The following is a 72,089-nucleotide window of genomic DNA, read 5'->3' on the forward strand; positions in this document are numbered from 1 at the left end:
CCCTTCTCCCCCTTTGAGGGATACATATAAAAAATAGCCAAGCATGTTTAACATAAAAAGCAAACTCACTGCTCTGTGATCCAGTATCAATCCACTTCTGAGTTGAAGGGTATCTATTGGTCTTCCAGGAGACTGCAAGATTTTGTATATGTCAAAAAGGAAGGGGAGAGCTATGGGGAGACAGTGAGGGTTTTATGGTGGCAATACAGAGATGGAATTTTGTTTCTCTCTTGTCTTCTATTGGGTAAAGACTATCTGTTAACACAGTGGTACTTATACAATGCCTTTTATGCCAATTCCCACTATATACAGGGAAGCTGGGTATTTGTTTGGTGTGTGTTGGTTTTTAATGTGTCAAAAACCCTGCTTCTAAACAAATGAGCACAACCTGAAATTGCGGTCAAAACAACAGAAACACAATCAAGAAGGTATTGTTTATTAATAAAATAATTAATTAATAGAGAATTAGTAAAAACCAGGGGTAAGGAATATGCAATGCAGAGTTCAGGGGTAATAAGTACAATGGGCCAGATCCACAAAGAACTTACGGCGGTGTATCTATAATTGATACGCCTCGTAAGCTCTACAATGCGCCGTTGTATCGTTGTTTTGTATCCACAAAACAAGATACGACTGAATGTGGGCTAGATCCGACTGACATACGTCTTAGTACGCCGTCGGATCTTAGGTGCATATTTACACTGGCCGCTAGGTGGCACTTCCGTTGATTTCCGCGTAGAGTATGCAAATTAGCTAGATACGCCGATTCTCAAATGTACGTCCGCCCAGGGCATTTTTTTACATCATTTACGTAAGACTTTTTTCGGCGTAACGTTGCCCCTGCCTCTATGAGGCGTACACAATGTTAGGTATGGACGTCGGGAAAGCGTAAAACTTTCCGTTGTTTGCGTAAAACGTTCGCGAATAGGGCTTTGCGTAAATTACGTTCACGTCGAAAGCATTGACTATTTGCGACGTGATTTCGAGCATGCGCACTGGGATACCCCCACGGACGCCGTTCAAAAAAAAGGTCAGTTACGTGGGGTCATACCAGATTACCATACAACACGCCCACTCCAAGCCTGCTTTGAATTACGCGGGCTTACGCCGGCAGATTTACGTTACGCCGGCCCGCATATGGGAGCAAGTTCTTTGTGGATACCCTAGGAGCCACTCTTATTTACGGCGGCGTAGCGCATATGAGATACGCTATGCCCGCCTAAATATACGCCCGTTTTTGTGGATCTAGCCCATAATGTACAGGCCAAGGAACAATTAAACATTACCACTTTCTCCCAGTACACATTCCCCTACCCCCCAAACCCATACCCCCCAATATATACAATACACAGCCCCGATTCCCCCCAGCCCTAAACCCCCCTCAACAGACCTCACCTCCCAGCCCCTTCTCAGTACAGACCACCCCCACAGCACAGACCTCCCCCTTCCAGTACAGACCCTCCACCAATATAGACCCCCCTCCCTCCTCATCAGCACACACCCCCTTTCCACTACAGACCCCACTCTCCCCAACAATACAGACCTTCTTTAAGTACAGTCATCCATCCCTCTTGTACAGATCTCCACTACAGACCCCCTCCCTCCCCAGTAGTACAGATCCTTCTACAATACAGAACACCCTGGTAGAAAACCCTTTCCTACCCACAAGTACACACCCCTTCCCAAGCACTCTAACGAGGTGCAATGGAAATTCAGAACATCAACAGGAATTCTTCACCTAGACTGTGCAATGCTGTGCTGTGAAGGTCATTCATACACAAATATTAAAAACAAAATAACAGTGCAATGCTAATAGGACTATCAGCTCTATCAGATTAAATACATAGGGCCAGATTCAGGTAGAAGTGCGGCGGCGTAACGTATCGTAGATACGTTACACCGCCGCAAGTTTTCATCGCAAGTGCCTGATTCACAAAGCACTTGCGATGAAAACTATGCCGCGCCGGACCGACTGCGCATGCTCCGTTTCGAAATTCTCGCCGTGCTTTGCGCGCAGTGACGTCATTTTTTCGAACGGCGACGCGCATAGCGTAATTCCGTATTCCCGGGCGGCTTACGCAAACGACGTGAATTTTAAAATTTCGACGCGGGAACGACGGCCATACTTTATACAGCAATACGATTGCTGTGTAAAGTTAAGGCACCAAAAACGACGACTAACTTTGCGACGAGAAACTAGACTAGCGGCGACGTAGCGAACGCGAAAATCCGTCGTGGATCGCCGTAACTCCTAATTTGCATACCCGACGCTGGTTTACGAAGCAAACTCCCCCCAGCGGCGGCCGCGGTACTGCATCCTAAGATCCGACAGTGTAAAACAATTACACCTGTCGGATCTTAGGGATATCTATGCGTAACTGATTCTATGAATCAGTCGCATAGATACTCTGAGAGATACGACGGAGTATCTGAGATACTCCGTCGTATCTCCTTTGTGAATCTGGCCCATATACCTTAAATTTGCCAAAACATAAAAATACATAAAAACAACGTCATAAATTCCTAAAATAGTCACAAAACACAAAAGTCCACACTATTCGAAAAATATCTTTGATTTCTATCTTCGGTAAGATTCCCAACGCGGGGGGACAATCACCTGGGCAGACTTGGCTCCGCGCCTGCTTCGTTACACATTGGGTAAAACCTTAATTGTTATGTGTCATTTAATTTATTGCTGAACTGTATTATTTGTATTTTATTTTTCTCATTGCATTATTGTCCTTTAGATTGGTTCTCCTGAGGAAGCTGAAACATTATTGTTTTAATGCAACATTTTAATTTAAATAAAATTATCTTTTTTATTCACCATTGTTTACCTTGACTTATCAGTACCGAGATAGTCCATAATTCAATTGGGCGGGTTTGTTTTGGATTTAGCCTCAGCAACTATTCCTCCATTCCCACCCTCCCCCTCAAAGATTCCCAACACATATTCACAAGGTGCACTCAAATCTGTGAACATATATCACTCATTTTCATAAACAGACTTCTTAAAATAGAAAAGGTCTCTAAGCACATTTGTCATCGAGGAAATAAAAGGGGGTTCCACCACTCAACTGTGATTTGGAAATGATTCTCATCCACCGTTTCTTCCCAAAACAACAATAGCTGAAAGAGAAGGATAAATTATAATGCTCACTGTTGTCATATAAAAAAAATATCTAGATAAACAAAAAAAATACCATGCTTATACAAGAAACAAGTGCACTAAACCAAGGTGTTCATCAAAGTGCTCTTCACAGTATACAGTACATTAATCCAGTGTGTTCACGCCACAGCCAAGTGCATCAAATCTGCTCAACTTTAGCAAATGACCCCTTAAATTACAGGCGGTACAACAGAGCTTCTAAAATGTAAAGCTTCCAATAAGCTCAATCTTCTTGCTCCACTCCTTCCTTGCAATTGCAAGCAACCTTAATTCATAAATAAACTTTTCACAACAGAAAAGGTCTATTACTGCATTTGTCATCAAGGAAGGAAAGGAGGTTCCCAAACTTCTCATAATCAACTGCAACATTCAATCTTGAAAGGATTCTCATCCACCATTTCTTCCCTAGATGACAATAGCTAAAAGAAAAGGAAAAATCATAGTGCTCACTGTTGTCATATATATGAAATATATCTAAATAAAATTGCTCAACTCACAAAAATACAGCACGTCATGTAACAAACAAGTGCAATAATCCAAAGTGTTTGTTAAAATGTCTTCATGGTCACACAAATCTTGTCGGAAATTCCGACCGTCAACAACGCAGTGATGTACAACACGTACGACGAGCCAAGATCAATGAAGTTCAATGGGCAGTTCGGCTCTTCTGCTTGATTCTGAGAATGTGTGTTTTTTTGCGCGTCGGAATTGCATACAGACAATCGGATTCATTGGAAAAATAGAGAACATGCTCTCAATCTTTTGTTGGCCAGAAATTCGGACAGCAAAAGTCTGATGGAGCATACACACGGTTGGAATTTCCAAACAAAAGCTCACATCGGACTTTTCTTGTCGGAATTTCCAATCGTGTATACGCGGCATTAGGGTATTCTAACAGCTGCAAGCAGTGGCGGTTCGTCCATAGAGGGCGCTGGAGCGCCGCCCCCTCTGGCTCTCACCGCCACTGAGTCTAATAACATAGATTCATGCATTGCACAAATCTATGTTATTATCGCCGCTGTCGCTGTTCTATTCAGATGGTCGGCGCTCATGCCCGGCCATCTGAATAACGACAGCTGGTTGGCTGTACGGAAGTGCCTATAAGAGCCAGCGGCTCTGATAGGCTTTCCAAGTACAGCCCTCAGCCTTCCGGATGCTTATCCAGGGAACGTACCGGGGTGAGTTCCTTGGATAAGACTGACAGGCGTCTCAGCCAATCAGGTTGGCCGGTTCCGGCTACCGGTAACCTGATTGGCTGAGACGCCTGTCAGTCATCGAGGGCGGTAGAAGACATCGAGGGACGTGGATGGCTGACTCCAGTAAAGGTAAGTGCCGGGTGGGGGGGAAGGGGCACTTTACAGGGCACAGCGGCGACGAAGGGCACAGTCAGTGACATCAATGGGCACAGTGGCGACAATAGGCACAGTGGGGACAATTGGCACAGCGGCATGAATGGGCACAGTGGCGACAATTAAGGGCACAGTGACATCGACAGTGGCGACAATAGGCACAGTGGCGACAATAGGCACAGTGGCGACAATAGGGACAATGGGGACAATTGGCACAGCGGCATGAATGGGCACAGTGGCGACAATTAAAGGGCACAGTGACATCAACAGTGGCTACAATAGGCAGTGGGGACAATGGGCACAGTGGGTACAATGGGCACAGTGGGGACAATTGGCACAGCGGCGACAATTAAAGGGCACAGTGGTGACAATTGATGGCACAGTGGTGACAAATGATGGCACAGTGGCTGTGTTTGATGGCATGGCACAGTGGCTGCGTTTGATGACATGGCACAGTGGTGACAATTGATGGCACAGTGGCTGCGTTTGATGGCATGGCACAGTGGCTGCGTTTAATGGCATGGCACAGTGGTACAAATTGATGGCACAGTGGCTGCCTTTAATGGCATGGCACAGTGACTGCATTTGATGGCATGGCACAGTGGTGCGAATTGATGGCACAGTGGCTGCGTTTGATGGCATAGAACAGTGGTGACAATCGATGGCACAGTGGCTGCGTTTGATGGCATGGCACAGTGGTGACAATTGATGGCACAGTGGCTGTGTTTGATGGCATGGCACAGTGGTGACAATTGATGGCACAGTGGCTGCATTTGATGGGCACAGTGAGGCTGCAATTTTTTTTTTCGTTTGCGCCCCCCCAAAAATTTGGAGCACCAGCCGCCACTGGCTGCAAGATCTGTTTGTCAGAATACATTAGCCAGCAGGGGAGATGAGTCCATGTGCGCTGTTCAACTGGGTGAAGAAATCTGTTTGATTTCTTTCATTCAGCCTATGTGTATGGCCAGCTTTATGGGGTTAGACTATTAACAAGCCTGTGCTTACAGTGTATTAAACATCCAAACTGTTGACCTTTAATATTTTACAAGTACTCATCTGTTACTGTACATATTATAATGTTGTAGTATGGATTTCATGATGCTGTATGAATTAAGCAATGTTACAGATTTTAAATGCTCTAAGAGGTCACATCTCCATGTTTATATCATAAGCAGTCTATTTATTTCACAGTATGAAGCAGCTGAATTAGCACTCCACTGTGTGCACAGACTACTTATTGAGATCTGGCACGGTATAAATGCAAAGGCTTCATAGTTTGAGAGTCTCTTGAATAGCTTGGCTCCTATTGGGTAAAAACTAGCCAGTAAAACAGCGGTGCTTGTACAACGCCTATGTTATTACTTCCCTCTATATACAGGAAAGGTGGGTGTGTGCTTGTCATGTGTTGGCTTTTCATGTGTCATAAACCTTGCTTCTAAACACATGAGCACAACCTGAAACTGCTGTCACATTACCAACCGAATTGGGTCCTCTTGGAACATTAAGCACATGCAGATGGAAAACAGAAATGACAACGGTAGGGAGAAATCTAATATGCATCTAATGCATTAACTATTAAAGGCTAAGTTCACCTATTTTTTATATTTATATAATTTATTTAGTAAATATTTTTTTCCTTAGAAGTCTGTAAAGCATACTGTAGGTGCTCAACCTGTGGCTGGTGGGCCACATATGGCCTTCTAAGCCCTCTGATGTGGCTCTTGACCTCAAACTGAATGCAGGGGTTTTGGTGTGCTTATAGAAAGTGCACCACACCCATGGGATATAATGGAAGTATATGGCAAAGAGCAGCTAACACGCAGGACAGTCCCAGATTCACTGCGCTACACCTGAAGTACGGTAAACTGCAGACCATCAGTGTGAAGGTAGACTTATAGGGAGCTAAGGACAGTAAGGTCTCGTTTACATTTTAAGTTTGGAGGGCGGTAAAACCCCATGGGTAAGGGAGAGATTTTTCCTACTGACCACCAATGCAAGGGGGGCATACTTCTCACTGATCACCAATGTAAAGGGGGAGGGGGGGCATTCTTTTTTCTGGCTACCAATCTAAGGGGGAAAGGGGAATAGCCGCTCCAGGTGGGAACCCAGATGAATATCCTCCGTTGCAGACAACTCAGGTGCAGGCAATGCACCTAGCAAAGCAGGAACAAAGATTGTCTCTGGACAGCCGCAACGGTGTGCATGCTTGTCCAAGATCGCCACAATGCAACAGGGGGCGTTACAAAGCGGCACCCTATCGCATGGGGCCGTGGGCCCGGATCGCCGTGGCATAGCGAAGGGTGTGTCAATAGATGAAGCCATGGGGTGGGGAACATAGAGAATGACTAGTGTGGATGGGGAAGGAGGCGGGCGTAACGTGGCGTCGACGTCAGTAAGCGCCGACGTCACACCGACGCCTGCGTGTACAAGGCTAAGGACTGAAGCCAGACTGGGCTCGGCCATTAGTGTGGGCACACATAGACAGGCGCAGCGGGGAAACAAACAATGGAATGAAACATAAAAAAAAATGATTAAAGGGCCCAGAGGTCCACAGGACCCCAGATGGCAACCCCCCTTTTTAAAAAAATAAATATATATATTTTTTTCTATATATTTTTTTATTTAATTTTATTAAAGGGCCCAGAGGTCCCCAGGGCCCTGGATGGCTACCCCCCTTTTTTTATATATATTTTTCTTTATTTCTCCTTTTTTTTTGTAAAGGCCCCCCCCCCCCCGCTTCTCAATTCGCGGCAGCCCTCCCCCCCCCCCCCCACTTCTCAATTTCAGGCGGCAGCACACACCCCCCCCCCCGTTCTCTGCCTGAAGCTGTGTAAGGGGCCCCATAATTCCTGATGGCGGCCCTGACTACAGCCATTGGATGGTTTGACCATTTGATTTAAAGCGCAACCAATGTGACAATTAGAATTCCCGGCATGCCGGTGTTCTGCCAAACTGGTTCCTGCTATCGAGTTGGTTCCCTTCGGAGTGCGCAGGCGCAATTCAAGGCAAAGGAAATCTCTGAGCAGGAACAGCTGTAGACGCGCTCGCTTCCGGTGCCTGATTATAGACGCTGCCGATGCTTGTTAATACACGGCGCTCTATACAGCAAGGGGCGGATGTGATATTGACCAGTGCTTTTTTGATTGGTTATCCACTCCGCTCGTTACAGCAAGGGGCGGATGTGATATTGAGCAGTGCTTTTTTGGGGGATGGCTTTCTCAATAAAATAGACGTTTCACATCCGCTCCTTGCTGTATAGAGCAGTGTGGATAACCAATCAAAAAAGCACTGCTCAATATCACATCCGCCCCTTGCTGTGTAGAGCGGTGTGTACTATAGAGTGCAGTGTATAAGCAGGCATCGGGAGCGGGCTCGTCTAAGCTGACAATCAGCTGTTGAGGCTCGGAGATTTCCATGACCTCCTACTCCTACAGTCGAGGCAGGAACCTATCCGATGGAGGAACCAGCTCGACAAGACACTGGCATGTTTTTTTTTTTAATTGTTAGATTGATGGGTTTGGTTTCACTTTAAGGCCCCTTTCACATGTCCGTTCCGCCTGTCCGTTCATTACAAGACCGTTAACGGACTTGTAATGAATCCCTATGGGAACGCGTCCGTTAGCGGATGGAGCATCCGCTAGCGTCCGCGTCCGTCGGGATCCGGTTTTCGGACGAAAGAAAACCCTATTTTTCTTCCGTCCGGCGGAACGGAACTGATGCAGACGGACACACGGTCCGTCTGCATCCGGTTCCCCATAGGGCAGAGCGGAGCTGAGACAGGGCGGTCCCTGCACTGTGTGCGGGGACCGCCCTATCCGCCGAGAGCCGACGGAGCGGAAAAAGAAACCGACAGGAAACTGACAGGACGTGTGAAAGGACCCTTAAGCACAAATAAACCCATAGATTTAACAGTTTCAAAAACTGTTACATTTCTGGCAAATGCCGGGAATATAACTGTCACATTGGATTTGCCAAACTGTCAAATTATCCAATGGTTGGTGCCATAACTGATCACATGTGCAGCATTGTGGCAGTTGAAGATGAAACAGAGGCCAAGATGGCAACTCCCTTGACTCAAAACTATAGGAGGATATACTTCCACTTTAAGGCCCCATACACACGATAGAATCCATCCGCTGAAAAATCCCAGCGAATGGGTTTCAGCGGATAGATCCTATGGTGTGTACACTCCAGCGGATCTGTTTCCGCGGATATTTATCCCCTGGGATGGATTTCCAGCGGATAAATATTTGATGACATGCTATCAAATCTATCCGCTGGAATCCATCCCAACGGATGGATCCGCTGGTCTGTATAGACTCACCGGATCCATCCGTCCGAAGGGATCCCCCGCATGCGTCGTAATGATTCGACGAATGCGTGGAATTCCTTATATGACAGCGTCGCGCACGTCATCGCCAGAGGATTTCAGCGCGGATTTCCATGCGATGGTGAGTACACTCCATCGCATGGAAATCCGCGGAAATCCTCGAGAGAATTTATCCGTGGAAACGGTCCGCTGGACCGTATCCGCGGATAAATCCTCCTGTGTGTATGGGGCCTTAGACTTGGGGGTGGGATCAAGGAAACAAATCGTAACTCAATTTAAGTGATGTGCCCATATTTACATCAGTTTTTTCATATATACAGTATATACACAATACAAAATTACATTTACCTTCCGAGTTCTAAGCAAAGCAACAAAATGTAAACAATATAAATCCCCAAAACACCAACAGATGCTCCTTAATTTCAAGCAAGGAAAGCCTGCTTGGAACAAACAATTGTGTAACAGGGCTTAAAGCTAAACCTTATATTAAATTATATATACTGTGTATATACACTATATTACCAAAAGTATTGGGACACTGCCTTTACACGCACATAAACTTTAATGGCATATTATGCCTCGTACACATGATCGGAATTTTCGTTGGAAAAAGTCCGAGACTTTTTCCATCGGAAATTCCGACCGTGTGTATGCCCATCGGAGTTTTTCTATCAGATATTCAGAGGAATTCCGTCTGAGTTTACACAGAGTAGTAATAGTAATAGAACATGTAATAGTTTACATGTTCTCTTTTCCTCTGATGGATTTCCGTCAGAATTCTGATGTGAATTTGGTCGGACAAAGGTCCGATCGTGTGTACGGGGCATAAGTCTCAGTCTGTAGGGTTAAATTTTGAGTTGGCCCACCCTTTGTAGCTATAACAGCTTCTGTTTTTCTTGGCTGTCCACAAGGTTTAGGAGTTTAGAAGTTTAGGAGTGTGCCTATGGGAATGTTTGACCAAAAGCCAAGGACCACATGTGGAGAGATTCAGAAAGACGTGGAATTAGCAATTGTTTCAAAGAAAATGCCAACATGTACTGTGACATACTGAAGCAGAACACGATCCCCTCCCTTCGTAGACTGGGCCGCAGGGCAGTATTCCAATATGATAACAACCCCAAACACACCTCCAAGACGACCACTGCCTTGCTAAAGAAGCTGAGGGTAAAGGTAATGGACTGGCCAAGCATGTCTCCAGACCTAAACCCTATTGAGCATCCGTGGGGCATCCTCAAACAGAAGGTGGAGGGCTGCAAGGTCTCTTAGGCCGCATTCACACTGTAATGCGGCGTATTTCGGTGTATTTTGCCGCGACAAATTGCGGCGTATTTAACCCGCGATTTTCCGCGACAAAACGGGTCTTTTTTTTTTTTTGACAACACATTGTTGTCTATGGCCGAACGCCAATGCCGCCTGAAAAAAAGGGTCCGGGACTTTTTTTCAGGCGGCAGGCGTACGGCGTTTCGGCGTGAGATGTGAACCATCTCCATAGACACCAATGTGAAATCTCCCCTCCAGCGGCATGAGCGTCGGGCGTCTGGCGTGAAAACGCCTAGATGTGAATGGAGCCTAACATCCACCAGTTCCGTGATGTCGTCATGGAGGAGTGGAAGAGGACTCTAGTGGCAACCTGTGATGCTCTGGTGAACTCCATGCCCAACAGGGATAAGGCAGTGCTGGAAAATAATAGTGGCCACACAAAATACTGACACTTTGGGCCCAATTTGGACATTTTCACTTAGGTGTGTACTCACTTTTGTTGCCAGCAGTTTAGACATTAATGGCTGTGTGTTGAGTTATTTTGAGGGGACAGCAAATAGTTATAGAAGTTGTACACTCACTACTTTACATTGTAGCAAAGGGTCGTTTCTTCAGTGTTGTCATATATATATATATATATATATATATATATATATATATATATATATATATATAATTACAGGTACTTGTATAGTGCTGTCAATTTACACAGCGCTTTACATATATATATATATATAAAAAAAATATATATATATATATATATATATATATATATATATATGCAGGGCTTTTTTTCCAGGGGGAACTTGGGAGAACTCAGTTCCACCACCTCTGGCTCAGACCCTTTGGTGCCTGCTCACCACAATCACTTGTAAACACAGAAGTCTGGTTTCTGTGTTTACAAGTGCCAGCTCTGCACTCTGTGTGTAACCCCCCTGAACTCTACACTCTGTATATAATGCAATTCTGGTATTTAATGCCCCTTTAAGACCCTTCTACTGTTTGTGAAATCTGAACAGGTCGTGGTTGAGTTCCTGCACCTATTTTCTGAGAAAAAAAGCTCTGGTTACAGGTACTTGTATAGTGCTGTCAATTTACACAGCGCTTTACATATATATATATATATATGTATTGACGTTCAATTTTTTTTACTCCATTTAGCTGTCATGTGTTGTTGTGAATGTATCCCTCTCCAAGGCAACCTCTGCAATCAGATGATTAAGCTCACACATCTCCACTGACACTGCCAGGACTTGTCACCGTCATGCGTTCTCATCCACAACACTACTGATTGTTGGTGATTCCAAATAACCCAAAGCACAACATAGGTGCCAGCATGGGGGGAGGGGCGGACTTGCCGCTCCTACACACCTATTGGTTAGTGTAGACTCAGTCATCCAATAGGCGCTGAGAAGTGATTTAGTCACGGAACCCACCCCCGCCCCGCCTCCTGTATTTCTCTGGTAAATAGCCAAGTCGCGGAGGCGGCGGCTCTAACATTAAGCGGCTATTGGCTGGCTTCCTCTGAGGGGCGGTAAGAGTGGTAGCTGGTTGGTCGGCATTCTGTGGAGGATTCAGTTTGGATGTAGCAGTCGGTCGGAGGAGGATTACATTTATCTGTGCCTGGTGAGGTATTCTGGTTGGTGCCATAGAAGGTAAGAGAACCCTGAGCTTTCCTGAGGCGGAACATTCCATGTAAGGTGCACCCGCTGTGTGTTCAGTATGTGTTCCTTGTATTAGTGGGTGTTGTCCCGAGTGTGGTGGAATGTCCGGCCTGCCCAGTGATAAGAGTGAGGTGTGATAGCGCTGTGTGCGGGGTGGGTGTTGGTTTTCGGGCTGTGACGTCAAGCGGCTGGAACCTAAAACGTTTCAAGGTGATAACTGACACCCCTCCCCCCGGACATGCCTGTGTGTAGTGCTCCGAGCCATCAGTCCTCGCAGCCTGGTGACACGGTGATCTCTAGACAACAGCTTTATCTTGGTGCTGAGTATCCGTTTACAGTCATCAGCCTGGCCGCCATTGAATCTCAACTATTGCTTCCATTCATTGGAGGGAATTTAGCAAAACCTGGAGTAGCTGTGCATAGCAACCAATCAGCTTCTGTCTTTCATTTACAAAGGTTAACCAAACAAGGTAGGAGCTGATTGGTTGCTGTGTACAGCTCCTCTAGTTTGGATTGTATGTATAGAGGACATATGAGTGACCCAGTTGTGATCAGACCTGGCAGGCTTACATCTATAGATGTTCACATAACGGGTCAGGAGTCTCATTGGATTCCTGTGTTGTTAGAGTACATAGGCAGTCCCTAGTTATTGTCACAGTGGGACATATCCCACCCACTACCATTGCTGCGCTCCAATCTTCAGTGTAGATTCAAACCATGGGACCTTAAAGCGGGAGTTCAACCATTTATTTATTTTTTGCCCTTTTCCCCTTAGATTCCTGCTCGTTTTGTCTAGGGGAATCGGCTAGTTTTAAAATATGAGCAGTACTTGCCCGTTTTCGAGATGCATCCTCTCCGTCGCTTCCGGGTATGGGTCTTCGGGAGCGGGCGTTCCTTCTTGATTGACAGTCTTCCGAGAGGCTTCCGACGGTCGCATCCATTGCGTCGCTAGTAGCCGAAAGAAGCCGAACGTCGGTGCGGCTCTATACTGCGCCTGCGCACCGACGTTCGGCTTCTTTCGGAAAATCATGTCGCGATGGATGCGACCGTCGGAAGCCTCTCGGAAGACTGTCAATCAAGAAGGAACGCCCAGTCCCGCAGCCCATACCCGGAAGCGGCGGAGAAGATGCATCTCGTAAACGTTAAGTACGGATCATATTTTAAAACTAGCCGATTCCCCTAGACAAAACGAGCATCCATCTAAGGGGAAAAATAGTTATGTATGGGTGAACCTCCGCTTTAAAGCAGAGTTCCACCCAAAAATGGTCCTTCTGCTTTAAAGCGGTTGTAAACCCACATCAAAATTTTTTATTTTTTCTCCTGCAAGGCAAAAGCCATAATGAGCTAATATGCACCGCATATTAGCTCATTATGAAATACTTACCTCGGAACGAGGTGTGTAGAACTTACCTGGTCCACGCCGAGCGAGATGTCCTCTTGCCTGGCGTGTCTTCCGGGTATCGCCGCTCCAGCGCTGTGATGGAGCGGCGATGACGTCACTCCCGCGCGTGGGAGATTTAAATTCGGCAAGGTCCGGTGGCTGCCGGTCCTTTCGCCGTAGATCCCCCCTGCGCATGCGCTGCGGCGCATTGCGAGGGGAATATCTCCTAAACCGTACAGGTTTACCCTCTTTTTAGAGGCATCCAGCTCCCATTTCCTCCTGGGGGTTAGTGGTGCCGAAAGGAAGATGTGCCCCCCCCCCCCTGCAATCTTCTGGGACGTTACAGGTCCCAGGAGATTGCCCGGCCGTATATTATGCATTTACGTTGGTCACTTACGATCTAAGGTCCCTAACTCACATTCATATATATAGTAGGGCTAATTTAGACAGGATCATCTACCACATGGATCTTCAAACTATGCCCCTCCAGTTGTTCAGGAACTAAAATTCCCATCATGCCTAGTCATGTCTGTGAATGTCAGAGTTTTACAATGCCTCATGGGATGTGTAGTTCTACAACTGGAGGGCCATAGTTTGAGGATCCCTGATCTACCAGCATGTCTTTGGAGTATGGGAGGAAACTTACACAGGGAGAACATACAATCTCCAGGCATGTAGTGGGATTTGTATCAATGACTCTAGTGCTACCGGGCAAAAGTTAGCCACCGAATACCTTATTTTGAACACCACATGCAGGTAAAATAAAATATCTTTGACATTTATTACATTCTGGTGTGTGACATTTCAAAAAAATAAAAAATTAAAGGGGAAGTAAAGTTTTCCTGTTTGTGCGTATAGAGAGGTAAGGCTTAGCTGTAGGTACTGTAAATATCTCCTAAACTTGCACCATTTAGTAGATCTTTTACTATATAAGCCAACATCGGCGTGGGGGTCTATTGGCGGTAAAGTGCTGCTGCTAGTTTTAGCGGTGCATTTTGGCCGCTAGGCTGCAGCTGATGGGCACAGGCACTGGTGAGGCTGCATGAAGGGCACAGGCAGGCTGCTGCATCTGTCAGGCACTGGTGAAGCTGCATTGATCTCTTGTATCATGTCTGCAGTCTGACCATCTCCTGTATCGTGTCTGCTAGAGGTGCACCGAATGGAAATGTTTGCTAATACTATTACCAGTGTGTTTAAAGCGGGGGTTCTGCGGTCTGGATGTTTTTTTTTTTTTTTTCCCTGTTAATTTAACGCTTGTAATGTTAACAAGCTTGTACTCGCATGTCTTATGACGATACTGCCCCCCATTCTGATTTGGCACGAAATGTGTCTTTATAAAAATACCCTCAGGACTTTTCCATTTTGCTTGTGGGCAGCATGAAGCCCACAAGCAAATACTTCCGGGAAGCGGACGTGTGAGATTTCGTCTAGTCTCCTGGAAAGCATGACGCTGTGCTCCCAGGAGACATGGCAAAAGACTGCCAGCAAATCACTCGGGCAAACAAAGGGGAGCGACACGCCCACTCCCGCGGGGGACAGACCCGGAAGTGTCTGCATCTTAACAGAGAATATAGGTATGTAAAAGCATTAAAATTTGCATAGCGAAATATTGACGTAGATAACATCTTTTGGATAAGCTATACTTCATATTTAGAGTGAACCTCCGCTTTAAGTAAGAGATAACAGACATGATGCAAGAGATGGTTAGAGACTGCAGACTGCATTTCTCTTGACCTTTCTTGCACTAAAGGTGTCAGTAATGGCCAACAATAAATTCATATTAATTTTAAATTGATGATATTAATTAAAAAGTTGAATACAATATAATTGTATATATAAATATTTTTTGAAAACTCATTTTCGGCATCGGTTTTCGGCCTAGTGCAGCCTTCATTTTCGGCACCATAATTTCTGTTCGTATATATCTCTATCCTTGTATCCCCAGCAGCAATCCTCTCCCAGCTGGACACCACCATACAGGCTGGATAATAAATTAATAATCTCAGAAAATTCACAGGATTCCACAGTGCTTCACCTTTAAATTGACCTACGATTATAAAAAGAAAACACTACGTAGTGCCTCACCTTTCAACTATTTACACATGCAACCATAATAACTCGCATTATATAGGTGCATATTGCACCAACAATCACATGAATCTGTGCTGCTCTCCTGCCATTCACATGGATATATTTACTTATACAGTGTTCTTCTTGGCACTCCATGTGTGATGTCTGAATAATCCCCACCCTACGTGTTTTGTCACAAGATCGCGTAACTTTATCAGAGAAACACAAGGGGGTACAAGATATAATTTGTAGTGGTGTTTAGCGCTACACCATTTTGGTTGTTTTTTTTAACACATATAAGGGTGTTGGAAGCTGCTATATGGTACAAGTGTTGGTTTTTTATTTTATTTATTTTTTTGCCACTTTCTGGTGTGAATGGGCCCTCTTTTTTAACATTTTATAAAAACTTGCTGGCCATTGCTAAGTTCTACGATAACTCAGAGGGGTACCTAAAAGTATCTTGCACGGTTGTATTTTAAAGGTTTGTTTGCCAACCGCAATGGTATATAAAGTAAACTGTTTTTTCTTTCTCTTTTTATCTTGCAGTTTAATCCATTTGAATGCACTAAAGAGATCAGATCGCAAGTTTTCTTTAAACTACACTCTGTTTAGACAAGGAATGTCAACAGCGGTCTTGGTTACATTTGTAAGGCATGGAGGGTCACAGGTAAGAAGAGGAGCCTTGCTGAAGTCCCGCATAATATCGGCCTGCCACTGCTCCAGTGTCAGCCGCAGATCATTCTCATCGCGCTTTGACCCCGACAGTAGTGGGCGTCCTGCCACCTGGGACTCGTTTGGCATTTGGGACAATCGTATCGATGAACCTATTCAGCTTCCACCCAGCATTAAGTATGGCAAGCTCATTCCGCACATTAATTTATCCAAGGTTGGCTGTTCTACACAGCTAGGGAAGAGGAAGGAAAACGAGGACCAGTTCGACTATGCCAAATTAACTGATAATGTCTTGTATTTTGCTGTGTATGATGGACATGGAGGGGCTGGAGCAGCAGATTTTTGTAACAGATTCATGACACAGTACATCAAGTAAGTTTGCATTTATTCATTACGCTATTCAGTTAATGATAGAGTATTCATAATTTTGGTTGTCAATGTCGAATGTAGCTTAAGCTTATACTGTGCTTATTTTGCCAACAGGGAGTTCCTCAAACAGGAAGAAGATATGGAAAAGGTGCTGACAAAAGCTTTTCTAGCAATAGATAAAGCATTTGAAAGACAGGCTCATCAATCTGTTGATGGTAGGTTCTCCATTTACATTGATCAAAAATCTACATTGGGTACACTGTAGGCAACTATGATCAAGTAGTGACGGGGGAAGAATATTGCCTTATGGTACAGTACTGGTAGAATTGTTAAGGGAAGTTGTAAAAAATCATTAATTGCCAGTCATTCTCTGATGGTTAATCAGTAACTGTATATTCAACATGAGCACTAGCTAGATTTATCTGCATTGAATATTGTGGGGAATATTTCCTAATTTGTCATTGGTGATTATTTTTATCATAGTGTCTTTAATATATATTACAAGGTTAGTGGGCCATCTGTAAGCTATTAATAGTGATTAAAAGGATTTGTTAATTTGTAGATCAATGTTTTGTTCTATAGGTTAATAGAAAGTCTATAGTGTTATAGAAATCCATCAGATTCGGTTTTATTTATGATAATATATGTTGACCCAAATTAAGTAGTGCATATATACACACTGATGCCTTGTACACGCAATCGGAATTTCCCATTGAAAAAAGTCAGACGGGATTTTCCCTGGATCGTCTTTCAGGACAGCCACCTTAGAGAGATCCCGGCTCCTCCCCTCTCAGGAAACACCGCCTTCAATCAGAGATTTAAGCCTCATCCTCCCACTGGCCCTTCAGTTATGGTGTTTCCTCCGGTGGGGAGACACCGCTGTGGAACCAGGAGCCGATGGCTGGGGAAGCTGAGGCTTATTGGGCAAATTTTAGAAGATTGAGTTCTTCTGCCTAAAAAAGTTTACCTTTTTTATTATTTGAATTTGGCGCTCAGGCCGGCTAGTGTGTAGTCACCTGCAGCGCCGCATGTGCGTCCCAGCGTCTCTTTGGGGAAAAGAGTAAGCTGGGAGGTCCGTTGCCTTCTCTGCCTAGGGTGGCGCTGTGGGCTACCTCAGGCCCCCCTGCTTTGCAGCCAGCTTGGAGCGCGCTGGTCCGGAGGAACGTCAGTTCCGGTTGGGGGCGGGACAGCCACACGAGGCCGCGTCTTCCGGATCCGGACGCGGCCTAGGAAAGCGGACCACGCACGCTGGCTGGTGCAGTCTCTCCAGTCTGAAGCGTCAGCAGAGGAGACAGCAGACCACCGTTCCGCTGAGCAGCAATGTCGGAGACAGAGGTCTCGAGGACAGCTCCATCCGAAGAAAGCGCCAGCCAGCCGCAGGTAAGTGAACCCTGGGGTGGTGTTCACCTGCCTATACCCTTTAGCTCCACGGGTGTTTTCCCTTCCTGGTGGTCGGTAGGGATGGGAGTTTCTGGGACCCTGGTGGTGGTTGGTCCTGGGGGGCACTCCTGGTGATCCCTGTGTTTATTGCTGGTGGGCCCCAGTTAATGTGCTGCTGTCTCTTGTTTACTTCTCTTTTCAGAAAGCCTCAAGCAAATCAGCCCATGGCTCTAAAAGGAAGTGCCCTGTGTGCAGATCAACACTAGGGGAAACCTGGTTGAAAACGCTCTGTAAGCGTTGTATTGGGGACGTATTAAGAGAACAGACAGCAGAACAGGGGGCAGATCTAGCGGCGTCAGTTAAGGAGCTTTCTAGTACCTTTCAGTCCTTTCAGGCTCTTTTTTCCTCCTTTCAACTGCCCCAGCCCAAAAGCAGTGTCCCACCAGCACAGCAGGTTGTTTCACCTAATCCCACGGATTTTCTCCCTAGTAGTGGCGAGAAACCGGAGGGTCTAGCGGAGGAAATTGAGGAAGAAGCGGGTAGCGCCATTTCTGATTCCCAGGAGGAATCAGATATAGAGGGGCTGGACGGTGAGTCCTCCAAAGCCTCAAGGTACAAACTTTCTCTAGAGGATGTGGAGGAGCTTTTAGATGCCATCCACACCACTCTAGGTATCCAGGAGGAAAAGAAAGTTTTGTCATTACATGACCAAATGTACAAAGGTCTGGAGGAACAGAAAAAAAGTTTTTCCAGTCCATGATGTGTTGGTCAATGCCATTAAAAAAGAATGGCAGGACCCAGAGAGGAAACCTTTTTTCTCTAATGCACTAAAAAGGAGGTTTCCCTTTGCAGGTGAAGATAGTTTAGTTTGGAATAAAACTCCAAAACTAGACGCAGCATTTTCTCAAGTATCCAGAAATACAGATCTGGCCTTCGAGGATATGGGGGTACTCTCTGACCCCATGGATAAAAGGATGGATTCCCTTTTGAAAAAGTCCTGGGAATCATCACAGACAAATCTTAAACCCGCCATGGCAGCCACGGTAGTGGCCCGTAATATGGAGTTTTGGCTCACGCAAATCAAGGCGCATATCGAAGCTAATACAGAAAAGGATGTTATCCTTGCTTCTTTTCTCACACTCCTTAAGGGGGTGGCCTATCTGGCAGATGCCTCGGCCGAATCAGTACGCATGTCCGCCAGATCTTCAGCCCTGACCAATTCAGCCAGGAGAGCCTTGTGGCTTAAGACATGGCAGGGGGACAGTGCGTCTAAGATAAAACTCTGTGGCATACCGCTTACCGGAGATTTATTATTTGGGCCTGGTCTGGAAGCCGTCCTGGACAGGACGGCTGATAAAAAGAAGGCTTTTCCCCTTAAAAGAAAATTTGGGCAACAGACAAAAAGAAAATTTCAGTTTCCGAGGAAATCTGAGACCCCTAAAGCAGGTCAACAAGACGTTCTGGGGACCTAAAGGGAAAGGGCGTGGGGCGGCGATTTTTCGCCCTCCTGAACAGCCCAAAAAGGCCCAGTGACACGGTAACAGTGGGAGGAAGGTTGGGGGCCTTTCTCCCACAGTGGGAGGTGATCACCACAAATCAATTTGTTTTGGGGATCATCAGACGGGGCTACAGGTTGGAGTTCTCAAATCCCCCACCTCTCAGGTTTCTGATTACCAACCTACCAATATGCGGGGAAAAAGCCTCCGCCCTTCTATCCTCTCTACAGGAATTGGAAGAGCAGGAGGTGATTGCCCAAGTGCCAGGTCCGGAGACAAGCAGAGGCTTTTACTCCCACATCTTTGTGGTCCGCAAGCCATCAGGGAAATTCAGGCTCATCCTGAATCTGAAGCCTCTGAATGTCTCCGTCAAGTACAGGAGATTCAGAATGGATTCGATCTATTCGGTCAGAGCGTTACTCCCACCAAACTGCTTCATGGCATCAATCGATCTAAAGGATGCATATCTGCATATTCCCATAGCCGAGGATCATCAAAAATATCTGAGGCTAGCAGTAAGGACTGGGAATCGGGTAATGCATTGGCAGTTCAAAGCTCTCCCCTTTGGGCTATCATCTTCTCCCCGAATCTTCACAAAAGTGATGGTAGAAGTTCTGGCCTTTCTGCGACTCAAAGGCCTTTCGATAGTTGCATATCTAGACGATCTTCTCCTGTTTGCACCCTCAGCGGATCAGTTGGTTCAGCATCTTCAGGTAGCAAGAGACATCCTGGAGAAATTGGGATGGCTTCTGAACCTAGAAAAGTCCAGTTTAGTCCCAGCCCAGAGAGTCGCCTTCCTGGGTTATGTGGTGGACTCAACGATCCAAAGGGTCTTTCTTCCCTCCGAAAAGGTCCTAAAGGTGGACAAGACCATGTTGCGGTTGCAAAGCAACAGTCAGATTTCAGTCAGGGAGGCCATGTCAGGATTGGGATTACTAACATCCACACTTCCGGCAGTACATTGGGCGGGACTGCACTTTCGTCCTCTTCAGTTATTTATTCTGAAGGTTTGGGACCACAGTCAGACCTCCTTGGATGCCTTAATCTCCATCCCAAATCAGGTCAAAAGGTCACTCTGGTGGTGGAGAAAGGGAGCAAATCTGTCCCAAGGTCTCGAGTGGATCCTGCCAGTGACCAAAACAGTCACAACAGATGCCAGCGGTTCAGGTTGGGGAGCATACTTGGGTCCCAAGTGGGTCCAGGGGACCTGGAGGAAAGAAGACGCTCTAAGATCCTCCAACTGGAGGGAGCTGAGAGCAGTAGAACTAGCGCTCAGAGCCTTTCAGGGGGAACTTCAGGGACAACATGTGAGAATCCGTTCGGACAATTCCCCAACAGTAGCCTACATCAACAGGCAGGGGGGTACAAGAAGTTGCTCCCTATGGCTTCTGGCAGAAGCTATCCTAAAGTGGGCCGAACTCAATATATTGTCCCTGTCTGCAACCCACTTGAAGGGAGATCAGAACCAGACAGCGGATTTCCTCAGCCGAACAACTCTGAAGGAAGGCAATTGGATCTTAAAACAGGAGGTATTCAACATGATTGTTCAGAGATGGGGAACACCATGCATAGACCTCTTTGCCTCGAAACACAATACCAAGACAAGGCTTTTCTTCTCCCTAAACAGATGGGACGGAGCGCTAGGAATAGACGCACTCGCCCAGAATTGGACATTTTCAAGGTGCTATGCTTTCCCCCCTCCGGTCCTGATTCCGGCAGTTTTGAGGAAGTTGCAAGGGGAGAATACGATCCTCATCTTGATCGCTCCTTATTGGCCGAGGAGACCGTGGTTCTCCATTCTGAGGAACCTGGCAATAGAACCTCCTTGGATCCTTCCGGCCCAGACCGACCTTCTTTCTCAGGGTCCATTCTGCTGCCCTCACATAGACAGGTGGAACCTGGCAGCCTGGCTTCTGAGTCATTGTTGAGGGGCAGGGGTTTTTCTGAGCGTCTAATTAAGACTCTCCTAAATTGTAGGAAAGTAGAAACTCAAAACATCTACTGTAAGGTGTGGAGACGTTTTAACATATGGTGCTCAGAAGGCTCCTTTGACGTTCATAGTTCAGTGGCAGTGCTAGAATTCCTACAGTCAGGTGCAGACAAAGGTCTAGCACTTAGCACATTGAAAGGACAAGTTTCTGCATTGAGCGTCTTTCTAGAAAAACAACTAGCGTTAGACCCTTGGATAGCAAGGTTTTTCAAGGGTCTAAGTAGACAGAGGCCAGTTAGATCCTCTTCCCTTCCAGTTTGGAACCTCTCTTTGGTTTTACAGGCTCTTACAAAGGAGCCTTTTGAACCACTAGAATCTTGTTCTTTGAAACTAATTACCCTCAAAACGGTGTTTTTAGTGGCAATTACCACGGCAAGACGAGTCAGCGAACTCGAAGCCCTTTCTATCAGGGCCCCTTATTTTCAAATTTTTCCGGACAGGGTTATTTTCAAAACCGATCCGGCCTTCTTGCCAAAGGTGGCTTCAAGTTTTCATAGGAGCCAAGAAATCATCTTACCCACTTTTTGTTCTAATCCTGTGAGGGAACAGGAACGTTCATTCCATAATTTAGATGTTAGGAGGTGCATTCTCCAATACTTAGACTGCACTAGACAATTTAGAAAGTCGGAGTCCCTTTTTGTATTTTCAGGATCTAAGAAAGGATCCAGGGCGTCCAGACGGACTATAGCCAGATGGCTTAAATCGGCTATTGTTCAAGCTTATGAGTTAGGAGGGTCAGACCCCCCAGATGGGATCAGGGCACATTCCACTAGAGCGGCTGCAGCTTCACAAGCGGAATGGGCTGGTGCTTCTCCTGAGCAAATTTGTAGGGCTGCAACGTGGTCCAGCTTCAACACGTTTGTCAAGCACTACAGATTGGATCTGCTGTCAGCAAAGGACCAAGCTTTTGGTCGTAAAGTTCTGCAAGCAGTAGTCCCACCCTAAGGTAAGGTGCTCGCTTATCCTCTCTAAGGTGGCTGTCCTGAAAGACGATCCAGGGAAATATGGAGTTACTTACCGGTAACGTCCTTTTCCAGGAGTCTTTCAGGACAGCACCGGTACCCACCCAGGTACTGGACGTCTGAGGACTCATCACATAAGACCGTCAGGTAAGATTGTAATGTTTGTGTTGTATGACGTGTTCTTGTGTCTCCCCAGTTGGCCGGAGGTTCTCGTGATAAACTGAAGGGCCAGTGGGAGGATGAGGCTTAAATCTCTGATTGAAGGAGGTGTTTCCTGAGAGGGGAGGAGCCGGGATCTCTCTAAGGTGGCTGTCCTGAAAGACTCCTGGAAAAGGACGTTACCGGTAAGTAACTCCATATTTTTCATTGGATATTCTGACCGTGTGCGGGCCCCATCAGACTTTTTTCCATCGAGTTTAGAAATAGAACATGTGTTATTTTTTTTCCGATGGAAAAAATTCCGATCGTCTGTGTGGAACTCCGACTGATAAAAAAAAACACGATTGCTCAGAATCAAGTCGACGCATGCTCGGAAATATTGAACTTAATTTTCTCGGCTCGTCGTAGTGTTTTAAGTCACCGCGTTTTAGTCGGTCGGAATTTGGTCTGATTCCATCTGATTTTATGCCATCGGAAATTCCGATTGTGTGTGCTAAGAGGCCTGCTTTTAACATTGCAATTGGCTTTAACACGGCAGAATGCTTTTGTAAAGGTCTAACCAATGATGTACTACATGGTATGGAACCATAACATATGATGCATTCTGATGTGTGGATATGCATCTAACCTTACCTAAATAATGATTAAGTAGCCATTAGAATTGATAGGAGTATATATGTATCCCTATGCCCAAATTAAAAACATGAGATTTGAGCCAAATACAGTGTGGGCTTATTCATTCAGATTATGGTTCTAAACAAAACTTTTTACTGCCAGTGCTTGCTTTTTATTGTAAGATTTGAAGATAAAGAAAATGTTATTAATGCTATGGTTTTTTTTATGCTCTAAAATACATTGTACAATAATGGACCTCATTATCTAAGATATTGATTATGGTCCTGAAGTAATAATGCTTACTAAGATCTGTGTTCATCATCCCTGTGGGCTCGACCATATAATTACATAGGTTTGTTAGCTTTCATTGCGGTCTCTAAACCCCCCATAGACATTGCCTAGCTAATACACAAGACTCTGCCAAGTTCAGATATTTAGACTAAAGTTGAATTGGCTGGGTAGAAACTCTAGTCTGATCTTCCATTGGTCTCTATCTTGGAATTGTAATGGAAAAGTTACTGGGGTTCATTTTGGCCATTTTTTTTTGTTTAAATAATTGCACTATATTATATGCTATATATAGAAGGGGAACAAGTATTGCTTGTCTGTTCCAAATGCTATGGAAGCAAGCTATTCATAGTATAGGCAGCCATTCTGTGAACTGGAATTCATCCTATCGGTTTACTTGGGACTCATAAAGACCATTTTAGCATGTATTCCTATTACATTGGAAGTGTTCAGTTTATGGCCTCTCCATTTTAAGCATACAAAATAAAAAAATTGGATTTTTCAAAAATTATTGAATTTGTTACAAATGCTTGAGATTTCTGCTAATTGTGTCTCCCCATATAATGGGCATGTTTGCCATTTAGACCCCTTTTACACTGAGGTGGTTTTCAGGCATCTTGGTGCTAGAAATGGCACCTGAAAACTGACTCCCATTCATTTCAGTGTGACTTGTCGCATTGGGGAGGGACGTTGGGAAAAGTCCTGCAAGCAGCATCCTTGGGGCAGTTTAGGAGCGCTGTATACAGCACTACTAAACACCCTGCTCATTGAAATTAATGGTTAGCACTTCCGAAGTGCTGCAAGACGGCACTTTTTAATCCTTCAGCTGCTATCGGGGGTAAAAAGCATCCTGCTAGTGGCTGAACAATGCCGCTTAAACAGCGCTAAAGCACCGCTAAAACACGGGTGGTCTCAGTGTGAAAGGGGTCGAACTGCTTATTTTGCTCTAATTTAAATTATTTATGCTTGCTTTTTCATGTGGTGCTAGAACATCCGCTGGTATACATATAGAGCACACTAATTTATCAATTTTAGGCACATGAGTGATGACCACAGTTCACTTGTCTGTTCAGTGTATTTTAGAGCTTACTAATTCTTTCTCAATAGATAATTGACCTATTGTTAAACAATGCCATTATATCTTGTATATTTTTAAAAATAAATTAAATGCTCAGTTTGCAACACTAAGGAGACCTAAAAAGCTGCAATTTTTTTTTTATATAGTTGAAATGACTAACAAGCTGTTTTCACTTAAGCGAAAATGGCACTAAATATATAGGGTGTTTAATCTACACACTTTGAATAGTTGAAAAAAAAATTGAAAGGGTTTTCCTGGCTAAATCTAAAATCTGACTGATGCTGCTTGTAATTTAAAAATACCAACTTCAATAAAGAAATTGGGAAGAGAGTCTTTGTCCTCAAGGGTGATTCCTCTCACCCCTTTACCTCTCCAGTGCGGACCCAGACTGTAAATTCCCAATTTTTCTCTGTTTAAATAAAAAAATACCTATAAGTAGTCAAGCCCTTGCTGACCTCTGTAGTTGCAGGTACTGTGGAGCAATTCCTCCTCCAATTTACAGCAGAAGCTTTGAAATTGTGAAGGTTCGTTCTCTCAGCAGCTCTGTTACAAACTCCCTCTCGGCAATGACCAGGCCGCCTTTCCAGCCGTCTAATCTCTACAATAGAGTAGGTATTCTGGGAGAGGTGATTAGATAATACAAGTTCAGAGCTTCTGTTGTGAACTTTGAGGATAAAATTGTTCCCCAGTGCCTTTTAGCAGAAAGTCAGAACTGGTTTTAAAGCAAATTTACGGTTTGCTAATTTGCAAATTGTTGAATGCCTATAGCCTGGCTACAGGCTCCCTATAAAACCTCTTATCTTTCAGATCTACTGTTTTGGGATGTGCTATCTAAATACCAGGTCTTGCCATTGGTATGAAAGTAAATAATCCCTTTGTGTCTGAGTTCTTTTGAACAAAAGATGGGTAGCACTTTGATTTACTCTGGGTGTCCCCTTGGAATAACACATCAAGTGATCAAGCTATAGCTTTGTTTACTTCTACGTTTTCTTTCCATTCATGCAATGCATTGTTTCTTGCAGCTTTTTTCCTCATCTTGGTGTTGCAGTCCTGTTTTGTTTGATAACCCCCCCCCGGGTGAATTCCTTTTTTGCCTCTGTGTGCGTGTTATTTATGGCAGAGACTGCACGTGGTGAGCAGCTCTAGGCTTGGAGGCCCCGGACGTTATAATGCTGGGCTTCAGTGGAAAGGGAAATCTCACATATATTGTCCCAGGTGAAGGAGTCAAGCGGTTCCTAGCCTGGACTACAGGAAGGTCCCAACATCCACTTTGTCACATTAGTTGAGATGAGCATGACGTAAAATAAAAATGTCCAGTGAGTGTTAAGATATATCTTGAAAGATCTTTTTTTTGTTTTTGTTTTATAGTGCTGTTAAAAGGACACTAATTTGTGTATAGTTACAATTGCCTTCTGCAAGACACCAAATTGGCCACACGTGTCACATTTGATCACTTCCATAATAAAGCACTTCTAGATTTTGGAACATTGTAAACCGAATCCCTTATTCTGTTTGTATGGCAGGTTGTTGTGTAAAGCTAGGTAATATAAAGAATACACCATTGATTTATTATAAGTGGCGGTGGGAATTTGTGTTTACTTTACCCTGCCAATGATTTGCATGCATGGTTGTGAAACCAGTGAAATTGTTTTATTAGTTGCACATTATCATTGGTCTTGGTAGAGACTTCATGACAAAGCCTTGTGATTAAGCCTTCATAATACCAAACTACCAAAAAAGTTTGTTTCTTTGGCTGCTTGTGTTTCTAACAATAAAATATGAATATCTGCAAAGGGCATTTTAACGTTGAATTGAAACTGTTCCAAAATCTAGGAATGAACCTTCAGCATTGTAAAATTAGCCAGCTTTAGTTTTTCTCTCTTTAGCTTAAGCTAATACTTTATATTAAAGCAGGTGTTGTGTATTTAGCCTCTACAAACGTCACCCTATGGAGTTTGGTTGTAATAGAACAAATACCCAAGCAGCTATTTATCCATCATGCCTGCTGCTGAAGGTCCTACATTGATCTGACAGCGAGATTGGTCTAAATGTAATGCTTTTTTCTTTATACATTGTAATTTTTTTTTAAACCAGTTAAACTAGTTTTGGGACTGGTTTGACCAAAGAATCCTTTGTTGGTTACCATATTTCTGATGTAAGAATGATGCAATGTTTGTCAATTACGGGAAATTCTACCTTTGTTTTTCCTACTTCTTGCTGTTTTTTCTAAATTGGTGCCTTCCCTACAAAATCAGCTACTCCTAATATTTACAAAATAAAGTGTACCATTACTAGTTCTTCACCTTGTATGCTAATCTCTCCTATGTGTTCTGTAGTTAGGGGAGATGTTCTATGGCTAGTGCCCAGCGAGCTCAGTTACTTTATATTCCTAGTTCCTTTCTTTAAAGCCATTTACTGACTTCTGCCTATAATCCAGGCTTACCTATAAGGTAGTGTAAATGTCTCCTAAAGGTTTAGGACATATTTACATTACATGCAGCCAGTAGTTTTACTGGTGCATGCACTAGGAACGACCACTCGTGCCATTCCTTCTGAGCCGTGTGCCATTTACAGGCAGGTCCGGCCAGTCGGAGCCCCTGGCTGTCCCTAAAACTGCAAGTTCTGTTTACCTACAGCTTTCAGAAACCCTTGGCTATATATTTCCATTTTCAGCAGTTGTCATATTAAAACAGCAGATATTTCTAGCTCTGCTCCTTTTTCATTTACCGTGCATCAAACTGTCCATTCATAACTAAAGGTTCATAACCTACAGTAGCTATTGTACAAATGGACAAACCAGCCATTTTATACATAGTTCCTAATATATAGCAAAATAAAAAAGAACTGAGCCACACTTGATTCCTCTGTTAAGGCCTGATCTCGCTGTTCTAGGGGAATGGGGGGCAGTTGGCACATGTACTGTAGGTATTGCACAAAATGAAGAGTTGGTACAAATTATTTTTGTCTTGAATTAGTTGCACCAATTAAATCAATAAGGAAATATTAGAAGAAGCTGAGAATTGGGACTCTGTATGTGGGGAATTTTCCCTCGTGCAATTACAAATTTGACCTATGTTTGCCTTCACAGTAATAACACCTGCTTTAATATATGATTTTGCTATTTTACAACAGTAAAGCAACAATGTTTACATTAGCCATCTATAATCTCATTATGACATGGCACAGTACATACGATCACTGTCACCACACAGTATGGTGAAGACATTCTGTTATAAACCTATGACTTGGGGTGCGGGGCAACAAAGGATGCTATATTTTTTTGTGCTCTGCTCTTTTGGGCATTTAAATTTGGGGTTTGGTTTCATATTCCCTTTTATATCCTTTTTATCAGCCGTAAAGTAAACGATATAAACGCTAAATTTTATTCTGTCACTATACAATTTATAGGCCATTTTGTAACGTTCACATAAAGGGTCTGTGTTTAAGGGCTGATGCTTCTGCTTCTAAACACCCCTCCATGTTGGCCTGTGTCCATGCACACATAAACGGTCTAAAGGCGTTTGGAGGCATAAGCGTTTAGTAGAAAAAACGACAGCCTGTGCGTTCAGGAGCAGAGGCTGTTGAGCTGTAAAAATGTCTAACACTGCTAAAAGCAGCTTAACCCTATTAAGGCCACATCAAGGGTTATTAAAAAAAAAAAAACTGAGAGCCCATTGATTTGAATAGAAGTTGGATCATGATCATCCGATTTGTGCGCTGAGGATCTTGAAGAGGAACCTCTTTGGTCTGGTATGGATTTAAGGGCAACCCCCATGAAACCACAAAGCACCTTGTCCCCATGTTCCATTTCAAGATCCTCAGCGCACAAGTCGCACCACAAGTCGGATTATCATGGTTCGACTTCTGGTGCGACTTCTATTCAAATCTATTGGCTCATTTGAATAGAGGCAGAAAAAAAGCTGCTAAAAGCTAGCATGGCTAAACATGCCAATACAAAAAGCTACTAAAAGCAATTTTTTTTACAGCGGCTTTGTGACGGTATTGGTATGATATCCCCGTCAAAGATTCCCTTCTTCCATAAGAACATCACCCAATATTCCACTAGGAGGAATATTCCTGAGATCGCCCATTAAGTCACACATGAGTCCAGGCTTACTGCTAGAACAACACAGAGTTTAATGTTATAACACACAGCTTATATGTAATTTCCAAAACTGTTACAATGACAAATCTCCGCCCCCCTCACACTGGGGCTTCCATACAGATGATTAGGCAGACACGACTGAGCCGAGTCTGAAAACACATTTTCTTTAGACAATGACATAAATGACGCTGAGTACTAGTTGTACTGAATACATTAACTAGACAGCTCGACCCCGCATATAGAGAGATAATTACCACAATGAAGCAATCAGAATAATTAACACAAGCCACATAAACACAGATCTCCTTCACACAACACAATAGATCAATTAACCTTTAGAAATAGTGAGGGGACATTAGCGCTTCAATAACCGGTTAGCCGAGGACTGAATCACAATGGCAAGCAGGGAGAATTAAACTGAGACATATAGGCAAATGTATCACAGGCTTCTTTCTGGCTTTGGTAGTCTTTGCAGCTAGCTTTTTCTAACACTGTGCATGGGCCGTAAGACTATAATATAGTCAGGCTACATATATAGTAACGTGTGTGTGATATAGATATAAAAAAAATACTTTTTGTTGTACTTGTGCTGCTAGTGTTAGATTGTGCCTGCAGTGGTACACTGGGGATCCAGACCTCTGCTTAACACAAAGCACAAAAATCCAGTTCTCCAGCACTCGGACACTCCTTCTACACGGTGCTACAATAAATTGTGCTTGTGCTTCTTCTGCACAGTGCTCCAAACAGCACGACCCAGTCGTCAGACCACTGCAGACCTGTGATCTGTGTTAAGGGGCTGTAAAGCCTCGTGTTTCTTTCCACCTTAATGCATCCTATGCATTAAGGTGAAAAACACTTTGCACTGCCTGAGCCCCCGTTTTACTTGCCTGAGCCCAGAATTTCTGTGGGCGCGATCCTGCTGCGGTCTCCCCATGGTTTCGTCATTGAATAGATTGATGGCAGCGCAGCCATTGGCTCCTGCTGCTGTCAATCAAATCCAATGATGCAGACGCTTATCATCCACTCATGTGCAATCAATACATTTTTTTTTTTTTTCTTGCATATGATTGGGTATTTTATTTGGAATGTGAAAGTTCTGGGAAACATTATCTTGCAAAGTGAACAGCCTATTTGCCTTTAGTAAATTCCCATTTTTAAAGTAGGTTTGCTAGCTTTTCTAAGACCCCCCCCCCCCCCCCCCTCACAATACCCATTTTTTTATATTAAATACACTGGCTCTATGGGTCTAAAAGGGATGCTGGGAGGGGGTTACGATATTTTGGGATTGACCTTGCACTCAGGTGTTGGTACACACCCTGCATACACATACGTGACTTCTAAAAGGCATAGTATTTTCAGATTTTGACATTTTCTAAGATTTAACGGTTCCTGTATAATATCGAATTACATTACATGAACCATATTTTGTCTTTTATGATGCATGTATTGTGCCATGTTTTATTCAGCATGCGGATTTGTACATTTTCTACTAACACATAAAGTTAGGAATGCAAAATAATCCTGATTTATTATTGGCGTTGCTTTTTAATGCACCATCCAATTTTGCTTTTGTAATAATGCTTCCGTGTTTGATATTTTAGCAACTCTCTTGAGCTGTGGGACCACTGCAACAGTGGCTTTATTGCGTGATGGCATTGAGCTGGTTGTGGCCAGTGTTGGTGATAGCCGAGCATTGTTGTGTCGGAAGGGAAAACCACTGAAGCTCACAATTGATCACACACCTGAAAGGAAGGAGGAAAAACAAAGGTATAGTATTAAATTTCCTTTAAGGTGATATCTCAATGTATGGCATTGGGCAGTGCTTTTAAGGCCTCTTTTTACTCTTCTGAATACACACAACATTTTTCTTTAGCACATCTTGAGGCTACACTACCAAAAGATCATTGAGCTGATACCCTTGCTCAGTAATTCCTTTATTAATAAATAAGTAAAGTGGACCTTTACTTGCGTGTTAACTTGGATACAGTATTCTGACTTGAATGGATAAAGTATTGAAGGAGCTGAAATGCATTGCTTTTTAAGAGAATTCGGCTCTAGGTTCCTTCTATACTTGTTGCATGAATGTTTGGTCACGTGTAATAGCCAGCTACATCTTGTTCTTTCCATTCAAACTAAATCACCTGAGCCAGTCAGCAGGCTTTTAAATTGGGCTTGCTTTAAAGGTTCTCTTTAACCACTAGCCGACCGCCCACCGCCGTTCTACGTCGGCAAGTTGGCTCGGCTGGGCGAGAGCACGTAGTATAACATCCTCTCTCCCAGCCGCCACTAGAGGCGCTCGCCCCCGACTCCCGTGCGTGTGCCCGACGGGCGCGATCGCCGCCGGGCACACGCGATCGCTCGTTGCAGAGCGGGGACCGGGAGCTGTGTGTGTAAACACACAGCTCCCGGTCCTGTCAGCAGGGGAAATTCTGATTTTCGGTTCATACAATGTATGAACCGAGGATCAGTGTTTCCCCTAGTGAGGCCCCCCCCCCCACAGTAAGAACACACCCAGGGACATACTTAACCCCTTCCCCGCCCCCTAGTGTTAACCCCTTCACTGCCAGTGGCATTTTTATAGTAATCCAATGCATTTTTATAGCACTGATCGCTATAAAAATGCCAATGGTCCCAAAAATGTGTCCAAAGTGTCTGCCATAATTTCGCAGTACCGAAAAAAAATCGCTGGTCGCTGCTGTTACTAGTAAAAAAAAAATTAAAACTATTAAAATTAAAACTACCCCCTATTTTGTAGACACTATAACTTTTGCGCACACCAATCAATAAACGCTTATTGCGATTTTTTTTTTTTTTTTTACGAAATATATGTAGAAGAATACGTATCGACCTAAACTGAGGAAAAAAATTGTTGCTCTATTTTTGTTTATAGCGCAAAAACTAAAAATTGTCAGTTAAAGCGATGCAGTGCCAAATCGCAAAAAGTGCTCTGATCTTTGACCAGCAATATGGTCCGGGGCTTAAGTGGTTAAGTACGCAGATCTTATGTAGGGAATGCAGGATGGGTAGGAGAAAAAGGGGGAACATTTTTGAGAATAGTTGGTAAGCCTTGCCTTTAAGAGTTTGAATTTAAGAGACGATACCTTATACTTGTTCTGCTTGAATGTGAAAAGCCTGAGGCTGGACAGTCATCCGGCACCAACGGCATATAAAACAATGGCTCAGTTTGAATATTTGATATTGATTTGATGAGGCCAGAGAGATTGAGATCTTTCTATGTACAAACCATTAAAGCGGTTGTAAACCCTTACATATACCCAGTGAAGTGACTGGCCTCAGGTGATACAGATGAAGCGCTACATAAGTTGTACCTGCTTATCTGCAGTCTTCACTTCTCTACAGCTTGTCTGAGCTGTCAGGGGGGAAAGAGCTGAAATTACACTCTGCAGAGCCCAGTGAGAAGAGCTCTGGGAGCTGATAGGCGGGTAGGGACACACCCCCTTCACACAGGAAAACACCTGATGCTGTCAATCAGCTGGAGAGTTTTTTTTTTTTCTTCCATGTACACTGGCTTATAAATCGATGCTTCTACAGGGGTTTTTTTTTTTTTTTTTTTAAGCCCAGTGTGTGGACTCTAAGGACCCTTTTGGAGTGTGGTATTTAAGCTTTTATTCAAGCTATGCAAGGGCTTTGCAATGAAAGTTTTGACAAATTTGCCTTGAAACCTTGAACAAATACGCTACTATATATTCATGTTCTTCCATTCTTTTTTTTTTTTTTTTCTTTCACAGGATTCGAGAGTGTGGTGGTTTTGTTGCTTGGAATAGCTTGGGTCAACCCCATGTAAATGGAAGACTTGCAATGACTAGAAGCATTGGAGATTTGGATCTCAAGTCAACGGGAGTAATAGCAGAGCCTGAAACGAAAAGAGTGAAGGTTAGAAATTGGCCCATGTTGCTTTACCCAGTATGTCTCAACCTGTATCGGTTTTAAGCGCAGCATAAATTGATGGTGCTACATAAGTACCATAAAACATTATTTCACTACTCTGTAAACTCTTGATTCTTAGAATGTGCCCTGAGCATGTGATACAAAGCAACTCGGCATTTAAAAAGAATGGTGCAGTAATTTATAGCTGTCAAATTCCAGGTTGAAGTGGCTCCAAAGTGACTGCATGTTGGTGTTCTATTTACACTTCCTTGCAGGAGCTAATCGCTGCCTTTTTGACCTTGCCTCTTAAAGATTAGGTAATAAACATATTGTTAGAGCAGTGTACTGTAGAAGTAGTTTTCTTAAAGAGCCATACTTTCACAATAGGCAGCCTTGTCTTCTGATGTATAGAGGTTTGTCAGCCACTTTTTTGTTTTGTGCATAGCACTGGTTTACAACGAAGGATAGGCTTAATTTTGTGTGTGTTTTTTTTTTTTTTTTTTTTTTGTCCCTAAACCACTTCCTTAGGACCAGTCAAAAGCATAAAAAACAGCCAAGGCCCCCTGCATTCTCTGTAATAAACGGTATACTAAGGGCGGGCATGTAAGCTGCTATGGATGGGCACCAGGAAAATAAAATTACAGTAAAATAACCATTTTCTGTTTTTCTGGTGATACCTGTGATTAACTAGCTGATAAGTTGGGTAATGCTCCAATTTTTTTTTTTTCATTTTTATGATTATTAGAATGGGGCAGAAGCATTAATTGTCTACTAAAGTCCACAGTGGGCAGGATTCCTGGGTTAACCCTGTAATGTCTCGAAAGTATGCTGTAATGATCACGAGGCTGCCTTACAGATGGTTTACATGGGAAACTCTTGAGCGAGCCACCTGGGAAGCAACCAAACATTGCTGATGGCTCTGTTTCCTGAGCAGAGAGCTGCGGACTGTCTGCTCTCCACTCTGCCCCACTGCACTCACTGGAGCGCTGAGTTGTGAAGGGGCGGGCAGCCGTTTCAGGCTCTCTGAGGCTCACTGAAAGGGTGAGAAGGGCATCAGTCCATTTCTGTAATGTCAGCAGAGAGCAGACTTCAGTCCGCTCTCTGATGAAAATGGGTCACAGGAGTGCAAAACTAATTGCACTCCTCTGACCCATAGGAAAAGCCCATCCAAATTTGGACTTCTCCTTTAAGCCAAGGCCTAGATCCAGTCCAGGCTGAAAGAAATCCAGGATCCCTGATACTGGCAGAGAAGTAAGGTCAGTGTTTTTTTTTTTTTTTTCTGCTGGTAGGTGACTAATTTATCCCAGATATTTGCGCAACTGTTAGTAGAAGGCTTCCTTATCAATATTACATGAGGAGCAGCTTGGGTCCTCTAATTTCCACCCCTTCAAAAGCTATGCTCGCAGATTTAGGTGCAGGAATTCTTATGACAGCTGAAATTGCAAACACTGAAAGAGGAACTCTTTTCTGGAAGCTAAGATGCATTGCCAGGGGAAACCAGGGCCTGTGAGGTCAATAAGGTAAAATGGCGATGACTGAGAAGATTCAAAAGGAATCTGAGAGGAAGAGCATAAGCCAGACTACAATTCCAAGGAAATGCCAGAGCATCTTGTTGTGGTGTTGGAAAATTTGGTCCGTCTGTATGTTGGCTTGCCCAGGAGGTATACTGCTCTTGGGTCTGCCAGGTGGTCCACCCATGACATTGAGCTCCACCTCCTGCCAAAGTGTGCTGCTGCACATGCCTCCTTGGTGTTGGATGTAAGCAACTGCTGCTTTGTTGTACTTTTGCAATGAGACCACCTCTATTTCTCTTACGTTCATGGATGGACACAGCAGCATTGACCTTAGGGTTATATACCTTCCTTTCAGGAGAGAGTTAGGCAGAAAAAAAAGCACTTCAAGTGTTAAAACACTACTTTCAGTACAGCACCTCCCAGGGGGCAGGTCCCCCGGGTACATCCCACTCTCTGCACATGCAGCCCCAGTTTTTTTTTTTTTTTTTCTGCCCAACGTTAGAAGACATGGCTCCTCTGGGCCCATGTGCTCTGGAGGTTTTTAGGCAATTTTTTATTTTTTTTTTCTCCTATTTTATTGGATCCTGGGATCTACAATCAACTGCCGACTGGGTGACCGGCTGGATCCTCGATCCTTGTAGTCCCCCCCCATGTTCGGCCATCGAGCGTGTGCCGGCCTTTAGCTATGCGCTGGGCCGTCTGCGACATTCCCCGTGCTCCAGGGGTGGCCGGTGAGCGACATGCTCCAGGGCACACATATGACCAGTCTCTATGGCCGTGTCACAGTGTGCCGGGCCGACAGCCATGCCGCAAGCGGACGTTGGTTCTGTCTGGAATGCCTCCAGCCGGTGGTCACAGGATGGGTAAGTAGTATCCCCTTGGCATGGTGGTTTGGCTGGTGCATTCCTGGGGAGGTCGACTGAGGGTTCGCCCTGCTTTCCTCTCTCCCTTCCTCTCCCTCCCTGTTTTTCTGGGTGGCGGCCGTGAGGTGGGGGGTGCCTGGGGGCTCCGTTTCTGCTGGCTGTGCTGCTGTGGGGTGCTATTTTTCTGTCCGGTATGATGCTGTGTGTGCTGGGGGTGCCTGCAGGGCTTGGTACTTTTACTGTGTTCTGCTGTTTGTCACTGTATTTTTATGGCCGCCATTTTGCCGCTGAAGCGCCTCTATTGACCCGGCGGCCATTTTCTTGTAGTCTGCATGCTGTTTTTTTGCATGTCAGCGGCCATCTTGGAAAAGTTTTGGCCTCTAGTGACCAGAATAACGGCGCCAAAAAGCTCTCGGCACTCTTTCTGAGGGATGGCACAGCACGGGCAGCGTTCTCCAGCTTCTCAGTAGCGCTACAGCCTGGTGGGGTGGTGAGTCCCCTGTTCTCTGTTGCGGCCGGGAGGGTGACCTGTGGGTCCTGCTTTGCAGTACAAGGGCGGCATATACGGTGGATCAGCATGGCGTCCGAACCGGAAGCTTCTACCCCAAGCATGCCGGAATTAACCCTTAGTGCCCCTATTCCTACGACTGGGGGCGCTGGACTCAGGAGTCCCGCTTACCAATCAATTTACTGGAGCTCCAAGCGATCAAGTTGTGTCTCTCCAAGTGGTTTCTGGGTCTACAGGACCGACCGGTCAGGATCCAGTCCGACAACGCCACTGCCGTGGCGTACGTCAACCATCAGGGGGGCACACTGAGCTCGGCTGCAGCGACGAAGTCGCGCACATCCTCCGGTGGGCCGAAAGGTACATTCCGGCTCTGTCGGCCGTGTACATTCCGGGGGTGCTGAACTGGCAAGCCGACTACCTAAGTCGCCAAACGCTAGACCAAGGAGAATGGTCGCTACACCCAGAGGTGTTTCAGAGCCTGTGCCAAAAATGGGGCACACCAGACGTGGACCTTCTGGTGTCCCGTCTCCATCTGAAGGTGTCACAGTTCGTGGCAAGGTCAAGGGATATGTGGGCAGACGCGTCAGACACGTTGGTGGCACCATGTGGTCACTATCGCCTAATCTACGCCTCCCCCCCCCCTCTGAAGCTTCTTCCTCACCTGCTGTACGGAGTGGAAGTCGAGGGGATACCAACAATCCTGAACAAAGCTCTGGATTGGCCGTGCCGTCCCTGGTACGCGGACCTGGTGCGTCTGGTGGTGGCGTCTACCCCTGAGAGAAGATCTTCTGTCGCAGGGTCCGATCTTTCACCCTGCTTTACAGTCACTGGCTTTAACGGCGTGGCGGTTGAGAGCCAGGTGCTGAAGGATCGAGGCCTGTCAGGCTCGGTGGTCTCTACCATGCTGCGAGCACGGAAGTCTACTTCACGGAAGATTTACTATCGTACGTGGAAGGCCTACATCTGTGTGTGAGGAGATGAAATGGCACCCCCGTACATACGTGATGTCCTGGATTCTGCTGCTCTTACAGCGTGGAGTGGATCCGGCTCTCGCCTTAAGTATGGTTAAGAGTCAGATTCCGGCTCTAGCTGTTTACATTCAGCGACCCTTGGCGGCGCACTCCCTGATGCGTACGTTTGTGCAGGGGGTACGGCATGTGGCCCCTCCTGTGCACCCTCCACTGCCTCCATGGGACTTGAATTTAGTCCTTTTGGTGCTTCAAGAGGCTCCGTTTGAAGATTCCCTTATTGACTGTCCCAGGAGGTGGTTTTTCTGGTGGCAATTACCTCGGTCAGACGGGTATCTAAACTGGCGTCCTTGTCCTGCAAGGCTCCTTGGTCATCCATAAGGATAAGGTGGTGCTGCGGCCGCAGCCGTCATTCCTTCCAAAGGTTGTTTCTGCTTTTCACATTAATGAGGACATTGTTTTGCCATCCTTCTGTCCTCGTCCGAAAAACCCAAAGGCCACTTTGCATTCCTTGGACGTGGTTCGGGCCCTACGGGCGTACTTGTCTGCTACGGCTCCGTTTCGGAAGTCGAACTTGCTGTTCGTGTCGGTAACTGGTCCTAAGAAAGGTCTGGCGGTCTCGTCAGCCACCATTTCTAGGTGGATCAGACAGGTCGTGCTCCAGGCTTATGCCCTAAAGGGGCAGGCGCCTCACTTTCAGGTTACGGCGCATTCGACCAGGGCGATTGGTGCCTCTTGGGCTTTCCGCCATCAAGCGTCTGTTACAGGTGTGTAAGGCAGCGACCTGGTCGTCAATCCACACCTTTTCAACATTTTACAAGGTGGATGTGAGTGCATCTTCGGATGCCTCCTTTGGCCGCAAGGTTTTACAGGTGACAGTTTAAGGTTGAAGTTCCTCCGTTGAGGAACTATGGTTTGTTTGGGGTGAAGCTTGGTTTGCTGTTTGTTTTTTTGTTTTTTTGCTGTGTTTTTTTTTTTTTTGTTTTTCCCACCCCTCGAAATGCTGCTGTGTCCATCCATGAACGGAAGAGAAAATTTTGGATTTTTGTACTCGCCGTAAAATCCATTTATCTGAGTTCATGGACTGACGCAGCACCCACCCCTCTGTTTGTACTGCTTGTTTACGAACTGGGGCTGCATGTGCAGAGTGGGATGTACCCGGGGGACCCGCCCCCTGGGAGGTGCTGTACTGAGGTGTTTTAACACTTGAAGTGCTGTTTTTTCTTTATCGTACATCACGGGACACAGAGCGGCATATTCATTACTATATGGGTTATATGGAGTGTGATACATTTGCCTATATGTCTCAGTTTACTGCTCCCTGCTAGCCAGGTTATTGATGTGCTAATGTCCCCTCACTATTTCTAAAGGTTAATTGATCTATTGTGTTGTGTGAAGGAGAGCTGGGTTTAAGTGGCTTGTGTTAATTATTCTGATTGCTTCATTGTGGTAATTATCTCTCTATATGCGGGGTCGAGCGGTCTGGTTGATGTATTCAGTACAGCTAGTGCTCAGCGTCATTGATGTCATTGTCTAAAGAAAATGTGTTTCAGCATCGGCCCCGTCGTGTCTACCTACTCATCTGTATGGAAGCCCCAGTGTGAGGGGGGCGGAGATTTGTCATTGTAACAGTTTTGGAAATGACATATAAGCTGTGTGTTATAACATTAAAGTCTGTGTTGTTCTAGCAGTAAGCTGGTCTCATGTGTGGCTTTCTGGGCGATTCCAGGGATATCCCTCCTCGTGGAATATTGGGGTGATTTTCGTTATGGGAAGAAGGGAACGTTGACGGGGATATCATACCGATACCGTCACATGGAGTACCTTCAGGTGTTGACACTGGCAATCTCAAACAGGAAATGCCCCTCCCTATATAACCCCCTCCCATAGGAGGAGTACCTCAGTTTTTACGCCAGTGTCTTAGGTGTTGGTCATGGTTTAGCTTGCCTCCGCATCCTTGGGATTAGGTGAGCTACCGGTTCTGTCCAAAGGCCTCAGCGCTAAAGTGGTCAGTAACCGGACCCCAAACCCTTGGGGTATAGCCCATAATGCTTTTCTTTTTAGAGAGCTGGACCCTGGGCCCAGAACTTAGAAACCTTTGGGTGCCTAATGTTTCTGTTGCCAGAGTGCTATATGGGCCCAGGACAGGGGATCCTTCATAGGAACCCAGGGCCTGAAGGTCTAGACATCCCCACGGAGATGGGGGAAGATTGGGCCTCTTGCTTGGCAAAGTCCTGCGGCATGGAGCAGGTAAGTGAGGGGAAAACTTGCGGAACTTGGTTCTTAGCAGGTTTTTTCTGGGGGGTCACAGGGGACATGCCTAAAGTTATGCGCTGCATCTGGCAAACTAGTCACATATCTTAATGATAGGATGGCTCTATGTGTATTATTCCCCATAAGAAGTGACCTCCCTTGTAGTGTTGGAAAAGCATTGAGTGGGGCCTGTGTGATATAAAGTGTATGTGTGTGTCAGAGAGCTGTGCTGACCTGCAAGCCTCCAGGCGATGCTCCATCAGTCTTCCTCCTCAGAGCCTGCAAGCAGGCAAAACGCTGACCTCCTCGTGGTTCCAGGCTGGAGCAGAGAGGCTCCCTTCCCCCCAACCCCCCCCCCCCTATCGGAGGGCGCGCGTTCACGTGTTATAGGCGCAATTCGCGCCGTTTAGCTGAGGGGGGAAGGGCGGGTCAGTGGTTTAAGGAAGGGGCGGCCCTTCCTTTTTCGTTCCAAACAGCTCATTCTATACATTGGAACTGGGGAGGAAAGACCAGAGCGGCAGCACGGGGCGCCAAGGACACACAGTGGCCAGAAAGGATATTGCAGTCTTCAGAAGACAGTTTTCAAGCCTAGAAATAGGCTGTTTCTTTTCCATCTCATAGTTTTTCTTTGCAATACTACTCAGGGGGACAGAATGCTTTTTCTTTCCTGGATTTGAAACAAAAACTAAAAGAAAAAAAAAAAAAAAAAGTCATCTAGGGGAGAGGAAGCATTTTTTATCCCCCAAACAGGTGTTTGGGCAATTAACTTTTATAGTTCCAAATACCAATAGGTAGCAGGTGTACCTCGGTATTGTACCATGGCATCCGGGTCAGAGGGTACAAGAGGTGGGGATTCCCCCAGAGAGTCTGAGGTCTCGGACAAAGCTATGCCGCTGCTTTCCCCACAGGGAGCCTTGGGGCCATCGGGATCTAGGGCTGGAGCTGGCGCGGGTCAGTCCAACCCTAAGATGGTCACGGACGAGGTATTACTCACCTCTTTAAGAGAGATGGAGAAAAGAATGGGAAAAATGATAGCCACAGCTATGCGGGGCAGTAAACGGATTAGATCTCCGTCGCCCGAGCGCGGACCCTCAGAAGAGGAGGTCCTTTCCTCAGGGGAATTGGACGACCTCTTGGACAAGGACCAAGTAGGTTCAGGGATCGAAGATCCGGATACAGAGGAGTCTGGAGCAGTCTCCCAAGGGGAGAGCTGGTGGATTCAAGCCTTAACGGACTTGGTCCATAATGCATTCAACTTGCCAGTACCAGATCTCCAGGTATCTACGGTTTCAGCTTTGGGCTCACTGAGGGCGCCTCAAAGCAATGCAGTACAGTGATACCTCGGTTCACGAACTTAATTCGTGAACTGACTCTGGTCGCGAACCGAATTGGTCGCGAACCGAGGCACATTTTCCCATAGGGTTCAATGTAAATCCGATTAATCCGTGCTGACCTTTTTTTGGGGGTTTTTGAAGCACAAAAATATGAAACAAATTACAATACACATTAGTACAGTATAGTAATGTATATTTTCTTCACAACCTTGCTGTCACCTTTACTACTGCTCTGCACTTTCTTTTTGCCACCATGCTTGCGCTGCACATTCTTGTCACCTGCAATTCCACTTTGCACATTGTCACTTGCATTTCCACTTTGCACATTGTCACTTGCATTTCCACTTTGCACATTGTCACTTGCATTTCCACTTTGCACATTATCACTTGCATTTCCACTTTGCACATTGTCACCTGCATTGCTGTTCTTGTCACCTTCATTGCTGCTCCGCACTTACAGTACTGTAGTACAGTACAGTACTGTATGTGCTAAAAAGCACACCAAAAATCCAAACATCACTTAAACTGTTTGCAGAGTACTCACAGTACTTCTTTCTGTGTGTCTTCTTCTCTCCACGGTCTTCCTACAGGAAGTCACGACCATGTGAGAGCCTGGAAATAGCATTAAAATGGCCGCGGCTCCTGTTCGTGAACCGAGGCGGAGTTCGTGAACCGGAGCATATTTTTATGAACTTTTCTGTTCGTGAACCGAGTTGTTCGTGAACAGAAGCGTTCGTGAACCGAGGTATCACTGTATTTCCGATCCACCCTCTACTAGAGGGAGTTTTGTTCCAAGATTGGAACAAGCCAGATAAAATCTTCTTACCACCTAAAAGATTCTCTGCCCTATATCCTATGGAAGATAAATTTTCCAAGAAATGGGCTACTCCTGCAGTGGACGCAGCCATCTCATGTATTAACAAATCATTAACATGCCCTGTAGAAAACATACAGGTATTCAAGGATCCAGTTGATAAACGCTTGGAAGCACTACTTAAGAACTCCTTCACTACTGCAGGGGCAGTAGTACAGCCAGCTGTGGCTGCGATTGCTCAAGCATTATCGGATCAAGTTAAGCAGATGCTTAAACGTATTCCTGCCCAGCAGGCAGAAGAATTTTCGGATGTCCCTAGGGCCATATGTTTTACAGTAGACGCAATTAAGGATTCTATCCAGCAAGCGTCACGTTTATCGTTATCCCTTATCCATATGAGAAGACTCTTATGGTTAAAAAGCTGGGAGGCCGAGCCCCCATGCAAGAAGCTCCTGGTAGGGTTCCCCTTCCATGGAGGACGACTCTTCGGAGAAGACCTAGATAAATACATTCAATCCATTTCAAATGGCAAAAGTACTCTCTTGCCAACTAAGAGGAAGTTTCAGGGGCCTGCGTTTAAACGACAGTACTCCCCTGGGCAGGGGCCCTCTAATGCCAAACGGTATCGACGGCCTCCTGCGAAAGCAAACTTCGGCTTCAACAGCAAATCACAAGGACAGGCTGCTAGAGGCAGAAAGCAGTGGGTTCGCAAACCAGCAAAACCAGCCCCCAAGCCGACCTTATGAAGGGGCGCCCCCACCCACGAAGGTGGGGGGAAGGCTGCGACTCTTTTCAGAGGTTTGGGAAGCCAGCATTCCCGACGAATGGGTACGGTCTTCCGTGGCCACGGGCTACAAATTAGATTTCCTAAGGTTTCCTCCTCTTCATTTCCAGGAGTCGAGGATTCCAAACGATCCGGAGAAAGGAGCCGCATTAATGTCGGCATTAAATCATCTACTTTCCCAGGAAGTAATAGTAGAGGTACCAGTCCTGGAACAGGGGCTAGGTTTCTACTCCAACCTATTCATCATCCCGAAGTCCAATGGAGATGTCAGGCCAATTTTGGACCTAAAGATGGTAAATACATACCTAAAGATCCGCTCATTTCGGATGGAATCCGTGCGGTCAGCAGCTACCACACTCCAAAAGGACGACTTCATGGCGTCCATAGACATAAAGGATGCCTACCTTCATCTTCCAATTTATCAGCCACATCAAAAATATCTACGCTTCATGGTGGCTTCGCGTCACTTCCAATTCGTGGCGCTTCCCTTCGGGTTGGCTACGGCCCCCCGGGTGTTCACGAAGGTCCTAGCTCCAATCCTAGCCAAACTAAGGATCCAAGGGGTCACGATCCTAGCATACCTGGACGACCTCCTAGTCATAGATCACTCGTCTCCCGGCTTGGAGCGAGCAGTGGCCCTCACGGTCCAATACCTCGAGAAGTTCGGCTGGGTCCTAAATCGAGAAAAGTCAGCTTTCCTGCCCACAAGGCAGTTGGAATATCTCGGCATGAGATTAGACACAGAACAACAAAGAGTGTTTCTACCTCTGAGGATGGTCAAAGCCATCAAGGAATTAATCCTACTGGTTCTAAGCAAGAAGGAACCGACTATTCGCCTATGTATGAGGTTACTAGGCAAGATGGTGGCCACATTCGAGGCGGTACCATACGCCCAGAGCCACACTCGCATCCTGCAGGCAGCCATCCTGTCAGCATGGAGCAGAAGGCCACAGGCCTTGGATATCCCGTTGCCGCTCTCATCAAGAGTCCGACAAAGTCTGTGTTGGTGGTTAGACCCTCAGAATCTACTGAAGGGGAAGTCTTTCAGCCCAGTGGCTTGGAAGATAGTGACCACAGACGCCAGCCTGACGGGCTGGGGAGCAATTTTGGATGGTTGCACTCGCCAAGGTACTTGGGCAACGCCAGAGAAGCAGTTGCCCATCAACATCTTGGAGCTCAGAGCTGCTCGACTAGCCCTCAGGGCTTGGACGTCAAAATTGCAGGGGTTCCCGGTGAGAATTCAATCAGACAATGCCACGGCCGTGGCATACATAAATCACCAAGGGGGAACCAGGAGTCAAGCCGCTCAGAGAGGTGAGCTTGATTCTCCTATGGGCAGAGGCTCATGTGCCCTGCATATCGGCAATATTCATTCCAGGAGTGGACAACTTTCAGGCGGACTTCTTAAGCCGCCAGACTCTATTGCCGGGGGAATGGTCTCTGCATCCACAAATCTTTCAAGCACTCTGCCAAAGATGGGGAGTGCCGGACGCGGATATCATGGCATCGAGACTCAACAAGAAACTAGACAGGTTCATGTCCCGCTCAAGGGATCCGATGGCCTGCGGAACCGATGCGTTGGTTTGCCCTTGGCATCAGTTCAAACTTCTTTATGCGTTTCCCCCGCTCCAGTTACTACCCCGCCTGCTGCGCAGGATCCGGGTGGAGCACATACCAGTCATCCTGGTAGCTCCAGCATGGCCCAGAAGGGCATGGTACTCACTAATCTTAAGGATGGTAGTGGGAGACCCTTGGACTCTTCCTCTACGGCCAGACCTGCTATCGCAAGGTCCGATCCTCCACCCTGCCTTACGGCATCTAAATTTGACGGCCTGGAAGCTGAATCCCTGATTCTCAGGGGTAGAGGTCTGTCTCAGAAAGTAATCTCTACCCTAATCAGAGCCAGGAAACCGGTCTCTAGGGTGATTTATTACAGGGTCTGGAAGGCCTATGTAGGCTGGTGTGAGTCCAAGCGATGGCTTTCTCGCAAATTTACCATCGATAGAGTATTAAGTTTTCTCCAGCTAGGAGTGGATAAAGGATTGAGCACAATCAAGGGACAGATTTCTGCTCTGTCAGTGTGGTTTCAGCGGCCGCTGGCCACCCACTCGCTGGTTAAGACCTTCCTTCAAGGGGTCTTACGTATTAAACCTCCAGTTAAATCCCCGCTTTGCCCGTGGGATTTAAACCTTGTTCTGTCAAGTTTACAGAAACAACCGTTTGAGCCGTTGGCTGAAATTCCTTTGGTTTTACTGACAAGGAAGTTAGTATTTTTGGTCGCCATAGTTTCCGCAAGAAGAGTATCGGAACTGGCGGCCTTATCCTGTAAGGAACCATATCTTATTTTTCATAAGGACAGGGTCGTTCTCCGCCCTCATCCTTCCTTCCTACCGAAGGTTGTATCCAGTTTTCATTTGAACCAGGATTTGGTATTACCATCCTTCTTCCCTAAACCTACTTCCAGAAAGGAAGGGTTGCTGCATACCTTGGATATTGTCAGGGCCATGAAGGCCTATCTTAAAGCTACAAAGAAGATCCGGAAAACAGATGTGCTGTTCATATTACCGGATGGGCCCAAGAAGGGGCAGGCAGCTGCAAAGTCCACCATTTCTAGGTGGATTAAGCAATTAATCACTCAGGCCTACGGCTTGAAAGGGTTGCCTCCTCCAGTATCATTAAAGGCTCATTCTACTAGGGCCATGGGCGCCTCCTGGGCAGCACACCACCAGATCTCTATGGCTCAAGTTTGCAAGGCGGCAACCTGGTCTTCTGTCCACACGTTTACAAAATTCTACCAGTTGGACGTAAGAAGGAAGTCTGATACAGCCTTTGGGCAGGCAGTGCTGCAGGCTGCAGTTTGAGACCCTCGGATTCCGGGGGCTCCTCTTTTTTGAGTTAAATTTAAAATTTAAGATTATTTTTCTCAACTAAGTTGGATTTATTATGATTTGAGTATTTCTCTAAATTAAATCCTTTTGTCTTGGAGATGTTCTCCCTCCCCTCATTGTGAGCATTGCTTTGGGACATCCCATATAGTAATGAATATGCCGCTCTGTGTCCCGTGATGTACGATAAAGAAAAAGGGATTTTTAATACAGCTTACCTGTAAAATCCTTTTCTTGGAGTACATCACGGGACACAGAGCTCCCACCCCTCTTTTTGGGGACCATTTTGGGAGGCATACTGCTTGCTACAAAACTGAGGTACTCCTCCTATGGGAGGGGGTTATATAGGGAGGGGCATTTCCTGTTTGAGATTGCCAGTGTCAACACCTGAAGGTACTCCATATAACCCATATAGTAATGAATATGCCGCGCTGTGTCCCGTGATGTACTCCAAGAAAAGGATTTTACAGGTAAGCTGTATTAAAAATCCCTTTTTTTCTGCCTAACTCTCTCCTGAAAGGAAGGTGTATATAACCCTAAGGTCAATGCTGCTGTGTCCATCCATGAACTCAGAGAAATGGATTTTACGGTGAGTACAAAAATCCTATTTTTTTTTTTGTACTGTGGGGATGTTGGAGCTAAAAATGCTGCCTTTTAATCTCGAGCACATTTTGAGCTCATGTCCCTGGCTAAACTTCCTCCTGCCCTGGACCCCATGCTCTCTGCACCCTTTCTCGTTGGCATCAGATGTAGTTGAGATCCTGTTTGATTACAAACCAACCTAGTCTGAACTGACATGGGTGCCAATGGACCCATGGGATCATCGGTATATTGGCTGACATTGTGCCCCACAGACTAGGCGTTGGTATGCTGACGGGAGAGAACTAGTTGCTCCCAGAATTGCCTCCTTGATCTTGATTATCTGGGGTGGAAGAGGCGCTCAGGCATTGGTAGTGTTGAAGAGTATTCCCAGGTCAATTATCTACTGAGCGAGAAAAAGTTGCCTTTTCTCGAAGTTGATGATCCACCCAAGTGGAGTGTTATCGAAATCGGTAAATAAGAAGCTGCTCTCTGTCCCTGGCCAGAAGCAAAGTATCAGCCAGATAATAATGGGACATGGAGATCCTTCTCCCTGAGGGAGCTAGAATCGCAATGTGGACCGTTTTATAAAAGTTTGTGGATGTGTAAAGGCTTTTGAATTGCAAGTGTAGCTGTCCTACTACAAATCTCAGATATTTTTGAGAGGACCAGAGGTTTGAGATGTGGAGGTAGGAATCCTGGAGGTCCAGCAAAGGCATTCCGCTGCCTGGCTTCGCCCCTTAAATTATTGTATGGAGAAGTTCTATTCTGAATTTTTCCAGAAAGATGGATGGGGAGAGATGGCGATTCTATATATCTCTCTCTCCCCATCTATATAATTTGTTTGTATTAAGTGTTACCGGCTGCTATCCTCGGCTTCCTTTTGAAACAGAGTTGAGTAGAAGCCTGTGTGGTGTTTTTTTTTTTTTTTTCGCCACACTTTACCCATAATACTCCAATAATATAAATGGTGTAGCGCAGGGATATGCAATTAGCGGACGTCCAGCTGTTGCAAAACTACAAGTCCCATCATGCCTCTGGGTGTCGTGCTTGTGGCTGTCAGATTCTTGCTATGCCTCATGGGACATGGGATAGTTCTGTAACAGCTGGAGGTCCGCTAATTGCATATCCCTGGTGTAGCGCAATATCTATTATCGATCACAATCTAAAATTGAAATTGTAAATAATATGACTCGGTGTTCAATCACAAACATAAAATGTGATTGCACTTGCATACATTGCACTCCAGCAGTGCTAGCTAACATTCAAAGAGGCGGCCACGGGTGAAGTCACGCTCCGCCCCTATATACACGTTACGTCCGGGGGGTGGACTTCGTCAGTAGGGGATAGTTGCATTTAGGAAAAGGGGTATGGATGCTGCATCTCTTCACTGATGTATAAGGGGCGGGGGGAGAGAATGTGTGGAGCCTTGATTGCTCTTCACTGGTCCTGAGGGATTTCTTTAGAGGCGCAGCTCTATCAAAGGTGTGCACTATCTGGGCACCAGGAAAAAAACTTGCATTGTGGAACTTTAAAAATGCTGGCATTTTGAGGCTACTTACAAAGTGTGTGTGATATTTCTGAATAGATGTGATCATGTACTGAACTGTTTGCATCTTTCATAATGTTTGTAACATCCAAGTGATATGGGGAGTTGCTATTGTATTCAAATCCTTTGCATTTCATGTTTTTGAAATGTACTTTTGGGGAAAATGCTGACCTCTACTGGTAGACTTAGTAAAGCGCTGCCTTATTACTGCAGGAATATGATTTGCTGACTGCTGTAATATAACATAGTACAGACAAGGTGATTCACATCTAATTGCACAGTTTAAAACTACAATAATCGAATGAAATGTGAACCTTGTTTTCCTTTTTCTGCTCAGTATTGCCTTATTGGAATAAAATTTTGTTTTTTTTTCGCCCCCTTTGGCCATCTTTTAAAAATTGAGGTTTGCTAATTTAATTGTTACTTTTTTGTTTTCTGTCTTTGGACTTTCTATCAGTACGCCACGTGTACATAGTTTAATTTTGCACAATGTACTACTAAAATGTAAATATTAAAAATGTCTTTATAATGGACTTTAACAGTGTGTACTTTTACCATTTCTAGCTGCATCATGCCGATGATGGCTTTTTAGTATTAACTACGGATGGCATTAACTTTATTGTTAACAGCCAAGAGATCTGTGACATAATCAATCAATGCCATGATCCTGCCGAAGCAGCACAAGTCCTTACTGAACAGGTAAGTGTTGCATAGCCTTGTGGGATATAATACTATATGCAGCGTAGCAACTTCTGTGCAAGCCTTTGTCTCCTCCACTGCTTTGCTGCTGCTCAAATTGATTACTGTAAATATAAAACCCTGTAAAGAGTAACTAAAAAGCAAACAAACTGGCAGGGGTTTAGAACATGAATTTTATGAATAGGCAAGTGCCATAGTAGAACTGCTGACATGGCTTGATCTGAATAGCACAGCTGGAACTTAAAATGTCACTATTAAAATTCTCTGTTGGCATGATATAGCTTGGGGTGCTGACATGGTTGGGTAACTGGAAATTACCCTCCTTTTACCATAAACAATCTATTTGGACTGCACTGCTAACAGCAAAAATCCCACACAAACCCCCTTTCAGAAAAGCGCATCTTTCCATTTGTCCCTACTAATTGGGAGTATGGTAGCATTGTTCATCCAGCCTGCAGATTGATGTCACTTCCTGTCCAGGTATGTAGAACTTATACTGTTGGACAGTGAGAAACACTATAACCACCCAAATTGTTTTAGCACATTTACATGGTTTCCACCATGTAAGTATTCACCCAAACTGGACTGCAAGCAAGGGTATCTAAACAAAAAATCAAACATTTGTGGCTACAGTTTCAATAACAAATAATTTTGAAGGAAAAATTATTCCTTTTCTGTCCAGTGGTTAACCCACTGGACCATAATTGGATGAAAACAGATTTATTTTCAGCTTTAGGTTACCCTGATCTAACGCATTTCATCTATACCAGTGGTTCTCAACTCCTGTCCTCAGGACCCACTAACAGGCCAGGTTTGCAAGATAACTGAAGTGCATCACAGGTGATATCATTTCCTGCTCAGTGATTGCAGTTTTCTAGTCTGCATCTCCCAAAGGTAGTTCTTAATATCTGGCCTGTTTGTGGGTCCTGAGGAGTTGAGAACCACTGATCTATAGTGATGGCCATATTAGCAAATGTGGGGGGTCTGGTGTATGATTGTTGCCTGAAAAATCCAATGGGGTCGCTAGTTCTGCTGATGGTAAGGCATAGGATTCACTTAATTTGCAGAGCTTGCCCCCTTCCTGTTTTTTGCTATGGGACAGGAAGTGAGGGAAAATCTCAATGGGGACACGGATGACAAACAACTGACATGGGGTTAGAACATTCCCTTACTCGTAACTTAAAAAAAAAAAAAAAAAAAAAAGTTTTGCCTATAGTTGTACTTGTAAAACCTTTATTAAACCTTTTGACCGTCTTACAGATTTTAGGTTTCTTTTTTTTTTTTTCTTGGGCAATAAATTCTGATGCCAAAAATTCAGGATACACATGATCGAAAACCGAAACAGTTGACTAAAAATGTAATGGGGCTGGTGATGGCAATGCAGTAAATGGGATGCAATTTTTGCTATACAGTCAGTGGGATGCAGCATGCCATTATTTTTTCCTTCTGAATTTAGCACGTGGAGCAGATTTTTATTGTTATAAGCCAATAAGGCTGTGTGCACACGCATGTGAATCGGAAGCAGTTCAAACCACACATCCAATTCGCATATTGTGGGAACCAACAGCTTTCTCTATGGAGCCTGTTCACATATCTGTGGGCCCTGTGCGTTTTTATTTTTGTCCAGTGCGCGTGCGATTTCAAGTATAAATTTGCACCTGAACCAGTGGGCAAAACTGCATTGTTTGTTTTTAAAAAATCATGCTGAATCCATGGCCGGACATTTGTTAACAGAGCCTGAATGTGTACGAGGTGGCCCGATTTTATGATTGGACTTGTATAAGGATCTGAGCATGTTCACCCTTCATTTTAATTTTGTAGATCTACCCAAGGGAAATTTGACTGAGTCATGTTTTTAGATTTTATTTACTCGTTTCACACTTAAACTTGAGATAAGGGTGTGAGATCAAAACTTCAAATCTGACAGCTGCTTGCACTTTAATCGCTTCAGCTCTGGAAGATTGTACCCCTTTCCTGACCAGAGCACCTTACAATTTGGCACTGCGTCGCTTTAACTGACAATTGCGCGGTCGTGCGACACTGTACCCAAACAATTTGCGTCCTTTTTTTCCCCACAAATGTATTTTTATTTTTTGCGCTATAAACAAGAGCGATAATTAAATGCACTGATTACTGTATAAATGTCACTGGCAGGGAAGGTGTTAACACTAGGGGGTGATCAAGGGGTTAACTATTCCCTCACTGTGTTCTAACTGAAGGGGGGATGGGACTTACTAGGGGAGATCGCTGTTCATACTTTGTGCACTACCAGCTATAGCTGGTGGCACCGATTGTGCAAAGTAAATTTCTAACAGGCTGATTGTACCGATGGCAATCAAGAGATTGACTTCTGTACAACTAGCCTACTTTATACATCACAATATGGCTGGCTCAGCCAAATTTCAATCTAAGGCTGGCTTTAGAAGTAGTGTGACGGTGTGTGAAGTTTTGGTTGGGGGGGCAGTAACTTTTTTAGACCTTGGCTCAGGGGCCTATAACCCCCCTTGATTCAAGCTAAAGCTTTTGTTACAACCAGTGTAACAATTTTAAATTGCGTAAACCGTTAAATATCTTTAATTTTTAAAGTTAAATATTCAGATTTTTGCATAAATTCAACTGTGATTGGTTCTTCATAAACTGCGTTTATAAGACTTCAACATTTTTAAAATACAAGCTTTTCTTTTACAATACTTGCAAAACTTTGTTCAATGACTTTTTATTTATTTTTTTGTGTAATTTTGTTTATGTAATACAAAGTTGGCATTTCTGTGAAGGGGATTGTTCTGAATCTTGTACTTTGTAAAAAGTGCAACAGTTTAATTTCAATCTCTTTATTTCAGGCTATCCAGTATGGGGCAGACGACAACAGCACAGCCATCGTTGTCCCCTTTGGGGCCTGGGGAAAGCACAAGAACTCTGAAGTCAGTTTTTCGTTCAGTCGTGGCTTTGCATCAAGTGGAAGATGGGCGTAATCCAAATGTCAATCAACATTCACTCTATATCAAGCAGTCTTTTCTTCATGAGCCAGCCTTTCTAGTTTACTAGCACAGGGGCATGGATGCTTTCTATTTTGAACTAGAAGAAGGCTAGGCAATACAATGCTACACATAATTACACTAATGTACAGAATAGGTAATCTGATTGCTGAACGCTAGTCTGCGCTCGACAAATTTGAAAGGGAATATAACTCCGCATTGTTCACAAATTATGGCCTTCAGGGCTAAATTACACTATAATACAATTGGCCACTTGCATTGCAGGAAGGTACATTGCCATGGGCTGCACTGCATACATGTTCCATGAGCTGCACTGCATTTGGTAAGGATACCATTCAACTGACTTGAATGGGATTACATAAGGCTGCTCATACAAATCTCAATATGCCACACCACTTTTTGCATTTATCTAGTGTGTTTTGCCTATGTTGCAAAAATGCAGGATAATCTGGTGGGATGTGTGAGCAAGCCCTTATGCTGGTTATGCACACATGATGATTTTCTGGCACTTTCAACCATTTTAAACTAGTTTTTGATTTACAGAATTAACCAAATGGGAACGACAACCTACCACTAAAGTTTTTGGTAATTTCTTAGTATCGGCAAAAACTAGTAGATTGTCTGTATTTAGTTGTCTTGAGTGGCTGAAATGGCTTAAAATGGTGTGTATAGCCAGCATTGGTGTCATGAACAATGTAAGGGGGCACTTTATTGCTCATTTTGCACTGCATTACTGAACACTTTATGCTGGCTATTTGTCTGTTACACTCTGAATTTGTGGTGTTAGTATTATTTATAACTTGGGGCTCATTGGGCTCCATTACACCACTTTTAACTCTTTTGTACTTTATGAAGGTTGGTATTGGGCATTTTTGCATCCCTTTAAATGCCCATTTGTTTCTAAAATGTGAACATGAGTTGGACAGACAGGTTTTTCTTTTTATTTATTTTTTTTAGTTTGCATTTCTTTGCCATTTTAATGTAATCTAAGTATTTCTAATTTGTATATTGTGAGAAGAACCAGCTGTGTGTTGACAATTTATGGTTGTGTTCAACTGTCCCAAGACCAAAATCAGGTTTTGGTACCATGTGGTATTCTTTTTGCAAAGGTTCCTTCGGTGTTGATTTGCGTGAACTCTTCAGAATGTGTGTTGGCTGACTACATTTAGAGCTGCTAAAATCTGTTTTCCAACCTGTGGTATGTGCCCCATTTATTGGCTGGCAGATACTTGCAGGTTTACAGGAGTGCTTTACATAGCTAAATGACTGTCAACAGTTTATTCAGGGGTACCTGATAAATGTTGTGGTTATGATACAGAAATACATAGTGAAAGGGTCCTTTCGCACTGCCTGTCGGTTTTTCAGGCAGACCTTGCAGTCTCCCCATATGGAGCGGTGGATGTCAGCGGACACCTGTCCATTGACATCCACCGCTATTTAATCAGATCGTGTCTGCAAAATCCAGACGCATGGTGGTCCTATTTTCCATCTGTCTGGTGGATGGGATGAAAACAGACAAGGCAGTCTCTTTCCCTATAGAGGAGAGCGTGACTGTCTGCTCTCCACAGCGGAGTGGACAGGACTTGTCACCTGCCTGCTCAGTGAGGGGGGGAGATCACAGATTTTCCCCCTGCTGAGCAAGCAGAATCCATTCCACGGAGGCGCCCTTGTGAAAGGGGCCAAACGCTGCACAATTGTGCTTAATGCATTGATCCCCAACTAATGGCTGAGAGCTTGCCATGATGCTTGTGACAGTCATTCAACTTGAAATTATGAATGGAGGGTTATGGAAGCAACTCTTCATTGATTATTTGGTAGGGGTTACAAAGTGTACCTGTACTTTGCACAACTAGGAAATATTCCCCTTATTGAAGTCTCTTACATTTGCCTTTTTTGACTGCTGGGAGTAAAGGGAAATATCCAGTACTTTGGCACAGAACAAGATTACTCATTCCCCTTTTTCCCAAAGTGCAGAATGGGGTTCCAATCACCAGGCATGGAGTCGTTGGCCCATTTTTAGCTCCCAAGTCAAATGACCTGAAGCTCACATTTTTGGTTTTTCTTTTTGATTTGCAGTTTCATGTAATTACAATCTGAGGAAAAACATTGTTTCTTCATTGGTCATAACAGCAGAAGGCAACAAAGGTCTGTCTACTTATCGCGTACATTGTGCATGGATGTGGCTCATCTGCCAAAAAGGTTAGGGATCCCTGGTCTGGAACCTATAAAGCTGAAGCTAGCAAAACTGCAATTGGCTCTACTGTTTTTACCTTAGTGCTACATGACACATGCATGGGAACAAATTGCCCTTTACTGCATGCATTCCAGATGTTTAATTCTAGACATTGGAGGAGCTCATAAAGTAGTACAGTCTGGTTCTTGAACGTACTGCATATAGCATTGTTCATCTTTACAAAATAACCGGTTTATGTGCAGTTTAATATGCTTTTGCGGTCATAGCATATTGTGTATATAATTTTGTGTATATTTGTGTAAATATTTGTTTTTGTAATTAATAAACAATTCTGGAACTTGTTTTGCTTTGTATATTGGATTTTTTAAGTGATTGCATTCATTCTTAGGTCTGGTGTAGTATGTCTGTATTTGCCTTAATAACTGAGTGAACCTATGCCCAGATGAAGCACACCAAAGCATTTATGTATTCTGTAAGTCCATTAGGGAAAAACTCATTCACCTCTGTAGGTTCATGGAAAATTATGAATAGTGGCAAAGAAAATAAATAAATAAAATTGGCTGCTTTCCACTTCTGCAGAGAGCAGAAACTTGGGCATCTGCAACCCTTGAATGTAAAATGTACAGCAAGTCTTATTCATCTGTTAGAAACCAGCTGGAACCCAACTGATTGAGAATGAACTCCATACATGCAGCTAAGGTCACTGATGGCTTGCTTTTAAAGCTTCTCCTCTCCCCTTGCTTAAAGGAGTTCTCTGACCTAAAACTTTTAACCCCCGCTGTGCCCGGGCTGTAAAAAAATAGAAAATAAACTGTCACTTACCTGCCTACGATCCCCCGTTGTTCTGTGTGCATGAAGTGCAACAATGTCATCTTTTTAGTGCTCCCCATGCTCTGCATTGGCATGAAAGCCAAAACTGTAGGACATAAGACACATTGTCTTGTTCTTGTGTTAGGACTGCTTTGGTCAATGCTTTGGACTGAGCCTTAAAGTCCCCCAAAATAAAAAAAAATGAGCCCAGGGGCAGTTGAAGTAATGTACTAGTATACACAGCATATAAGCACATTATGACAGACTTGGCTTAAAATGAAGCCCTCCAGTGGTGCACAGTTGGCACTTCCATCTCCATCCAGTTTTCTGGTACATGTTTAGGAGATATTAATTTTACCTATAAGTAAGCCTTATTTATAGGCTTACCTGTAGCTACAAGTCATAACGTGGACTGTGTTTTGTTACATTTTTTAGGTAGCTTTTTAAAATAGCTTTTACTAAGGTGACACTTCAAAGCTGCAAGAAAGTGTTTCAATTAGCGCTTAAGTCCAAATTGTGTAGTCTATGAATGGCTAGATTGTGACAAATGCTTAGTCTGACGCATCAAATTCTGTAAAATCATATGTTCAATGGTGTACATCAGGGATATGCAATTAGCGGACCTCTAGCTGTTGCAGAACTTCAAGTCCCATCAGGCATAGCAAGATTCTGACAACCACAAGCATGACACCCAGAGGCAGAAGCATGATGGGACCCGTAGTTTTGCAACAGCTGAGGTCTGCTAATTGCATATCCCTGGTGTACATGTTTAAAAAGCTTCACCCAGGGCAAGTGTCTGATGTATACAACCATTGTCTAAGCCAGTTTACTGTTTTCCAACAGAGAAGGCCTGAGATGTGTCTGGGTGGTGAGCCTCAGTGCTGGTTTCCATGGCGGTGGATCTATACCATGGAGCCATCTGGCAGACAAGGGGGCTGTCATGAACCGCAAGGCCAATGGATGTAACCAGGTGGATGTAAGCTAGGCTATGGAACCATGAAGGTCTCACCCATGTGCGGTGACTTATGATGACCTCAATTGCGGCACCAGATAAACTATGGGTGGAAGTCACTGGAGCATGGGCACCTGTAGGGCAAGCTGACGGGTGAAGTGACAATGTGTTTAGTGCGCCTTGTCAAAGTCATGCGACGGGATAAGTTGGTGCAAATCTTAAGGGGCTGAAACCGGATATCTCCAGAAGGAGCCAAGTTCTGATTTTGCTATTGACACATCTTTGACCTTTCCCTGTGGGGGAGAGTGACTCCTATACTTCTGGCTCTGTGTGGTTAAAAGTTGAAGATTACAGTTTAAACATACAAATTTTAAGTACGGTACATTAAAAAAAATGGCACATGGCTTCAAGAAATTCTTAATAAACATGACAAATATCCATGTACAAAATTTTTCCAATACAAATTCAAGAAAATATATAAAAAATACATTTTGGGATAAAACCATATATAAATATCAGTAATTGGTAAGGAATAGATGAATTGCATATCAAAACGGAATGTCCTCTCAAAAATATGTCACAAAATATATTTTTTATATCGTAAACACACTTTAAAATTGATAGGTAAAAAAAGGCTATACGCTGTGTAGCTATACATATACAAGTGCAACCTTGGATTTACGAGCATAATCCGTTCCAGGAGAATGCTTATAATTCAAAGCAAGTTTCCCCATAGTCAATGGAAACAAAGAATTTGTTCCGCATCGACTTCTATTGCGTGCAATATCGCCAGAGCTTGGGGGGGAACGCTCATTAACCACGTTGCATGCAATCTGAGGTTCCACTGTATGCTTATCAATATATACAAAAAATGTGTGTAAAAACAACTAATAGAGCTTATTCAATATTACCATGTGTTAGGGTTGCCCTAAATGGAACCACAAGAGGGCAGTGTTAACATGTATATATTACCAAACCACATTTGTGTTACTATTATATTGGAGAAAGAGCAGACTTGCATTCAATTATTGGTCTCTAATTCCTCATTCAACCCATTGGGTGCCAATGTATTTGACTTAAAAATCCAAAATGCCTCTTTTCTGCAAAGCAGTGCAATTTTTTTTTTTCATTATCTTTTAAGGTCTTGTCTGTAATGAATTATATCGCAATAACCTCAAGACACCTAATGTCCATGTTGTGGTGTAACAAATTGTTGAAGGCTATGGTGATCGCGTCCCCCTTAGGAGATTCATCACTGTTCACCCACATGGGCAACTTGGTTCCATAGCCTGGCTTACATCCTCCTGGTTACATCCATCAGCCTTGCGATTCTCACGCCTGCCCGCCCCCCCCCCCCCCCCTTATCTGCCGAGTGGCTCCATGATATAGATCCACTGCCCTGGAAACCAGCACTGAGGCTTACCACCCAGACACATTGTGGACTTTCTCTGTTGGATAACAGTAAGCAGGCTTAGCCACTGTGGTTATATACATCTGACACTTGTTATGGGTGAAGCTTTTTAACATGTACATCATTGAATAAACTTATGGTTTTATAGAATTTGATGTGTCATCAGACTATGCATTTATCACATTCTATCCATTCATAGATGACACAATTTGGATCCAAGTGCTAATTGGAACACTTTCTTGCAGCTTTGTTTGAGTACTCTTCCCCAGGAGTTTATTACCAGCAGCTATGATCCATAAGATTGACAATTAAATTCACACCATTATTGATTCCTTTAACAGGTACCTAATCAACTTTTTGCAAGGTAGACCAAATGAGTTTCTTATACCTCTCGACTCTATATGTGATAAATGATTGGGTCCGCACACCTGCTAGGGCATTATGAGGGCTTCCCAGTGTCACTGTTTAAAGGTTTTATTTATTTTATATTATGAAGAATGCAACAGAGGGTGCTGAAACATGCAAGGTGAGAAGGGAACACCCAAAACTCTTAGGCCTCATGCACACTGAAGCCCTGTACACACGACTGGGAATCCCGTTGGGGAGGGGGACATCGGTATTCCTGGCAGGCTTAACTTGAAAAGCCATGTATACACACGGCCACACAAAATCCCGCTGTTCTTTTGAATGGCAAGAACGCGGTGACATGATCGACTACGACGAGGCGGTGTCTCGTCACATTCTATCCCGTCGGCCCCATCTTGCTACACCCCCCCACGCTAACCTTGTATGCTATTGCGCATGCGTCTAAGTGTTATCAAGCATGCATGGTTTTTCACCCATACAGATGACCGGTTTTCTCGGCAGGAAACACTCTGCCGGGAAACCCAACGAGAAAAATAGATTCCTGTCTGTTTTTCTGATGTGAAAAACTGCCAGGGGGCATACACACGGCCGGGATTCCTGGAAAAAAGCTCTCCTGGCAGTTTTCCTCCTGGGAAAACTGGTTGTGTGTACGAGGCTTCTGTGTTTGCTCAGCTCCTCTTAAATGCTGCTTAAAAATGTGGTAAAAGCTGTCCATGTGCATAAACAAGTGGGCTAATATACAAGTGTGTTTACGGGCTGAAAATAAATGCCTGTAAAAGTGGTGTTTGTTCTGCTCAGTGTACATGAGGCCATAGAGCAGTGTTTCTCAACTCCAGTCCTCAAGGAGCATCAACAGGTCATGTTTTCAGGCTCTCCATTCTTTTTTACAGGTGATTTGATCAGTTTCACTGCCTTAGTAATTACCACAGCTGTTTCATCTGAGGGAAATCCTGAAAACATGACCTGTGGGGTGCCTTGAGGACTGGAGTTGAGAAACCCTGCCATAGAGGAACAGTGTTCCACTTATATAGTGCCTTGAAAAGGTATTTATACCCCCTTGAAATTCTCCACATTTTGTCATGTTACAACCAAAAACATAAATGGATTTTATGTGATAGACCAACACAAAGTAGCACATAATTGTGAAGTGGAAGGAAAATTATAAATGTTTTTTCAATTTTTTTTATATAAATAAGCATGTGAAAAGTGTGGTGTGCATTTGTATTCAGCCCCCCTGAGTCAATACTTTGTAGAACCATATTTCTCTGCAATTATAGCTGCAAGTCTTTTTGTGGATGTCTCTACCAGCTTTGCACATCTAGAGAGTGACATTTTTACCCACTTTTCTCTTGCAAAATTGCTCAAGCTCCATCAGATTGGATGGAGAGCGTCTGTGAACAGCAATTTTCAAGCCTTGCCACAGATTCTCAATTGGATTTAGGTCTGGATATTGACAGGGCCATTCTAACATGCATATGCTTTGATCTAAACCCTTCCATTGTAGCTCTGGCTGTATGTTTAGTGTTGTCGTCTCAAGTATTTTTCAGACTCTAACAGGTTTTCTTCTAAGATTGCCCTGTGTTTGGCTCCATCCATCTTCCCATCAACTCTGACCAGCTTCCCTGCCCCTGCTGAAGAAAATCATCCCCACAACATGATGCTGCCACCACCATATTGGTGTGTTCAGGGTGATGTGCAGTATTGGTTTTCCAACTTGCATAACTTTTTGGCCTAAAAGCAAAATGCTATTTTGGTCTCATCTGACCAGAGCGCCACTTTCTTCCACATGTTTGCTGTGTCCCCCATATGCTTCTTGCAAACTACAGACAGAACTTACTATGACTTTCATTCAACAATGGCTTTCTTCTTGCCACTCTTCCATAAAGGCCAGATTTGTGGAATGCATGACTAATAGTTGTCCTGTGGACAGATTCTCCCACCTGAGCTGTGGATCGCTGCAGCTCCTCCAGAATTATGGGCCTCTTGGCTGCTTCTCTGATTAATGCTCTCCTTGCCCGGCCTGTCTGTTTAGGTGGACGGCCTGTTGTGCCATACTCTTTATATTTTTAGATAATGGATTGAACAGTGCTCTGTGAGATGTTAAAAGCTTGGGATAGTTTTTGATAATTTAACCCTGCTTCTCAGCAACTCTACCCCTGACCTGTCTGGTATGTTCCTTGGCCTAAGTAATGCTGTTTGTTCTCTAACAAACATCTGAGGGCTTCACAGAACAGCTGTATTTATACTGAGATTAAATTACACACAGGTGGACTCTATTTACTAATTACTGTATTTATCGGAGTATAACACACACAGACGTATAACATGCACCTTAACTTTATGAGGAAAGTTTCAGTGCACAACACACAGCTCCCTTTCATTATAAAGCCCCCCTCCCCTGCACTCCCAAGAGACCCCCAGTCTCCTGGAACATCGCTGTCCGCATACTCTAAAGTTGAAAAAAACTTCACACTGTCAGCCCCTTCTCATACACCTCTCCTCCTGTGTGACTCTCAAAACTTCTAAATACCTCCATTAACGCCGGATCAGGTCATGTGACTGCTCTCCTCTTTCATGGGCGGTCACGTGACCGCTCTCCTCCAATCAAAAGTAAATCTAGGAGGAAGCGGAGTGGGAGGAGGAGAGAAGCCACAACGAGCATCGATTATTGAAGGACATCAAAGGCTATTTAGATTGAGAGTGACACAGGAGGAGCAATATATGACAGGGCTAGCATGTATTTTTTTATTTGCCCCCCAGACAGGGGCGGACTGACCATTCGGTCAGTCGGGCACGGACCGAGGGCCCCTGGCCACTAGGGGGCCCTATCAGGGTTGGCAGCCTTGGTAAAAGCAGGGACAGTTTGTTGGAATCAGTGTTTTCTGACATCCATCACTGAAATGGCCACTACCGACATCATTTTGATGTACAAATCTCGAGATTGTAGCTTCCCTGCCTCTCCACTGCCTTCTCAGCCAATGGGAGCACAGTGTACACGCCCCCTTCAGCGCGGCTTTTTTGACATACGAGCAGGAGATGCCGACTGCTGGATAGATGAGAGGGAGGAGGGGACAGCCTGCAGTGTGAGGTGGATTGCTGCCTCATAAAAGGTAAGCTGGAGGAATTGTATCACTCAGTGCTTACCTATCCTGGTGAGGAGGGGGAGGGGGGAGGCTGTGTAGCAGCAGGGCTCCTCTTGCTGTTAGATCGTTTATCTGTGTGTGAGAAGTGCCATGCTTCTGTGCTGAACTTCTCCAATCTCTGCTACATCTCCCTACTCATCACCTGCCCACCAATACACAGGCACAGCCTCCTCTCCTGTATTACCACATGCTATGTCTGTGAGCTGCTGGGGCACTACAAGTACCAGCATGGCAGGAGCAGTGTGTTCTATCAGGATAATTTTTGAAAAAAAAGTGCTGGTGTGTGTATATATAGATAAATATATATTTATCTATATATACACACACCAGCACTTTTTTTCCAAAAATCATCCTGATAGAACACACTGCTCCTGCCCCTTCTGCCATGCTGGTACTTGTAGTGCCCCAGCAGCTCACATGTGGTAATATAGGAGAGGAGGCTGTGCCTGTGTATTGGTGGGCATGAATCTATCCATGGCCACCCCCAATTCAGGTGTCCATCCCCTTTTAGGACACTGGGTGCCTACTTTGCGGGGGGGGGGGTTGAAGCACCTGATTAGAGCCATAGGCTCTAATAGGCTTCACATTAGGGTGGGCTTGGAGCGCAGAGCACTCAGAGCCCATCCAGGTGGGTTTAGAAAAGAAAATTAATGTTTGCTTTTCTAACAATGAACCGCGGCTCCAGCAATGTGAGTGGCTGGAGCCGCGATGTCGTCACTCCCACGCATGCGCTAGGGAGACTTCTTTCCGACAAGGTCCGGCGTCTGCCGGGCCTTTAGCCGAGAATCCCCTGTGCACATGCGCCGCTGCAGTCAGCGGCTCATTACGAGGGGAATATCTCCTAAACCGTAAAGGTTTAGGAGATTTTTTTTTACCTACAGGTAAGCCTTATTATAGGCTTGCCTGTAGGTAAAAGTTAAAAAACACACTATACAACCACTTTAAGGTCGAATCTGTTATTGAAGGCTTATGGTGTCTGTCGAATGATTTGACGGAATAGCTAAACTGTACGACGCCACAATCGTACATTTCCGGTTGAATGTTCCGCCTACAAGCTATAGAAGAATTCTAATGTTGTATGATACTGGTAATAATTATATTTATAAATTATTATTACTAGTCAACCAACATTTAAATTCTTCTATAGCCTATGGGCCTAGCATTTTACCAGAAATGTATTACGGCATCGTACAGTTTAGCTGCTTAAAGAATCTTCTTAGAACTTTCGACAGACACCATAAGCCTTCAATGACAGATTCAACGTTTGTATGTTTTCCGCCTCTTCGTCAAACCTTCGTTGTTCGTGTCAAATGATCTATTCCAACACTGTCTCTATAATGTCGAATCTTTCCTCTCTATGTAGAATAATCTTGGAGTTAAGGTTAGGCACATTCGACCACAGGTTCGATAGACACAGATCGCTATTGTCAGCGTCTTGTTTAATCTTCTATCTATATCGAACTGTTTTAGCAACGAAAACGAAAATAAACCTTTTTTTTTTATGTCTGATCTTTTGGATTTCGGATTCTGCGCGTTTGTTTTAGTTTGTTAAAACGATAACGTAAATACCTGAAATTCGGATGAAAATGCATTCGGACAAAAACAAATGCACATGTCTAGTAACCAATATATAACTTTTGGACGGACTGCCCCTTTAAAGCTGCTTCGCCACAAACACAAATATCACTGTTGAGGCATCCAAAACATGTAAGAAAACAGGGAACTTGTTAGGCCCTCTTGTAAGTAAATTGGTTAGAATAACAAGCCAATGTAATTACTTACTCCACCTCACGACTAACTGTGCATACACAGCGCTCGTTATTTGCAGGAATTTGTGGAATGTGGTTTTTAAAAAAAAACACGTTTTCATTGGCTGATATGGTAAGATTATTATGTTACCTAAGCAGGAATGGATTAAAAATCACTGCTACCAGCTACACATTATTAAAATAACAGAATATAAAATAGGGCAACGTTTAGATACCTGGGAACGCATAACCAAGCAAATTTATGTATTGGGAATATTTGTTTATTGTTTTCCAAAAAAAAAGTTTTCTACGTTAATTAGAGAAGTAGGAGGAAACGCAAAACGGAATTAATCTTCTGTGTACTCTTAGCATCCTAAAGCCTGGTATGTGCTGATCCTGTACTAGAGGTCTCTTTCTTCTATTTATGCATTACTTGTATTGACACAAACGTATTTAAGCACGCCATTTTCATGGTTGCAATAAGGAAGACCTCCTGAGCCATGACAGCCATCTGCTAAGGTAGGTGTGTTACTAGTTGTCAGGATGCAGGGTGTAGTCTTTGAGATTTAAAGCAAATATTAAAATAACAGCCATCACGGCAACAAAACAGATTTTGGTAATTGTTAGCAATTAGTTTTCCATCTCTAAAGTATTTACTACAGTTTAGGAAAACACAGATATGGCTAAATCTTTTTATTAAGCTAATGATTTGCCAGTTTCCCTGTTTACACAGTGAACAATTCATCTTTGTAAATGCTGTGTGACATTTTATTTTACATGAAGTTCTAGTAATGACTAGGGATGGCAGATGGCAGATGGCAGGAGGTACATTACTTTGACAAATCCGAATATGAAAAACAGTCACTCTCCAGAGCACCCAGTCTACATATTAAATCAATGCAACTGGCACTCTCCCTTCGGCATAGGTGTGTGTGTGTGTGTGTGTGTGTGTATGTATGTATGTATGTGTGTGTGTGTATATATATATATATATATATATATATATATATATATATATTTTGTGTGTGTATATGTATATATATATAATATATATATATATATATATATATATACACACAGTTGTGCTCATACGTCTGCATACCCTGGCAGAATTTATGGTTTCTTGGCCATTTTTCAGAGAATATGAATAACACAAAAACTTTTCTTTCACTCGTGGTTAGTGTTTGGCTGAAGCCACTTATTTTCAATCAACAGTGTTTACTCTTTTTAAGCCCAGGTTCACATTGTGCTGTGGGAATGAAACCGTGCGAGTTCAGCGGCTGAACTTGCACGATTTCACTCATGCATGTCAATCCCGATTTCGGCTGCAATTTCAGAGACGCCTGTGCAGGTTTCTGCACAGATATCAATGTAAATCGCAACCCGTACAGAAACTACTTTTTGAAATCGGTGCAGCGCCGCAGATTAGGACGGTGTCATTGATGACAATTGACGCAGATTTTATATGTCGAATCGCATGTCAAAAGCTCCATTGTGAACCAGGGATCAATCATAATCGCAACAGAAACTTCCCAAATTACCCTGATTAAAATGTTACATACCCTGGTGATTTTGGCCTGATACAAAGGGGTTTGACACAAAGGGGTTTGAATGGCTATTAAAGGTAATCATCCTCACCTGTGATCTGTTTGCTTGTAATTAGTGTGTAATGCTGTGTGAGTTTTTGGACTCCTGACAGACCCTTTCATCTTTCATCCAGTGCTGCACTGACGTTTCTGGATTCTGAGTCATGGGGAAAGCAAAATAATTGTCAAAGGATCTGCGGGAAAAGGTAGTTGAATTGTATAAAACGGGAAAGGTATATACAAAGTTATCAAAAGGAATTGAGAATGCCAATCAACAGTGTTCAAACTCTAATAAAGAAGTGGAAAATGAGGGGTTCTGTTGAAACCCAACCACGGTTAGGTAGATCAACTAAACTTTCAGCCACAACTGCCAGGAAAATTGTTTGGGATGCAAAGAAAAAAACACATAACTTCAGGTGAGATACAGGACTCTGAAAACATGTGGTGTGGCTGTTTCAAGATGCACAATTGGAGGCACTTGAAGAAAGATGGGCTGCATTGTCGAGTTGCCAGAAGAAAGACATTTCTATACAAATGCCACAAAGTATCCCACTTACAATATGCCAAACAGCACAGAGACAAGCCTCAAATCTTCTGGCACAAAGTCATTTGGAGTGAAAAGACCAAAATTGAGCTTTTTGGCCACAACCATAAACGCTACATTTGGAGAGGAGGCAACAAGGCCTATAATGAAAGGTACACCATTCCTACTGTGAAACACGGAGCTGTATCGCTGATGTTTTGGTGGAGTGTGAGATAATAAGGCACAGGAAATTTGGTCAACATTTTTGGCAAGGTAAATGCAGTATGTTATCAAAAAATACTGGAGGAACATTTGCATTTATCAGCCAGGAAGCTGCGCATGGGACATATTTGGACATTCCAACATGACAATGATCCAAAACACAAGGACAAGTCGACCTGTCTTGGCTACAGCAGAATAAAGTGAAGGTTCTGGAGTGGCCATCTCAGTCTCCTGACCTCAATATCATTGAGCCACTCTGGGCAGTTCATGCAAGACAGTCCAAGAATTTACAGGAACTGGAGGCTTTTTGCCAAGAGCAATGGACAGCTTTATCATCTGAGAAGATAAAGAACCTCCTTAACAAATACCACAAAAGACTTCAAGCTGTCATTGATGTTAAAGGGGCAATGCACGGTAATAAGAACTGGGGTATGTAAACTTTTGATCAGGGTAATTTGGGTAGTTTCTGTTGGGATTATGATATAAAAAGAGTAAACACGGTTGATTGATAGCAATTGGCTTCAGCCAAACACTAACCACGAGTGAAAGAAACATTTTTGTTCTATCATTCATGAAAAATGGCCAAGCAATAGTGTGGAAGCACTTTTCTTATGGCAGAGCCGATCAATGAGAGACCTTTGCCCTGTCCACGCCAGCACACACAGCCACAATCTGTTTAGCTGGCTACTGTGTTGCAGTTCTGACCTATGAAATGTCATACTACAGGTATATGCTGTGCAGATCGTAGCTATGTGTAAAGTAATAGGATTTCAGCTACAGTGCGTGCTGTGTTGGGGGGGGGGGTATCTTAGTGCCTGTGCTTAGGCTGTGTACTGTGCAGGGATGGGAGATGGCCAGCACAGCACGAGGGGTGGTGGTGCAAATGAAATGAGCAATCCCCTAGATCCAGCCATGGTGCATGGGGCAATAAAGGTGTGCCCCGACACACCACATGCGAACACCTATGCCCTTTGGAGGGTTCTTCCTGACTTACTGGAAGCAACAGGAAATCCGGTGTGCAAGGGTGGGACATTACAACAGCCCTACCAAATTAAGCATCCTTGTAAGTCACTGCTAAATGGATTGTGGCTCATTGAATATTGAGGGCTAGATTCAGGTAGAATTAGGCGGGCGTAGCGTATCTCAGATACACTACGCCGCCGTAAGTTTGAGCAGCAAGTCCTGTATTCACATAGAACTTGCGCTGAAACTTACGGGAGCGCAGTGTAACTGGGCTGGCGTAAGCCCGCCTAATTCAAAATAGGCTGGTTGGGGGCGTGTTCTATGTAAAATACTAGTGACCCCACGTATTTGACGTTTTTAATGAACGGCGCATGCGCCGTCCGTGGACCTATCCCAGTGCGCATGCTCCAAATGACGTTGGCAAATCGTCATTCTTTTGACGTGAATGTAAATTACGGCCAGCCCCATTCACGGACGAGTTACGCAAACAACGGCCATACTTAACATTGGCTGCGCCATGTATTTGGTGGAATAACTTTACGCCTGAAAACCCCTTACGTAAAAGGCGTATCTTTACTGCGACGGCCGGGCGTACGTTCGTGAATTGGCATATCTAGCTGATTTACATATTCTAGGCGTAAATCAGCATACACGCCCCTAGCGGCCAGCGTAAATATGCAGTTAAGATACGACGGCGTAGGAGACTTACGCCGGTCGTACCTCAGCAACATTTAAGCGTATCTCAGTTTGAGCATACGCTTAAAGTTGCGACGGCGGAGATTCGGACTTACAACGGCGTATCTACTGATACGCCCGTCGTAAGTCTATGTGAATCTACCCCTGAGTGTTTTACTTATTCTTTCCACTGGTGACTTTGTGGCACAACTCATTCACCAGGCCTCATATTGGGGCTACCTGTATTCTTTAAGAACAGATTCCTAATAGGTAACCGGTTTACAGTGGATAAAATGTTATTGTTTTATATACACTTCTTGTTATATTTGCATGCGCTGACCCTTTGTTATTTTTATTAAAAGGAAATATATTGTCACGGCACACACTCTTATTTTGGTACATCAAATAATAGTTATTTTTGAAATTTTTACTTTCAAAATCTTTTTTCATGTGTGTTGCCTGTCTGACGGCCATCTCTTTGCACACCTTTCTGGATTCCCTACATGCATTGCAACGTCTCCTCTGTTTACGTTCAATTTCTAAGGACTACATATCCCAGGGTACCTTGTTGCCTTCAAGCAGCGATTCCTGTACTGCCTCCGCCTCCTGAAACTTCTCCTCTCATCACCTCTGTAATTCAGAAGGCAGGCTCTGTGAAACGTGTGACACACTCACAGGACATGGTTATGTGTCACAGAATTCAATTAAGTAAATGTGTCGGATCTTAGCAATGTGTAGTGCTACGCCCCAAAGGAATCACCTGGTGAGATGAGTCCTCTGCTCTCTGCCACGGCTTAACCCGCTCAGTCCTCACTGACACACCTGAATATATCTTGGCAAGCTGAAAGGACCTTGGTTAGCTTAAACACACACACCAACACCACCACAGTAAAGTGGGGTACACACTATGAGAAAATCAAACGGTCATTGATTTTACACGAACGTGTGCATCATGATGTAACCGACAAAGAACAATTAATGTTTCTCTTATCGTCCATGGACGGACACAGCTCCTTAAATCTTGACAAGTGGGTTATGTTCCCTGTTTACAGGAGAGGACTAGGCAGAAACATGTTAGATAATTAAATACATGCTACATTAACAGAGTTGAACAGCCCCGCCCAGGGGGCGGTCCCTCCAGACATAACCCTCCTCACTGCAGCATGCAGCCTCAGTTTCGTTCTGCCTAGCAAGGAGAAGGACGCATGGCTCCCTTTGGGCCCAGCGTCCTGAGGAGAAATTTAATTTACTTTTATTTTATTTTACTTTTTTTTGAAGAATCTTCTTTCAACTGTCGGCTGAGAGACAGGCTGGATAATATAGATCCTTGTAGTCTACTTAGTCCGACCAGCAAGCGTGGGCACACCTTTGCAAAGAGGCTGGGTCTGCCACGCCATACCCCATGACTCCTGGGGTGGCCGGTGAGCTTTGCTCCGAGGTCCACATATGACTGGGCTGGGGTGTTGTCTCACTCACAGTGGACCGGGCCGACAGATACCTCCATTGCGGTTGTAGTTCTGTCAGGAATGCGTCAGCGAATCCTCGCTCGGACGGGTAAGTACAGTCCCTCCTGCTTCGGTGGGTTGGTACGGCTGGGCATTCCTGGGGTTTGGGGGTCCTTTTCTCCTCCCTTCCCTGCTCCTTTTCCCTTGCTGCATTGATAACATTGCTGCTGTCAGGGGGGGGGGGGGCTTCCTGAGGGGACTGTGTCATCTGGCCTGTGTTTTTTCTTTTTTGTATGGGGTTTTTCACTGTTGAAAAGCCCTAGGAGGCTTTTCCTGTTTAAACGCGGCATTTTGCCACCATTTGGTACACAGGTCTCTACAGATGCCGCACAGTTTCCTCACGGTTCTTTTCCTCTCACACGCTGTGTGCTGAGAGCGGACGGCAGCGCTGGGCAGTCTCCTCCTGAGGTGAGTCCCCTGGGTACCCCTGATCAGCGCAGCAGGTGGGTGAGAGGCCCTGAATAGAGCTTCTGTTTATTTGTAAGGACAGGTGTGCATACACCTCCATATTATACATACACTCTATGTAAATATTATTAATATTTGGAGTCAGTATCTGGGTCCTTCCCCAACATGCTGGTGGTGGCAGTAGGTGTTAGCACCTGGGATTCCCACAGAGGTTTTATTGTTAGTCCTGGACACGTTTGTGCCAGGGTGGGGGTGGACTGCGGACGGGCGGTAAAAGAGTGCCCCCTTCCCCGTTATCCCCTGGGGAATGCTCTGTTATGGAGCCATGGACCAGGTACCTGGGTAGTAAAAAAAAAAAGCAGGATAAGGCATTTATGGGTGCGCTTCTCACTGCTGCAAGGGACTCTCTTAAAGCGGGGGTTCACCCTGTTAAAAAAAAAAAAAATGTTTTTTTTTATTATTCCATTACTTTCGGCATCGTAGCGCGAACTACGGTATGCCGGTCCTAAATTTTTAATCCCCGTACTCACTGTGCTATCGTTGATTGAAGAATCCGGGGAATGGGCGTTCCTATGGTGAGAGAAGGTGATTGACGGCCGGCCCTGGCACGTCACGCTTCTCCGGAAATAGCCGAAATAGGCTTGGCTATTCACGGCGCCTGCGCATAGCCTGTGCGCAGGCGCTGTGAATAGCCGAGACCTACTCCGGCTGTCTTCGGGGAGCGTGACGTGCCAGAGCCGGCCGTCAATCATCCTCCCTCTCCATAGGCACGCCCATTCCCCGCGGGAGTCAGAATCTTCAATCAACAATAGCACAGTGAGTACGGGGATTAAAAATTTAAGACCGGCATACCGTAGCTCGCGCTACGATGCCGAAAGTAATGGAATAATGAGGTGAAGGAGGGTGAACTACCGCTTTAAGCTGGATAGTGCAGCTGGGTTTCCGCCGAGGGCTTGGTCTTTTTTGGATCACACAAATCAGATCGCTCTGTGTAGGTTTTTTCCTTCTGTGCCCTTCTTTGATAATTTCTAAGAGGCGGAATGAGAACAGCCGCTGAGGCAGAGGTGTATTTAGGTTTTGTGCTGCCCTAGGCCTGACTAAATTCATGCACCCCCTAATTTAAATACGACCCACACTTCCTGTCAAAGCCACAGCCCTTCCAATTTAAGACCTGCCCTATCATCTGTAAACCACACCCCTTCCAGACCCCCGCCCCCTCCATCTCCCCTAGCAGCAAAAATACCCCCTTTCAGCACAAATTCTCACCCTCATATAACCCCTTTCAGTGAATATCATCCTTCCCAGCACAAATTACATCTCTCGGCACAAATCCTCCCCATCTCCCCCTTCCGGCAGAAAAAAAATCCCCCCTCACCTCAAACCTGTGCCTCCTTCTCTCCCCTCCCAGTACAACCCCCCCCCCCCAGCTCCTTCTCCTGTTCTGTAAATGCAGCCTGCTCTGCTGGGACTTGTAGTGCCCTCTGGGGGGCTGAAATATGGCAGGCTCCTATGCTGGGACTTGTAGTGCACTCTGGGGGGCTGAGATATGGCAGCCTCCTATGCTGGGACTTGTAGTGCACTCTGGGGGGCTGAGATATGGCAGCCTCCTATGCTGGGACTTGTAGTGCACTCTGGGGGGCTGAGATATGGCAGCCTCCTATGCTGGGACTTGTAGTGCACTCTGGGGGGGCTGAGATATGGCAGCCTCCTATGCTGGGACTTGTAGTGCACTCTGGGGGCTGAGATATGGCAGCCTCCTATGCTGGGACTTGTAGTGCACTCTGGGGGGGCTGAGATATGGCAGCCTCCTATGCTGGGACTTGTAGTGCACTCTGGGGGGCTGAGATATGGCAGCCTCCTATGCTGGGACTTGTAGTGCACTCTGGGGGGCTGAGAAATGGCAGCCTCCTATGTTGGAACTTGTAGTGCCCTAGACTACAGGGGATGGAAGAATGGCAGCCCACTCTGCTGGGACTTGTAGTGCCCTCAGTGGCAGAATGAGGATTCCTCAGTCCCCCCACAGTCTAAGGCACTACAAGTCCCAGCGTAGGAGGCTGCAATATCTCAGCCCCCACAGTGCACAACAAGTCCCAGCAAAAAACGGAGCTGCCATATTTCAGCCCCCACACAGTGCACTACAAGTCCCAGCAAAACAGAGCTTCCATATTTCAGCCCCCACACAGTGCACTACAAGTCCCAGCAAAACGGAGCTGCCACACTAGCCTGTATGCAGGGCCGTCTTTAATATGGTTTGGGCCCAGGGCAAACATTTTTTTTGGGCCCCCCTCCAGCTTATTTTGGGCCTGGCTGGTTCACATGTATGTGTTTTGGCGGTCCTCATTTGTGCAGGTACAGCAGCCTATTGATTTGAATGGGCTGCCATGCCTTTGTTTCCTGCAGAAAAAAGGTGCATTCAGCATTTTAAAAATACAGTTGCCTTGAAATCCATTCTGCTTTTGCACCATGCTACTTACCTGCAGTTCTTGCACACACAAACGCACTGTGTTTTTAAAAGCGTGACCTAAACATCTAAAAATGCAGCAAGTTTGACAGTGCGGGAACTGCAGATAAGTCACAGCAGACAGCAGAATGGACAGACAGTGCTGCATTTCAGTGCTTGATGGGCATAGGCGTGCCGTGTGCGCAGCCTATTACATGAGGCATGCGATTTTCTTTGCAGGAAACGCAGGCATGGCGGCCCATTCAAATGAATGGGCTGCTGTGCCTGCGCAAATGTGGGCCGCCAAAACACATACATGTGAACCAGCCAGGCCCAAAATAAGCCCATCAAGCAGTTAAATACAGACAGTAATGTCATGTACTCTGAGGCTTTACTCAGCCTGGACTGCAGGTCTAGTCTGTGATTTAAAGAGTTCCTCTATTTTACACATGGCATGGCATGGGGTCCCATGGTGCTAAAGCAGAATGGACAGACGGTGCTGTGACCCCATGCCATGCCATGTGTAAAATAGAGGAACTTTTTAAAACACTGACCAGACCTGCAGTGAATCATCAAATATTATAAAGACTTTGGGCACACTCTACAGAAAACTTCAATTAACAATATAGATTAGCAAACAGTGACATATCTTGAGGAGCAGGACATGAAGAAGTCAGCCTCGGGAGAGCAAACTGGGGATGTTATAAAATCACATTCTAATTCACTTTTATATGCAAGCAGCACCCAGTGGCAGGAAGGGAGAAGTGCGCGTCTAAAGGGAAGCCAGGGGTGCTGTACATTTTAAAACACTGGGAAGGGAAGCAGTACTGTCACTGGCTGCGTGCCGCTGATGATTTTCAGCCTGATTTGTGGGCAGCACAGGGGCTTAACGGGCGACAGGGCCGCCATCAGGAATTATGGGGCCACTTACACAGCTTCAGGCATGGGCCCCCTGGAGCAGAGAACCGGGATGGGGGGTGCTGCCGCCTGAAATTGAGAAGCAGGGGGGGGGCTGCCGCAAATTTAGAAGCGGGGGGCCCTTTACAAAAAAAGAAAGAAATAAAGAAATAAAGAAAAATATATATAAAAAAAAGGGGTGTAGCCATCCGGAGCCCTGGGGACCTCTGGGCCCTTTAATAAAAAGAAATAAAAAATATATATAAAAAATATATTTTAAAAAGGGGGTTGCCATCTGGGGCCCTGGGGACCTCTGGGCCCTTTAATATTTTTTTTTTAATAAAAATAAATTACAAAAAAAAGGGGGTTGCCATCCGGGACCTCTGGGCCCTTTAATAAAAAATATATATAAAGAAACATTTATAAAAAAAAGGGGGGGTTGCCATGCAGGGCCCTGGGGACCTCTGGGCCCTTAAATAAAAAATAAATTAAAAAAATATATAAACAAAAATAAAAAAATAAACATTTATAAAAAAGATAAAGGGTGTTTGCCACATGGGGACCTCTGAGCCCTTTAATAAAAAAAAAATTATATATATAGAAAAAAAAGAAATAAAATATATAAAAAAAAATGTTTTTTATAAAAAAAAAGGGGGGTTGCCATCCGGGGCCCTGGGGACCTCTGGGTCCTATAATAATAATAATAATAATAATAATAATAATAATAATTAATAATAAACATTTTTATATATATATATAAATATTATAATTATAAATATATAAATAAAAATATTTTTTTTTTATAAAAAAAGGGGGGTTGTCATCCGGGGCCCTGGGGAACTATGGGCCCCTGGGGACCCCCAGACCTCTAAAAAAAATTGGCCCTTTAATAAAAAATAAAATAAAAATATATTAAAAAATTGTCCCTTTAATAAAAATATATATTTTTTTTATTATTTAAAAATAAATAAAAAAAAGGGGGGGTTGCCATCTGGGGCCCTGGGGTCCTCCGGACCCCCCCAAAAAAAAAAAAAAAATTTTTTTTTCAAAGGGGGTTGCTTTGGGCCCCCAACAGTGACAGGGCCCAGGGCACCTGCCCCATTTGCCCTGCGGTAAAGACGGCCCTGCCTGTATGTATTCACATGTAAAAAGGTTAGGCAGCAGACAGACCTCATGCTGTATGTAAAAAAAGTTAATGGGGGGGGGGGGGTGATGGGTTATACAAGCTGTTCACATGTAAAAATAAATTATAAAGGGGGGGCCGGTTAGGCAGCAGACAGACATCATGCTGATCATGCTGATAATAAGATAATAAGCGGGGGGGGGTTAGACATCAGACAGTCACAGCTCTCTGAGCACTCGTCGATTTGTACCTGTTGGTGAAGCTGTGAGTGCTGCTCAGTCACATCGTCCACATTCTTCTCTCTCTCTCGTGCTCCTCCTCCTCCCGTCCCGACCAGATGCTAGGATGCCGCGCGGAGGCTGGGAGGCGGGAGCATCCACCAACCACACAACGTGCACACCGTGCACCAGATCTATGGGGGGGGCGGCACTGGCAGTCGCTCCCCACAGTATGCGGCAATGACATTGACACATACAGAACGACAGCCACCCGCGGGAAGCGGCAGCTCCGCAGCAATCTGTGCGGGTGGCTGCCTCTGTATTCGGAAAGCCATTTGGGGGTTTTTTCGTGTGGGGGGGCCGTGAAACGCGGCCGCCCCCAGCAAAGTGCCGCCCTAGGCCTAGGCCTTGTCGGCCTAGGCCAAGATACATCTCTGCGCTGAGGGCTTTTGTAGTCCCTCACCGCCGGGCGGTTCAGTGCCCCTTTGAGGAGAGCCTTTTCAAAAGGTGGGCTTCTTCTCGGGTGGTGGACCATCCGGGTGTCATGTATAGGTGACCACTCTCCCTATTGCGGGAATCCCCGCTTGTATGAATCCGACTGATAGAAGATCCGAAGTACTGACCCGTTCCATGTTTACCATGCTGGGGTCTGACTTGCGACCTATTGTGACCACTACTCTGGGGTCTCGGTCGGTGCTGGTGCAATTTTTTGGGAGGTTTTTCAATTACATTGAAAACTCCCATTGGTGGCCATTTTGTCGTAGCCGCGCAATGGCGCAGCTTACATTGCGGTCGGCCATTTTCCCGTGGGCGCGTTCTGAACACTCGGCGGCCATCTTGGAGTAGTCCTGACCCCTAGTGCTGTATACAACTCACGGAGTGAGCATTTTGCACCAGACAGTGGAGGAGCACCGACTCTCTCCCAAAGTTATCA

At 44.8% G+C, this 72,089-nt stretch overlaps 1 protein-coding gene across 2 annotated transcripts; it reads left to right on the forward strand.

Annotated features, from left to right (window-relative positions):
• The first annotated feature begins 5,969 nt into the window (after positions 1-5,969).
• Positions 5,970-52,506, forward strand: PPM1K (protein phosphatase, Mg2+/Mn2+ dependent 1K). 2 transcript variants are annotated; one of them, XM_040325753.1, is made up of 7 exons: positions 5,970-6,055; positions 15,770-16,267; positions 16,379-16,479; positions 29,939-30,104; positions 32,087-32,231; positions 46,841-46,975; positions 49,816-52,506. In XM_040325753.1, exons 2-7 carry the CDS (start codon positions 15,843-15,845, stop codon positions 49,945-49,947), a joined length of 1,104 nt encoding a protein of 367 aa, XP_040181687.1. In that variant the 5' UTR covers positions 5,970-6,055; positions 15,770-15,842; the 3' UTR covers positions 49,948-52,506. The 2 variants fall into 2 exon arrangements, with proteins under 2 accessions (XP_040181687.1, XP_040181679.1); XM_040325745.1 differs by lacking the exon at positions 5,970-6,055 and adding an exon at positions 11,578-11,763.
• The last annotated feature ends 19,583 nt before the right edge of the window (positions 52,507-72,089 follow it).

Source organism: Rana temporaria, chromosome 1 (assembly GCF_905171775.1).
Source record: "Rana temporaria chromosome 1, aRanTem1.1, whole genome shotgun sequence".
In the NCBI taxonomy this organism is placed as follows: Eukaryota; Metazoa; Chordata; class Amphibia; order Anura; family Ranidae; genus Rana; species Rana temporaria.

Coding starts and splice junctions, on each gene's coding strand:
- PPM1K (XM_040325753.1), top strand. CDS start 15,843: ATGTCAACAGCGGTCTTGGTTACATTTGTAAGGCATGGAGGGTCACAG. Junction 16,480..29,938: donor GGCTCATCAATCTGTTGATG/GTAGGTTCTCCA, acceptor TTGATATTTTAG/CAACTCTCTTGAGCTGTGGG. Junction 32,232..46,840: donor CTGAAACGAAAAGAGTGAAG/GTTAGAAATTGG, acceptor TACCATTTCTAG/CTGCATCATGCCGATGATGG.